Here is a 70,782-nt window from a genome sequence, read left to right as displayed (position 1 = left end):
TGCCTAATATTAGACACAAATTGATTGTAATATATTTTAGATTTATCCCCATTAAAATTTATCAAAAGCTGGGTCAGTTTTCATATTTATGTTGGGCCTTAAGTAATATATTTTAGGGCCTAACATTATTGCTTTATTGTTGGGCACTTTGAAGTCCTGAGCTCAGTTCAAACGAGAGAACCATAATATCAAACACTAAATTTTGACTAAAAATGCATGTCTAAGTATGAAATACTCTGTTTCAAGGTATGTATCTGTACTACTTTAATTACATAACCGAATTATTCCAGAAATTCCAAATGCAAATTAATTACAAGTACCATAGATATGTTAGTGTCCACAAAAAAATTTGGAGGTCAGACAAAAAATTAACATCCCCCCAATTAGCACAAGCATGAACTGCACCATTTATGATCAGACTCATGATCAGTTAGATTGAACTTAGAGACTCAGCTCTTCTGGGGCCGCGGCGTTCCTTCGGCAAGATGTTCTCCAGCTTTGCCCTGATCTGGTTGAAATCACTGTTCACATCTTCAAGAAACAAGTTCTTGCGCACCTTCCCAATCGAGTCCTGCGTAATTTCACAGTAAAATTACCAAACTGTATTTCTAATACAAATTTTATCAAACACACCACGAAAGGTACTTGAAGGGACTATAAGAGAGGTCACTCACCAGGTGCAACTCCGCCTCAAAGCTTTGAGCACAATGTTTAACAGTGGCAAGCATAAGGGCACCACACGAACACCTAATCAACAACACCAAATAATATGTTTACAACACATTGACTCAGGGGATTTCATAAGCACACTACACACAAAAGCATTTTGAAACAAGTGTGACTTACGTGTCCGATTGTCGAACCGGATAAACACTCCTTGCCCAGATCTCCACAGTTCCCAACTTCCATAGTGGGTTGCTAATGTGGAGCAACTCCTCCAAAGCATTCAACTTAAACACCCAGCAAATTCAGTACACAATCAGCACCCAAATATGTGAATTTAATAATACTGATGCTGCTACAACTAGGAACTTACCAACATGTCAACGATTGCCTCATGCCTCGAGAATGGATCCTCGTACATGGAGTCAATCATCCAAATCTTGTGGGATTTTAATTCTAAAGCAACACAAAACCAATGTCCTCCATTCTTCTCCGGCAACAACACAGGGACAAAAACCTTATATCAAAAGAACACAAAACACACATTCGTTACCAGCATCGCATTTTAGGAAATAAATTTACACAACAAATATCTAAGTTCCAGGACATACAGTGTGAATTTGATCTACAGGGTGACTAAGGACACTCTTGCAATATTTTTTCCCAAGACTTTTGTACTCGTCTTTCCCTAGCATAACAAAATGCTAGAAAACATTTTCATAACATTAGCTACATTTACAAAATGCTACACCAGCAAGAAACAATATTTTTCGTAGGCAAACAACACTCACCGCATATGAAGGATCTAACATAATCCTTTTCATAGAATGCTGGGCTGACCATATGTTGGTATAGAGTACTGATGCCATCCTAACGTATTGATCACCAACCCTTGCCCTAGGCGAAACCACACGATAACAATCCCGTTGCGTAGCATCAATTCCATCACATTCAATGAGTGAGGGGCCAGGCCTACAAAATAAACCACTTTAATTAAAAAGCAAACATAATAATACACAAGTATTTATTGGGGTTGCATGCACAATTGGAATGCACTTACGCATTTTCGTTCTTCAAATCTTTCCAGGCTTTCACAAACCCCAAAAGCCTCTTCTCTAGGAAACCATCCAGCTTCCCGACAACAGCCATGGGTATATCGCCAACAAAAGAATTTGCTGAAGCTTCTGGATCTGTCCCTCCACTCCCACTGTGTGCATTCCCATTAGGATTCCGGTTGTTTGGATTCGCACTGTAATCTTTGGTGCGGTCCTTCCCTCCTCCATTATCCTTCTCACCATTACTACCAGTAGTCATGTTCCCAACAAAATCATCAAGCTTATGACCCTTACTCATGCCAGTCATTTTAGACACATAACTGCTAAATGTTTTCTCAATAACATTTTCCAGAAGGGTCTCAAGCTTCGGGATCAACTGTTTACTCATCTGCAAGGACAATGCTTTACAATCATCATGACACAGTTTTACATACAAAACCAGCACACATAATTTAACACAGTTTTACCTGGTCAACCACATCAGTCACCATCGCATTCACCTGCTCAGTATCAGTCCGGTAAGAACCATCCCTTGCCAGACAACCAGCATCCCTTGTTACAAGTGGATGCTCCTCACCATATGTTATATCATAGGCCTTCAGAGAAAGAAAAGCAAACACTGTAAGCAACAAAAACAACAAATCACACAAATAAAACTTACACAACACAACTGCCCTTACCAACAACTTCCCATACTCATCACGAGTAACCTTGTCCTCCGCAAGGGCTGCCCTAATCTCGACAGAACTCCATACTGTCACCCTAGGGAACACTCCCCATTTTAAAGGTTTCCGATGCAAGTGATCTAGATAAAAAAATCTAGCAGGACACATAATCGAACTCAATAAGTTCAATAAATCACACAACGATAGTCAACAACAAAAAAAAGAGGAATACTCACCATCACAAACAAAAAGCTACCACCACAACCAAACCTGTACCCATCCCTCATAAACTTTGTCTGGAAACGCCGGGCAGTGTCACACAGCCAGTCTATGGTGAAAGTACACCAATCATACTCCGAAGCATGGCTGGCCATAGTTACACAAGGAATTAGGGAGGAAGCCAGATTCGAGGAATTGGTTGTGGTGCATAGTAGTTTGCCAAGAACAACAATCAAAAAAGCCACCATGAACTCCTCCTCATCATTCTCTGTAACCAATGGGACAGGCTGCATATCAGTCCCCAAAGGACACATCACACGAGAAGCAGCTTTCAAAGAAATCGTCTCCTTCTTTGGTGCGGTCCCATATGCATCATACATAGACTTCACTACCATAATCTTGTCTTCATCTTCACCAATATCCATTGGCACGGGTTTCGAACGCATAGGAATGCCAAGTACACACCTCACCTGCTTCGGACCCATCGGCAGAATTTCACCTTCACCAAATACCATAGTAGCATCTTCACGAACCCTAGCCATCAGCCAATAGCAGAACTGCCTTGGTATATTCTTCATATCCAACTCCAAGAGAGCACCAAACCCCATTCTCCTTACCAAATCTTTCCGCTTCGAATCAAACGCGGAAACTGAAGGCAAAATGACTCAACACGGCAAACAATATTCGGATACTGCCACATTTAGTGCACAAAAACAATTAATTTCCATCAGAAAAACAAAGACAGGAACTCTAATAAAAAAAACACATATGCTTACCTGCCCTACATTCTCGTGATGAGTCTTCAGAACCTCTCCTTTACTCAGAACCTTGTTCCCTTCAAGTGTTGGAACCTAAATCAAGTACACAGCAACTTAGGTTAAATGCTACAACAAAACACAAGGAACCTACTGCTATCATCATGTAAACACAACCGATGTTAACAGATTACCTTACTACGCCGCTTATGACTTCCCTCCCCATTGTGTTTCCTCTTCCGATAATTCCTTTTCATGTAGTCCTTCAAAAAAGTTTCCACAAAAGAACGGCTTGAATCTGACTCCCCTTCACCTTCGCCATCACCACTATTCGTATCTTCGCCATCATCATCATACTCATCTGTTTCCTGATAATCCTCATCAATCTTTGCCTTTGATGCTACCTTCTTGTCAGGCCCCTTGCTTTTTCGAAGGGGATGACCCTTCGACGGAACCCCATCCTTCTTTCCCTGCCCCTTCGAACCTTTACAATTAGAAGGACCAGCCTTGTACAAACAACAATCACTTAGGACATCACAAGATAGAATTTAAACAAAATATACAAATAAAACTCACCAATCCCTTCTTCCAGTTCGTCGAACGCACCATTGTCTTCCGCATCGCCCTACCCAATAACCAGTTACATCAATAACAAACCACAACATAAACCCTAATTGAATGACTACTTCAAGAACTAGGCACAACAAATACCCTTACTTAAACAGTACCTCAACAACTAAGCACAACAAATACCCAATTACATAAACAAATACATAAAAAACACTAATTTCAAGAGTTCAGCAACAGGTAATCACAGCATACCCTATCAAGTAAATATAATAATCACACAAACAAGAATACCCTACTTCAATCATTAAAATTGGCTCTAATGTGTTATAAAATTCGCAATTCAATAAACGCACAAACAACAATCCCTAGTTCTACTTTATAAATTGAGAAAATTGAATAATCACAAAAAAAGCAATCCCTAGTTCGACATAAAAAAATGTGAACTGAAACCATAATATAATGCGCAATTGAATAATCAAATAAACTCCACTACAACAATTAAAAATGCTCCTTCACTAACACTACCACCAACCCCTATTTTCACCATTAAAATTAAAGACAAACAAATATCCCTTTCACATGGAAGACAATGAACAAATTCTAAACCAGATACACAACATAAGGAAGACATGCAATGGGAGTATCAACTTCAAATTCAACAACACATGACATAATCCATCAACCCCCCTTTCAGTAAAAAATAACCCTAATTCGTAGACTAAGGTAACAATTTAATTCTACACACCCAATTAATAGCATCACGGATAAAAGCAACCCTTTTACTTAGCATAGCATAAACACTAATTCGAAGAATAATAGAATTTTCTATAACATTTAGGTCAAATTTACAAAACAGGTATGTACATTTAAATACACAAACCTTAAACCGCAACAAATTCAGCCACCAACTCGCCAATTCAACTCCGCAACACCCACAGCAAGCCGACGCCCCGCGCAACTGCTTCGCCCAACAAAGATGGAGGATTTAAATTCCCAGATAATTACTCCGAAATCAAATACACAAACGAGAGAGGGAGAGAGGGAGACAAACAGACAGAGAAGAAAATAGAGAAAGAGCACTGAGTTCAGGAGAGAGAAGCATAAGAATAAAAAAACAAGATTCAAATGGGGCTCTTTAACCAAGGAGATTATAATACTATTTTTGCTTCAAGTACAGAAACGGGGGGTGTCAAATAGTAGAACGGAGATGCTACTTAGGAATTTTCAAAATTCACGTGAAAAGACAGCCTTGCCCATCGTTATGTATTTCCTAGTACATAACTAACCTCCCTTTGGAAGGACTCCTTGTGCTATAATGAGATGGCCAGATAGGGATGTTTTGTTGTGCTGTCTTGGCTTATGATTCAAGGTTTGTGCTCGAATTCTAGGATTCTCCATGATTTTGGGTCGGATTTGAATACCTAATAATATCATCAAGCATCAACTTCGATGTACATAAACTGTTTGCAAATAATATCGTATGAAATTTTGTAAGTATAAAGGCAGATTAGATATAATTAGGAGATGTCGTAATTTAGAAAGCTTGTATGATTATAAGAGTTTTATTGAAACAATACTTTTGAAATCATACAAATATGTGATTGGTTAAAGATAAATAAAGTGCAACTTAGGGCCTGTTCACTTCAGCTTAGTTTCAGTTCAGTTCAGTTCGGTTAAACTCCAATCAGTTCAGTTCAGTTCGGTTCAGTTCAGCTCCTAATTTCCTTCTCTCTAAAATATGCATTTCAGCTCAACTCAGCTCAGTTCAGTAAATGTGAACATGCCCTAAGATATGAAATGGGTTTTTATAAGATCGACATAAATCAATAACATTAATATTAATCCGTACAAAATAAGTTTACTCTTAGATGCATTGCGCTTTGACAACAGGTTAACATTGTCAGGTAATAGAGAATTATAATCTCACAAAACAAACAAATTATTCCCACTTAGAACATGACAAGCATATTCATACATCACAATGACATGAAAGATGATAGATTGATGTCATTATGAAGATATTGTTGAATATAAAAATACTATAGTAATTGACCACATAAACATACCCCATAGGCTTATAGCTTAATTTCCTACTCATCTTTAGTAAACCTTATTGGTTGGGCCTCAAAGTCTCAATTCAAATGTACTTGGTTGGACCTCAAAGTCTCAATTCAAGTGTACTTGATTGGGCCAAAAACTCACAGTAATAGCCCAATGAGCCCAGATGTGCAAGGAAGATGTGCTTGTGAAAAGTATATCAATTCATAAATTTCTTTTACTAAGTTGATAAGATTTCATCATATATCTTAGGTAGTTAGGTATAGCTCGAAATTGCTAAACAAATTAATTGGCATACATTGCGAGTTTGCGACCTAAAGTATACAATGAAGTGAACAATTATGAAAAATGAACTCGTTTTATTAGGCATTTAAGATGAGTTAAACACTTTGGGTCTGTTCTTTCAGCTTAATTTTAGTTCCGCTCCAATCAGTTCAGTTCAGTTCCCAATTTCCTTCTCTCATAAATAATTCATTTCACTTCACTTCAGTTCCAATCAGTTCATTTTAGCTCAGTTTAGTAAATCAAAACATACCCTTAATTAACCATATTTTCCATATACACACGGTATATATGGATTCTTTTTGTAACATTGTATTTTTGAAAAGTCTATCTTTTTGTCACATTAACAGATTTACTTGAAGCCTTGAAGGTTATATACACGTAGTACAAGAAATCGAGTCAAAATTATCAAATTTTTATATATATACTTTGTATTAATTAAGGATGACGAGAGGTGAAAATATATATCCTAATGTCTTTATTATTAGTATTCAAAAAATTGACTTATTATTTAACAAGTTCACAACACTTATTTAACAAGTTCACAACACAATTAACGAATTAGCTAGTATGGAGTATAGGTTAATTTCAATGGTCAAATCTAGTCCATACACAAACTTTTAACATGCACAAAATATATAATAATGATATCTGTGTATAAGGGCATGTTCACATTTATTAAACTAAGCTGAAGTGAACAGGCCCTAAAATATTATGGAAAATATATAGGGTGTCAGTTATTTGCACATAAATGAATCAAATTAGTTAGATTCACACTTATACTATTCATGCATTATCATATATACCTAAAGGCCAGGTACTTGCATAACTATTATTTAATTTGGAATAAAGTGAAAAATATTATTTAAGCATCTTATTCTTGGGCCTAAGACGAATTACCAATGAATTTCCAAGCTAAAGTTTTCTAGATTAGTTCCTTTTTCTTTTTCTTTCTTTTTTTTTTTTTTTTGTTTTTTGGGGTGCATACATATGCTCTTTTTGACAAAAAGTGATCACTCAGCTCACAAGCTTTATCAACCTAGCTAGGGGATTACAACCCTTCAAATTTAAATAATTCGTTCAACCAATCTGTACTGTGTTACTTAACCTTTCTAACTGTAAAAGTAGACATTTAGACTTTTCTTAAAGAATAACATTTATGGAGAACATGTACATGTACCATATATAACTCTATTAAGTATTAACCATTAAATTTAGATATTCCCTCACAAAAAAAAAAAAAAAAAAAAAAAAAAAAAAAAAAAAAAAAGAGATATGATGTTGTATATGTGTAGTTGTGTACGTCCCATGATTCTTGAATTGCTATCTCACCTTTATGCATAAACTTTTATAAAATTAAAGATTAATTTACACCTAGCAAAAGAAATTATTCTCCTCATATTATTCAAAAAACAATTATTGAGTAGAATGAAGGGATTTAAATATCTTGTAATTTATAGTGCAATTCACATGTAAAACGAGAGATAATTATAGAAAAAGGTTAACAATACATATTAAGTTACCAAACAAATTTGAAATCTCGGGTTGTTATGATGAGAATAAGAGTATGTACGCATGTTAACAACGCTCTAGTAACAAAGGAAAACTTATCCAACAACATTCAACATTTATTTACACAAAAAATTAACTACAAGTTCAAAATCTTCCATCCATAAAAAAAACTTTAGATGAAGTTGGCAGTTTTGGCATATAGATAGGAAAAGTTGTATGAGAAGCAGAACCAAAAAAGACGAAATTGGGCTTATTCAGTAGGAGTAATATTAAGAAGAGCTACGTAAGTGTACACTTGTTCAATGTGTGCACAAGTTGTGTCAATCAATGATAAAAATGAGGCCACACTTTTAATAAACTCCAAAAATTGTTGCTCGACATTCGGTTCATTGAAAACTTTGCTTGTCTGCATCTCCCATGCACCGTTTCATTATTTTTGTATGAAATGATATTATTAATATGATATGATGCTATTCATTAATACTCACCACCTCATCTGCAGTCACTCCCATACTCCCATCATTATCACTATCCAACTGATTTTGTTTACTTGCTTTAATTTTACTTGGGTGCTTTTCCAATTTTTCAAACTATTAACTTTCCTTTATTCTTTTTATTATTAAAATCAAATTACAAATTAACTATTCACAAAAGACTAAATAAATATGTTTAATCCCAAGCACGTCTTACAATACTAATCTTTCTATGTTATATAAAGATTTTTAATATTTGGAATTTTGCAAAATTCATTCATAACATGGTTTGTGAGATATTATTAGTTTCTTCGTGATAATTATTTATATCTATGAATTATTAAGGATATTAATAGATAAGTGTATACAAATGGGAAACATGCATGTTGCATTTTGTAATTTATGGAGAAAGTACTTTCAAAAAAGTGGTCGAAGTAGAAAGATTTAAATTTTAAAGTGATGAAGGGAGTAGTATTTACCCGGTAAAATAAATTAGATAAACATATATTCAGAGGTGGAATATGAGGCTTGAAAGGATAAGTAGATGAAAAAATCACAAATTTAACACAATTTACATGAATTGCCAGAGATAATAAAGCATCAACATTTTCCTTTACAATTGTTGCACTACTATTGAATTTTAGCCAAGGATTACTTATTACACAAACCTATGTAAAACCTTAAACTTGCACTCCAATAATAAACACTTCCCTTTAATATTTCTTCTTGGCCTTAAACATAGTGTAGTAATTATATTACTAATCCACTCAAGAAAACAAGAATTAAGAAGCAAAAATAAAATAAAATGTAATCAAATATCAACATAACAAGGAGGATTTCCAAGTAAAGGTACTTGACCATTGGGATTGCTACCACCACCATTCTTAAACCCTAACATTACATCACATCTTACATAAACCCTACTATGTCCACTCTTAAACCACCCTGCTTTATACCTCACTCTTCCCATCAACACCCAACTCAACCCTACCACCCCATACGCCTCGTCGGCTGCTAGCCCCTCCACCACCTCAGGTGGTGTAGCCACCGCGGCACCACCACCGATCACCGGAGACATCATCACGGTGCTCCGCTTACGCTGACGCAATGGCGGGAGGGGAGCCGGCGGTGTGATGGGGTGGTTCCGGTAGTGAACCGCCACGGTAAGGCGGTCGTAATGGATGGCGGTACGTTTACTAGGGTTACGAGTAAGGATAGTGAGCTGAACGGAGGTGGTGATGAATGACGCCGGCGGGGAGGTGGTGTTCAGGGAGTACACGGCAGCGGAGACGGCGGTGAACTGGGGTTTCGCCGGGCGGTAGAGCAGCCATAATATTAAGACGGTTATGCCTATGAGTATTAATAAAGTGGTGATCACAGCACATAGTCGACGTCCACTTTTGTTGTTGTCGTCATCATCGTCGTCACGGTTGTGCTTAGGTGGGGCCCGGGATTTAGGAGGAGGTGAGGTGGGGAGGAAGATTTGTTGAGGTGGTTGAAGAGGTTGTTGAGGTGGTAGTTGTGAAAGTTGTTGAGGTGGTTGCAAAGGTTGCTGAGGTGGCATTGGAGGTTGAGGTTGAGGTTGCGGCGGAGGGGTGGCGGAAGGGGTGGGTCGTTTTTGGGAGGGAGGGTGAGGGCCGCTAGGAGAGAATAATTGTTTAGGTGGTTGAAGAGGTTGTTGTGGGGTGGCAGGTGGATGTTGGTGGGGTACTACATTAGGGAAAGGTGGTTGGTGATCGTCGTAGTCGTCGTCATCATCGTCGTCGTCTTCGTCGTCCATCTTAGGGAGGTGGTGATGGCGGGGTGGCTCTTCTCCCGGATACATGGAAGTATTTAGCTAGGAAAATGAGGAGGGGTGAAGGGGGGGAGTGTGGAAGCAAAGGATAGAGGTGAATGAGTGTAGGGAACAACAGTGTGTGTGGTGTGTTAAACTCAAGTTGGCATATGCATGCTTTATATGGGTGGAAGGTTAAAGTTTGGTTTGCACAAATAATTTGCTTATTAGGTAGCTACTTTACTAAGATCAGTTTGAAATTAAATTTGCAATTTTCATACTCAGTTTATGTTTCACTATACTTCATCTAATTTTCTAGTTTCATAATATGTCCCAACATAATTTTAATCTGATTCAAAATATTGTTAAAAAATATATACAAAAATATTAATAAAAATAAAAAAATTTAATATTTTATACATAGTATAAAAGTTAAAATCTAAGTGTGAAACTCAATTAAAGAAGGAAACTCTTGACGACGACCCATTTCCTTCTTTTTTGCTATGTATGTCCCAATTTTTTTTGAGGGCATGTATGTCCCAAATTAATTATCATAATTTTCTAGTTGTACAATATTGTCCTTTTTTTTCCGACTTTCACATAAATATTTTTATGAAATTCGGAGTAGTTCTTCTTTCTTTAATTTCTGATAAATAATCTGCAAACGCACCCATTCGGCCATTCACTCAAGTGATCAACCTAGATTTTCATTTACTTTTAAACCTAATGCTTGACCTTAAAATTTCCCAAACAAACAGTGTTTTTTGTTTTATCAAAATAAGAATTATAAGACAGTTGTGTAACAAAGAAAACATCATGCATGCAAGCCATCAACTTTAATTTCTGCAATTGTATTATGATATAATTGAAAACTAGTATTTGGGCCAGACGATGCCCCGGATCATTACTTTATTTTATTGTAATTAACTTTGTTATACATATTAAATATTTTGTATCAAAAAATAACATAAATATCACATAGCTTGGTGGTAAGATGCTTTGTTCTGGAATAAGAGGTTGCATTTCAAATCTTGTGGAGACTTGTTTTTTTATTATTAGTTATAAGTGCATGACATTTAATGAGAAACATATAGAAAGGAGATCCACGTGGTGTTGAGTGGGTGATGACATGGCGTAATAAGACGTTATTGGATGATGTGGCGCAATGAAGGGATCCTCGTGACACATAGACTGTTTTAGTAACGCCTTTTAATATATAGTATAGATATTAATGTTACACTAATACGAGAATATTGAGAAAGAAATACTTGCGTGGACCTGGTTCACAATAATATTATTGTGGACCCGAGGTTTATACACACGCAACTGACATTATATTGAACATAGTGACCTTTATTTTTAACATAGTAACCTTTATTAAAAGTTGTATAACGTTTAATACTATTGTGAACTTGAACTACGACGTTATGACCTTAATTTTAACATAGTGACCTTTATTATTAATATTGACCTTATAAAATATTTCATTAAAAAAATTAACCTCTTATAGCCTATATATTACCAAAATAAGTTTTATTTTCAACATAGCAACCTTCATTTTATTATAGTGACTTTTTTTTTTATTAATAAAACAACCATAGTTTCTCTAATGTTAGTGGTCCACAATAAATTAGTGTGAACCAGATAGGAACATAGATATTATTGTGAAAAGATATATGTAAGATACTGTGATAGAGTTTAGGAAGTTCAGATATTTAGGAATATTAGAGTTAGTATTCCTATTGTCTAATGTATCCGACTGTTATGAATGAAAAAATACAATAAGAAAATACAGAGAACTATTTTCTTCAAATATTTTTTAAAGGGATAGAGCAAAGGCGGAGCACCGACAATTGGATGGAGACGCATCTGCATGAAAAGTAACACGTGGTTGCATTTTTGCATACGATTTCTCACTAGGTAGTGTGTATGCGCCAAACCACTCCTCTGTAGTCTGTTTAATATAATGTTAGTAGTTATAATAACTTAAGTAGGGATTGATAAATGATAATAGTCGAATGCTACGTACTGTTAAGTATCTAAAAATTAGATATTAGTAAAATAAATAATTGCAGAATGGCTAATACAAGTAAATAATTAGACGAATAACCTTACTCCATTAGTGACAAAGAAAGATTGTAGAGTTGAAGATTTACTGCGTGCAATATAATCCTACCTTAAAGAGAGTCTAATAAGCATATGATATTATGATGAGATGAACTATGAAATGATGAGATGAACTATGAAGTTGAAAGTTACTTCTAATTAGAGTTACTTCCTAATTCTATACATATCTTAAATTAGGAAGATTGTAGAGTTGAAAGTTACTTCTATACATGTTGAGATAGAATTAGGAAACTAATTCTATCATATAGAATATTCTAATAATATCTTTGATGGCATAGAATATTTAGAAATATATGATAATTTTTCCTAATTTAAGATATGTATAGAATTAGGAAATATACTTGTTGTATGAAGAATGTGAGTTGAATTCCTTTCAAATTTCGCTTCTTCATTGGAGTTTCACTGCTCTCTTTGACAAAGTCATGATGATGGAACTTTTGTTTAACATTGTTATCTATAAAAGGTGAATTATATCGACCAAAGAGATTTTCAATTAGAGAATTTATTTTATGGGAAATTTTCTCCATTCTCGTTCCGAAACATTTGAAATTCATCAATATTAAGTTGGCAACTTCGCTTCCATGAAAATCAACTACAATTTCATAAGTAACATTTTTAGCCGACTTATTCTAAGCCGAAAATGCCCAAGAATAAGTCGGCTAAAAATGTTACTGATGAGACCGTAGTTGATTTTCATGGAAGCGAAGTTGCCAACTCAATAAATTCTCTAACCGAAGATCTCTCTTCGCTAGAGAGCAGTGAACTCCAATAAAAAAGGCGAAATTTAAAAGGAATACTCTGTATTTTCTCATTGTGATATTCCATTCATTCTCTTCGGCCACATTACAATATATATAGACATAGGAATATATCTAACCCTAATATTCCTTATTATCTTAACTTCCTATAATATATCACATATATCTTTTTCACAATAATATCTTATATGATATTATTTTCATAATATCATATATATCACAATATACGAACCTATCTCAATAATTTCTAAATAATCTATGCCATCAAAGATATTATCACAATTTTCTATATGATAGAATTAGTTTCCTAATTCTATCTCAACAATACAAATTGGTGGCGGGCATCCAATTGCAAATCAAACAAACAGTACGTAAGCATCAGGGAATCCTCCCTAATAAAGTCGGTTGGTTGACATGGTAAGCATCTTAATTATCTTGGCATTGGCATGGTAGGAGAATATATTCTTAATTGACTATATCTACTCATCTTTATAGTACAAACTAGAAAAGCATCAATTAAATCCCTCTTTTCTTCTATTTTTATTTCAATGTTCCCCATTTACTGTAATTGGGTATCTATTTCCTCGTCTCTTGCTTTTAAACAGAATAACAATTTTCTTAACTTTATTCTATCATACATATATTTATTATAGTCATCATTTAAAGGAAGCTATAATCTAAAGTCCATATAATAGTTATTTGTTGTGACTGTGAGGTTGGAGGGTGGCATAGTCAATTAGTCAATAGTGCATACCAAGTATAATCTTAAGTCCTTCACAATGGCAGGCAATATTAAGCAGTATTCTTACTTGATAGCCCATACATCCTTCACGAATCACGATGCAAGATTAAGCAGTACTCGTACTTGATAGGCCATTCGTAACCAAATAGCTCAACATTTTGAAAAATAATTAAGGTCCAGCTATCTCTAAATCCACCCTGTGTAATCAGTAAATGCTAAAAGCCAGGTTTATTTACCGTTCTACAGATAATGTATACATCAGCAATAAGTATGAACGCCATATAACACCAGAATAATGGTTCAAATAAAGTGTGAAGGCCATGTACAAATAACAAATTTACAAGACAATTTTCATTCATATAGTAGATCAGATAAAGAATGCATGTAATACAGGTATGTATAGATATATAATCAGAAACTTGCGAAGATAAACAAATGCTACATATAAGACCATTTTAAGCTACCACAACCTAACTTTTCCATGTTCCTAAATTCTGCTACAAGCTACAGGTATCAGCATCATCAACAATTTCTAGAGAACTGGTTTCTTTCATTTGATTTCTTTGTTTTTCTTCCACTTGATATAAATGGATGAAGGAAGAGAAGAGAGACAAGAGTTTGTTAACAAAAGGGGGAAAAAAATCTACAGTTTATCATTAGCAAGCACTTGATCACTTGGAACTTGGCGAACAAATTGTCCTTTCACCCTAGGCCGCTGCTCTGCTAGTTTTTTCCTGCTTTGATACCGCACCTGCAGTTTAATCAAATACTTGGTGAGATGATCCACCATTCGACATTGAAAATCAAGACATGTAAACATTTAGGCATATGGAATTCTAGAGGTGCACACAATTTGTTCAGGTCAAATTCATATACCACAAGTATTTGTCAATTGATGTTTGTTCACCTTTTTCCCAAAGCATCGGCTTTTCCGTTTTTGCAGGTACTTAGCCTTAGCTGCTTCTCTTTCTGCAGAATGAAGACCCATTTTCAACTTAAACTGATCATGTAAGAAGGGCTTACAGCCTTCACTCTCCTCAACAAGGCTAGATTCCTTCATGCCAGAAGCAGTGGCATTAACATCAGTAATCTCAGATGCACTTCCATGTGCATTGAGCTTTTGTTGATTACCAAGATCATTACACTGAGTACCACTGCCACTTGGATCCACGACTTGTGAGCTGCTGTACCCAGATTGATCAGCTGATTCCCTAGTTTTAAGCTCGTCCCCAGCTTGGTCACACCCTTGAATAGAACTATGAGTCCCTGGATCAGAGAGTTTTGAAGGACTAGTCATGAGAGGTGACTCCTCTCTTTGCAATGCCGAATTCGGACTTCTTGCTGTTGGACATGGGTATGGATTAAATATTGGCTGAAATACAGCACCATAGCTAGCCCAAACACCATTATCAAACGCAAGTCCTGGTAGGGAAACAGGCCCAATTTGATGGTTAGGGGAAACTGGGTCACAATGTGCAGGTTGAGGAGCAAGAATATTAGGTTTGTTTTCCAAATGGCTGCTGCAAGGTTTAGGCCACAGCAGAGAATCAGCAGCACCTTTGATTTTCAGCAGTTCATCATCTGATGACGGGACAGAGGTCCGAGGCTTCTTGATACTGCTATACCTGCAGAAAAAAATAGCTCTACTTGATTATGTTCACAGCAAAAACCAGTCATCAATGCTACACCAGTATTATTGCACCAGTTATAATAACACACTGCTCTTAATACAGAAAACTGAACATCAGCAAAAGACTAATGAACAAAAACCTCCACAACATGAAATATTGAGAAAAAAAGTATCCACTCCCCTTCCCTCCAAAATAACAAACCACACACAAAGCAAGTGTCCACTCTATGTAAGCAATTCATTGATATGACAAACTCGCACTAATCTAAATACAGTAACAGTACTTAACTCACATCCTTAATTAGTTCCCCAAATTTATAACTTCAGGGGTTGCCTAGATCCATTAGAATACTTAGCCCTCAATTCTATCGACCATATCTCCTTAGGATATGAGAGTCGCCTATTTTTCAATGAATCTCTATAACATGAACAAGGAGGGGGGGGTGTGGGGGGGATGAAATAGTAACTTACCATGAGAAGGCAGAGGCATTAGAATGATTCAGTATTTGCCTCTCATGTACCTCTTTGGTCTCTGAATTGAGAGGTCTTTTTAAAGAAAGTTCTAGTGCAGGAGTAGAATTCTGTCTGCTAAACTCTCCATTGAAACTATCTCTCCCTGCTGCACCTTCTTGTTCCTTTATTCTCCCAATCAAGTCAGCAGCTTCAATTAAAGGTTGTGGAAGATCATGGCCAGCGATTTTAGCTCTATACGTGTTATTTCCTGGGCTTTTGCCTCCATCATCAGTTGCTATACCAGCACAAGATCCATCTTCAACTCTTGTAGAAATTGAAATACTAACTTCTTTTGATAGTTGAACATTAGATCCTAATTTGTCTGTATTGTCTGCAACAAAATGAAGAAGAGATGCTGATGTCAGCAAGCCATCTAGGATCCTGGTCAGTGATCTAAGATTTGTCACAATAAACATACCATCTATGACATTGGTATTTAAGGACAATCCCTCCTCCAATTTGACATCCTTAGCTTGATGCTTATCTTCCCTGCCGCTGACTTCAGTTTCTTCTCCGTGTTTCACTCGTAAGAGACACTGCAAAATTATCATGTATACATGCTTAGCTTCTATGGAACACATTGTGCAAAAGCTCGGGAAACGACGCAAAAATTGCAACCTCTTTGTAAAACTTTGTGAAATTAATTTGAGCTGGAATTGACATTCTTCACAAGATTAGCCTCACTCACAAATCAGCTAGTCAGACTCGTTTTTTTTTTTTTTTTTTTTTTTCAGATTAAACAGTGAGGGTGTCAAACATGTGCATAGAAAATTGCAGACAACTGATTGCATGGAGGCTAATGTAAAGGTGGGCAGGTGGCAAATGGGTCTTCGGGATTGGCTTGAGTCAGTTCAGCTCAGGGCATTTGAACAATGAGTCCATTGGTTCGCATTGTATCCAGCCATATCTATTTCAAATATATTTGATATTGAAAAAAAAAAAAATCCATTTTAAGCCATATGCACTTCAGGTGGGTAACACCATTTCAGTTATGATTTGGGTCAGCTCAGATTTGCCAGGTCTAGATGTTAAAAACTCTTTAATCCTTCATACCAGAACCAATTCAGCAATACTATAATAATAAAAAGTATCTGCAGTGTAGCAAGCATCTGTTGACACTCACTTGGGCATCAGTAGCTTTATCACTGAAGTCACTACTTCTCCAGCTGGAAGAGACATTATCACCAGAGTGATTGGTTGCTTGATTGTTTTCAAATGGTGCCTCGGCTTCATGTTGTCCAATTGTTAAATTTTGAGGATTATGTCCACCATTGTTCTGTGAAAGAAAAGAGCAAAAAAATATCAGAAACAGCACTAGAAAGTTAAAGAAATTCAACAAAAAAAGGTATGAAAGGTAGGGTGATACAGCAAGCCTCTTCCAGACATGGCGCCACAGGTTTTTCAGTTCATTTTTCCTGACAGGCTTTACAAGAAAGTCAGCTGCACCCTTTAATAAGCATTTTAACACCATACTTATTGAATCCTGTGATGACATAACTGCATGGTAAAAAATAGAAGGTGACTTGGCTGAAGTGAGAAGGAAAATCCAACAGAAGAACAAAAATAATTGAGCTCATGAGACACACTTATAACAGGAATATTTTTGCAGCCATCGTGTTCCATGATTAATGTGAGAAGAGCATATCCAGATATTGACGGCAAATCCAGTTCAGTTAATATGAGGTCTATGCTATTGTGTCGGCGCTTGAGGATTTCCCAAGCCTTCAATCCATCTGAAATAGCAGCAACTGCCAAATAAAAATAGAATAAGAGCCTATTTGCTTCAAAATATTCAGCTGGTGCAATCAGAAAAATAGTATAAAGTTTGAATGAAACATGATGGCAAAGAGAAAAAGGGGAAAATAAAAACTCAGCATATAACACAAGTTTTTAAGCTTGAAAATATGAGGAAGGAGGAGAAGGGGGACAAATAGAAGATGTACAAATATATAGTACTAAGCTGCATTATCAGCCAACTCCAAGGGAGTTTGGTGTCCACCTAAAATGCTCTTATTACGTTCAAGTTAAAATGATTATTGAACGTGTTTTTTTAACTTTAAAGCACGCATTGCATGCATATAGATCTAGTAGCTAGTGACTGAGAAACCACACACCAAATCAAATATAAGATCCATTGTATAGCAAAAGGGCATGCTAGTAAAGAACTAACACCTCTAATACACGGTCAAAATGCAATCTAGCCACATACTACTACTACGTAAAGATTCCACGTACTAAAACTACTACGTAAACATGCCACCACCTGCTACTACTACTACATACAGATTTCACGTACTAAATCTACTACGTAACAATTGTTATGATTTCACTACATTGCCATCACTACTACTACATAGCAATTCTATCGCTACTAAAACACTGCATTCCACTACTACTACTACCACCAGGTTACTAGCATACAAAAACTTTTTAAAGTAAAACCCAATCTTCTACCTTCGACAAAAAGTTTGTTTTTAAAAAAACATATGAATCTTGTGAAAGCACTAGATTCAGAAGCATTTAAAATCCAGTCACTAAAGTTCAATCTACAAATTTAAATCCTGGTACCTTCTCTGATTCAAGCATCACTCAGCAAAAAAATTTCCTAACATAAACAATTGAAAACTTGCAAACATTAGAATAAAGCTCACAAACTCCACAAACCTTACCATTCCTCACCCCCAGTTTCATCATTTTTATGCACCCGGTTTTCGCTTGTGGTGGACGAGATATCAACATAATAGACTCTTATCATGATCTGAGAAGACAACCATACCAATGTCCGATTTACTCCTCGTATTGTCAATTGGTTTTGAAATGTAGATCTCAGTTTGACTCCCACCATTTTCATGAACAGATCACTACCCCACTACCCCCATTTTTACTACTCCATAATCAATCAAAAATTAAACAAATCAACAATCTAATAAGTTAACAATTTTTTCGCAGAATTAAAACTTCACCAGCTAGAATTTAACAACATCAAAACTCAATTACATCCACTGCTAAACTTCAACTTAAAACCACAAGTCATTTTCATCAAATTCTATAAATATCTCACAGTAACTAACCATTTTAACTACCCCACCACCAAAATTTCACATGAACAAGTAGAACAACAATCAATTCAATAAACCCAGCAAATTCAATCTAAACAACAAAAATTAATTAAATAGATTAATTTATACCTTTGTAATTATATTTGCGAAGGAGGGCACCAATAATATGACGAGTAGAATCATCAGCTTCAACAAGAAGAACTTTGAGCACCATTCTTGGCATTATATTCTCCCATTTCATTTCTTCTGACCCATTTTCTCTCTCCCCTTCTTCTTCCTCGACCTCCATTACCACCACATCCATGTCTTTTACCAAATTACCCCCTCTAAATTTAATTCAAAAATCAATCAAAAATAATCAAATAAAATTAACCACCCCCTTTATCTTCTACAAAATACCCACAAAACCTAATAATAAACCCTTCATTCTCCATTCTACAAACCCACCTAATTCTTCACTTTTCTTCTTTCTTTCACTGTACATTGACCCATCATCTTCTTCGTCTTCTTTTTTTTAATAATTAATTTCCTTTTTTGGAAAATTCCCGAAATATCTAGTGGGTAATAAACGATCTTTGTTGAGCTAAATGATTGTTAATTTTGTAAAAATAAAATAGAGAAGTTTCAGAGAGTTGTAGTTTGAAGTTTGAAGAAGAAGAAAGGAAGAGTCTTTAAATTTGAGCCGCAAAAACCGCAGAAAATATCTGATGAGAAGAAGAGAGAGAATATGAGACAGAAATCAAAAGCGGGGCCGCCATTGGTTTCTGGTTGGTTCATGCTGAGTTGTCTTATTCCTGGTCACTAGTTTTCATCTCTATCGCACATGCTTTCTTTTTTATTTTCCTTTTTTCAAAAAAAAAATGGATGTACGAATTACTGAGTGAAGGTTTTTTGATCTTCTTATGACTTTAATGATGTGCACTATGGCCCCTATCTCACTAATTGTTACACGTAACGCTATTAGTTAGATAGCGTGATTAAAAAGTGGAAGGGAGATTACCGTTTATAAGGTGAAGTCAGGTTAACGAGTTAGACAATATAAGAAGTGAAAGGTAAGGGGATTTTATTTCAACTAGCCTTTTGGCCCGTTCGATGCACGGGTTCTTACCTAAGTTATTTAATATGTAGGTATGTTTTTCAATAGTTGAAACTTTTGATATGAAATACGAAGTAATTGTTTCATTGCTAAAACTTAAAGGGAAAAAAAAGAATGAGGGTAGAACAATGGAAAAAGATAATGAAATTTAGTTACGTATATATACATGAAGATTGTAGGATATGAAATGACATATTAGTTTAAGGTATGTTTTAAGTCTAGGAATTAAAAAGACAATTTTTATATAATTCAATTCATATGTTTATGTGAAGTATATTAATTGGTTCAACTTTATATTATTATGATGGAAATGAAACACTTCATTTTCTTAATTGAATTTGCAAGTTATGGAATACATTAAGACTTAAACAAAAAGATTAAAAGGGGTGACATGTGTCATATGTGGTATTGAGTGACTTGTGATGACATGTGTCATATGAAAAATTATGGTTTGTGTTTTTAAATACTAATAATAAAGTATAGATGCTCATAGTAAGGATTGAATTGAATTAAATCGATTGGAATGTCTTTTGCTTATCACTAAGCTAGTGTTTTGTAGGTTGATATACATAAATGAAATTACTAGCAATGCATGTATGGAATTATTGACAATGTATAAGGCCATAAGGGTATCAATAAACACTAAAAAGTTATTAGTACATACATTGGGTAACCATATGAAATATATGAATTATTCTTATTTTTGTTCACATGTTATAACAATTACTATTACCTTGCCTTTTTTTATCTCTCATTTGTTTACACATGGGCATTTTTGACATACTATATCTTTTATACTTATTTGTACTTTATGTGTCCGTTTAGGATGTATAGACACTTCATCCAACTGTCGTGTCCGTGTCGGACACCGTATCAAACACCGACACTCGTGAGACACACAATAATTGGAGTGCTTACATATAAATCTCATTATTAATATAATATAATATGATCTGATGAGCGGACAAAATGACAAATATATGGTCAAATTCTTTTTTTAATTATATTTTAATATTTTCGTATTCGTGTAGTCTCTTATCTTGAGATAGATATTTTTCCATATCTGTTTCATATCCGTATCTATGTCAGTACCCGTACTTGTACAACCTAGGTGTCCGGCAAACTATTGCGACATAAGTACATAACAATGTAGTAAGAATGTAACAGTTAGGCCCTGTTTGATTCACCTTAATTTTGCTGAACTGAAATTAATTTTACTGAACTGAACTTATTTTTACTGAACTGAAATTATTTTTATTGAAATTAAATTATTTTTACTGAACTGAAATTATTTTTACTGATTTTCTATTATAGTTCTTCTTTAAAAAAACTGAATTTTACTAAATTGAAATTATTTTTACTGAACTGAACTTATTTTTACTGAACTAAAATTATTTTTACTTATTATTATTATTTTTTTAAGGTGAAAAGAACAGGGTTTTAGTCCGGTGAGAATGTGAGATCCTTCATTCTACCAGTATCATTTTTTTGCACCCAAAAATGTGCTAACCGTATCTTTAAAAGGATGGTGTAATATTTGTTGGGCTCAGCATTGAGGCACGTGTCTTGCAAGTTTGGTAGCTTGGGCCCAGGGCAGGATATTTTTCTCTCGCACATGGTTACGTCAAGTCGTCAACCAAGGTACTTGCTTCTTTGGTTAGAGATTATGACACGTGTTGGGCTAATTTTTTTCAATCATTTGATTTAATCAGTGGTTCTCATTTGTCTGACATTAAGGCGCGGTTTTTTTTTTCCCTTTTATGTTTAAACTAGATGAAGCTCGTGTGATGTACGGTTTGTTTGAATTTTTTTTTTATTTTTTTTTTTGGTATTTATGAGCTAAAATTTGTTATATATTTAGATAAAATTCCTAATATTAAAAGATAATATTTAATATTTAATTAATTTAAACTTAAAAATCTCATTCGCCAATTTTGCTTACGTGGCATTTGAATTATTTAATTCTAAAAGAAATTAATAATCTCTTATTTAATTGGATAATACTAAGATTTATAATCCTACATGGCGCGCTAAGAAAATTAGATCCTACGTGGCTTTCTAAAAACTCGGGGAAAAACTCCCTTTTATATATATATATATATATTAGATTAAACTGAAAATAGACGAGGGAAGATCGAAGAGAACTCATGACTATTTTACGTGAAGTTTCTTGATGTCTTCTGCTAGAGTGCTAGCCAGTATTCCACATAACATTTCCGGTTTAAAATACTTAACACATTTTTAATCCATTTTTATAGAGTAAGGCCTATTTTGATTTACTTTGTAAACTTTAACTTTATTAAAAAGCAAATTAAATAATCCCTACTCATTAGGTTTTAGAGAACCACGTAGGATTTTGTATTACGCCATGTCACCCACTCAATGTCACGTGGTAAGATTTGAACATGCAACCTCTAATTCTAAAGTTGAGCATCTTACCACCAAGCTATAGAATATGTTATGCTACCTTTCGAGACAAATTAATATATACTTCGTATAACAGATTATTTACAAGAAAAAATTTAATGACTCGGGGCATCGCCTGGGCCCAAATACTAGTTTTATTTTTAAAAAAAAATGCTAAACACAAACAGCAAATCCTTTAGCCTATCCAATTCAAAAAGGAAAAAAAAATGAAGTTAAATATAGTATACAAATTTGAAAAAAAAAAGTAAAAATGTTTGCGTATTAAAAATCAAACAAGATCTAGTGTTTACAGATTTATTAAATAAATTATTGAGGAATAAAAAAATTAAGTGGGTCCATAGCTCAGTGGTAGAGCATTTGACTGCAGATCAAGAGGTCACCGGTTCGAACCCGGTTGGGCCCTGTATTATTCTTTTTTTTTTTTTTTTTTTTTTTCACTTTTTCCCAGACGTTAAGGCTTAAGACTTCTATTATTGGCTTTATTGCCCATTTTTCCCTTAAATAACTCACTGCAAACATTTGATTCCACATTCAAGTTTTTATTACCCCATATTTAATAGTTCAAAATCATAAAATGTGTAATTAATGTTTCATCCGTTTTTTCTTTTAATTATTGTACCATATAAGCTGAACACAATAAATAAATTAAAACGTGTTTTAATATATCAAATAACATAAAATAAAGATCGAATTAAAACTTAAATTAAATAGTTAATCTCAAATTAACTATGTTAAGTTCAAGTTACCATACAAGTATAAAATGGTTAAACTATATAATTGATCAAGTTGATTAAAATTAACCTTGCATTATGAAATTTAGAATGATCGCAGTAAAATTCAAACTCAAAAATATGTACGATGAAAACCAAAAAATATCTCCTTCTTTTTATTTCAACATATCGCCTTTTGATCTACCTCCTCCCCCAATCTATTTATTGTTATTCGAATGTAGACATACTATTAGTTGATGATCAACACAATTCGCCTAATAAGCTTGACTTTTAGTGTAAGGAAAAAACAACCTAAGACCTTACCATCTATTGATCTTGATGAATTGAATATTCCCCCTCAGTTTGTAAATTTGTTTCCTTTATCTACGTACATGAAGGATGTCGAAGCAGCTAGTATTGGCAAAGGTTTAATTTTTTTTAGTATGATGGGGTGCTATGTTGTGAGAATTGGGGGTGGGGGGGACTAGTGCATGTCTAATATTGTCCTAATGTAATAACTAACCTAAGAATGTGATAGATCAATATAAATATACGAGTATAGGGGTAATCATGTAGAAAGTCAATACATTTGTGGACGTTTAAAATAAAGTAGCTCGATCTAGTGGAAATTTTACATTTCGATCAAACCCCTACTAAAAGCATTTAAGGGTGGAGATTTCCTTACGCTCTTGTCCTCCCCTCCTCTATAAAGGACTTAGCTTGCTAATTCGAATCGGGTGTACATATGACTATATGAGAGGTCCCATTCAATAAAAAGGGTTTTTTTTTAGTCGTTGTAGATATTGCAATTGTTGTTGCTTTCAATCTCTTAAACAAAAAATGTACTCTCCTGTCACGAAATGAATGCCACGATGATTTTTTTCTTTTCCGTATCCTTAACTTTGATGGTAGACTATTCCAACATAATAAAAATCATATTTTATCATAAAATATACTTGCAATTAGGTATTAATTCTTGTTCATATTTACTGAACAGAGCTGAACTGAATATTTTATGAGAGAGGAAAACTAGGAGCTGAATAGGACTGAACTGAAATTAAGTTAAAATGAATAGAGTAATAGACCCTTAGTCTACACTCGTTCATAACATGATTTTTTTTTTAGAAATCTACGTACTGTATGTGTATTATTGTAAAAGTTAAAAACCGACAGATATAAATATTATTGGGGATGTAGCTCAGATGGTAGAGCGCTCGCTTAGCATGCGAGAGGTACGGGGATCGATACCCCGCATCTCCACTTCTTTATTTTTTAATGTTTAATTTTTTTTCCTTTGCTCTTAAACTAAAATAAACTCTTCATCAATAAGAAATTCTACTATTGATCTCATGATTCTCATCTATCAGTCAATAATTCAACAATTTTCAATTTTCAATCTTCAATCTTCAATTTCATCTTCTGTTATGATTCTTATGAACTACAATAGCAATAATCAACCTTTAATTTTTTCAGTATGACAAATTATTCCGCCGCCTCACAATCTCCGCCGGCGACGGAGGAACTCGACCTCGACTCGTTTCTCCGGCGACACAACGCCGCATCCTCCGACGAAGACGACGTTGGAGACAATCAAATTTCCGACATTCTTCATCGTTCAATCGACGACATCCTCAACGATTCCTCTTCGGATTCCGATCACGACGCTGTTTCTCAAACCAAAACCCTAATTTCCGACAATAAACACTTGAATTCGACGCAAAGTAAGTATAGTTTGATACAAAGGTTAAAATCCGATGAATTTTCTGGAAGTTCTAGTAGAAGACCGCCGATTCCGCCGCAGAATTCGCGGAATTCGTCGATTTTCGGCGGCGGAGTTAGTAGGAAGCCTGGGGCGGCGTTTGCTGCTGCTGCTGCGGCATCGAGGAATGTTCGGATGCCTCGTGCTGCGGTGATTAAGTCGAGGAGAGCTTTGAGTGTGAATTTGGAGGGGAAAGTGTCGGATGGTGATGAATTGTTAGGGTTTGTTAGGGATGATGTGAAATCTGAGGGTTGTGATGGTGATGGCAATGTAAGTGAGGTTGTTGGAGAAGTGATTGAGGAGAGGGAGGATGGTGGTGAGTCTGGCACTGTGATGGATGTTGGAAATGGGGAGATGATTGCTTCACTGGAGAAGCATGAAGTTTCGGAATTCGAGGATTCGAGTGTCGAACAGGTGATTGAAAAGAGAGAGCATGATGATAAGGTAGGTAGTGAATTAGAGAAGGATGGGGAGTTAGTGTCTTGTTCTGAGAAGAGTGATGATATTCCGGAGTGTTGGGATGTGGAGAGGATAGATAGTGTGGATTTTGGGGAGAAGAGAATTCGGCATTCGTTAGATGATGAAGGGAAAGAAAGGAATGAGGAGAAGAATGTGGTAAGTGTGCATGAGAATTCTGTTGATGAAGGAGGTGGTTTGTTTTTAGAAGTTGAGAATGAGAAGAAAGAAGAGCAGGATTTTGGGTTTGGGGTGCAGCAAGTACAGGAAAGTGAGAAGAGTGTGGTTGTTTTGAGTAGTGATGAATTTGGTGCTGGAAGAGATGAGGGCTCTGTAAGTGATGAGGTTAAGGAGCTTGGGCTTGCTGAGGATAGGATTGCTCAACTAGAGAGCGAGATTGATAGTACAAAGACAGAGGAGAAGTTGCTTCCTGTTAAGAAGCAATTAGAATTAGCTGAAGAACTTGAGATAAAACAAGCTTCTACGGGTCAGGACTGGGAGGAAGGGGCTGCTGCGCAGCCTATGAGGTTGGAAGGTGTGCGCAGAGGTTCGACTGTTCTGGGATATTTTGATGTAAATGCTGATAATCCAATTAGTCGAGCTATTAAATCTCAAGCATTTATTCGTGATTATGGTACCTCACAGGTCATTGCAGTGCATCTCAATTACATTGCTTTGGGGATGTCTAAGGGTGTCGTCGTTGTTGTGCCAAGTAAATATTCTGCACATCTTCCTGATAACATGGATCCAAAGGTTCCTGCTTTATCTTTCACCTCAGTGTCTTAATTTATTACGTTTCAAAGTTTTACCTTGAGGGATGCCTGCTTAACTTTTGTTTCTGTTACCTGTAATATGCTCTGATGATCTATGAATTTGTTATGATCTATGTACCTTGTTTAATTTATTGTGAGTGTGAAACATTTTTTTTTTGTTTGCTTACCCTGCAATATGATAATTTTGCATGTAAAAGAAAATTTGATTTCATATTTGGGTTCATTTAATGCTCTGATCATACTTCTTTCATTGATTTGAGAAATTTAATGACCTAATTAGCTATTTCACGAAGGAATCCTTTTGTCTAACATCCTATCGTATATTGTATTAACTTTTTTCAGATGTTGTTGCTTGGTGCACATGCCGACCGATCCCAAGTACCTGTAACTTCTATTTGTTTCAATCAGCAAGGGGATCTTCTTTTAGCAGGTTATGGTGATGGTCTTATTACATTGTGGAATATACCTAGGGGAACTGTAGCTAGGGTTGTAACTGGAGAGCATGCCGCACCTGTGGTACATACACTATTTCTAGCTCAGGATTTTCAAGTGACTCGCCAATTTAAAGCCGTTACTGGTGATTGTAAAGGACATGTTCAGCTACATGAATTCTCCTATGTGCCAATAATTGGGGTGACTGTCAAAACAGTGGTGAGCACTTTTTTTTTTTCCTAAAAACATACGTATTTGTTCAGAAACTGCCTAGCAATATTTATTCTGAAATTAGTTCTTGAAAACTGAGGCACATTATTGTGTCTTCTTGAATTGATGGACAATTGACATTTATGCTGTTGCTGAAACAGTGTCTTCTTGATGGTCAAAGGACAGGCACAGTGTTGTGTGCCTCACCACTTCTACCTGATGAATTTACTTTCTCAGGCAATGCCATAGGCTCAGGAAGCAGCATAGGTGGTGTCATGGGTGGTGTAGGGGCAGGAGCCCCTTGGAAATTCTTCAATGAAGGTTCCTCCTTGTCTGAAGAAGGTGTGGTCATCTTTGTCACCCATCAGACTGCTCTGGTGGTATGAAGTCCTCAGATAACTGGACAAATTCCATGTGCTATTTATTTATACATGCATGCTGGCATTCCTTTTAGTTCCTTTTCCATTACGTTGAAGTGATGAGTATGGATGCAGGTGAGACTTAAACCTAGCTTGGAAGTCTATGCACAACTTTCTAGGCCAGAAGGCGTTCGGGAGGGTTCTATGCCATACACTGCTTGGAAATGTACAACAAAGTCACGGGGTTCCTCCACAGGTATGCAAAGATGGCTTTTTTTTACTATTGTATGACAGGTGGTTAATATGTTACATTATTGCAGAAAATGTGAATCCTGAAGCATTGGAGAGGATCTCACTGCTTGCTATAGCATGGGACCGGAAAGTTCAAGTTGCCAAGCTAATAAAGTCAGAACTGAAAGATTCTGAAAAGCCAGAACTTAAAGAAAGTGGAAAGTGGTCACTTAGAGTGTGTGGAAAGTGGACTCTTGAGAGCGCAGCTGTAGGTTTGGCATGGCTTGATGATCAGGTGCATGTCTCCTCATTCAGAAGGCTGTTTTTAAAATAAATAAATAAATAAATAAGAGCATTTTAGGCATATTTTTTTAGTTCATTCTTTGTTGTTTGAGGCATTTATATAAGTGGAGTACTGGCCATGGAAATTGCTGGAAACATGACTATTTTTCTGGCACAGATGTTGGTGATTCTTACATTGACTGGTCAACTTTGCTTGTATACAAGAGATGGGACCTTGATCCACCAAACTAGTTATGCTAGTGATGAAACTGGAGGAGATGATCTTATTTCATTTCACACGTATTTCACCAATGTGTTTGGCAACCCTGAGAAAGCTTATCACAATTGTCTAGCAGTCAGAGGAGCATCTATCTATATACTTGCACCCAGGCATGTTGTTGTTTCTCGCCTTCTATTATGGCGAGAACGTATTGAGGTGTTGCGCAATGCAGGAGACTGGATGGGTGCCTTTAACATGGCTATGACATTATATGATGGTCAGGCTCATGGTGTTATTGACCTTCCCAGAGACTTGAACGCTATACAGGAAGCTATTATGCCCTATCTGGTGGAGTTGCTCTTTTCATATGTAGATGAGGTTTTTTCCTATATATCAGTTGCCTGCTTCAACCAGATTGACAAAGAAGAGGCGGATAATTCTCTCACAAGTAGCAATATTGCATCTTCTGAAATAAAAGAGCAATTTACTCGTGTTGGTGGAGTAGCAGTTGAATTCTGTGTTCATATTAGAAGGACTGACATTCTTTTTGATGAAATATACTCAAAATTTGTAGCAGTTCAGCATAGAGGTATGTTGATACCATGGTCTTTTTAAATATATTCTGCAGTGTGTTCCAAAGCTTCTTGTTGATGGCTGTTCATTGTAATGTTATGCTGCTACATGAAATGTACTTCATGCACAGTTAACGTTCATGTTTGCTTTTATTGTCAAAATTTTACTACTTGTGAGAAGAAAAATGATACACATGAATTATATATATTAATGTAATATGATTATTAATCAAATATTACTTTTATAATAAGTTAATCATTATAATTTTACTTAAGAATAAGGTCAATGTAGGAGATGCAACACCACAGTTTTTTGTGGACGGAAGATTTTTTTCAGCTGGAAATTTCAGGCTTTCTTGCAATAAACATTTTTTCTTTGTTTGCTAGTTTTTGATATTGTGCATACAGGTAGTCGTAAGTTGTAGAATATCCTAGAGTTGGTTTTGGAGACTCGAGGCTTTGTTTCTTGTTCCTGATGTATTGCTGCTATGTTGAATTGCAATATTATATTTGTTTACTTATTCCTTTCTCACCTCTGTAAAAGAGAAAACAAAATGTGATACAAGTTCAATGTTTAAACTGGCCTGGATAGTAGTATTTTTACATTTGCTGTTTTTTTTTTTAATTTTTTTAATTTTTAATTTTTAATTTTTTTTATTTTTTATATGAAGATACATTTTTGGAGCTTCTGGAACCCTACATATTGAAGGACATGCTTGGATCACTGCCTCCTGAGGTATTCCTAATCTAAATTTAATTACCTTTTCATACTTAAAATTGCCTTTCCTTGAGAAAAAGAACTAATAATCTTGACTGATCTTTGTTCCCTTCATTAGATTATGCAAGCACTAGTAGAGCACTACAACAGCAAAGGATGGCTGCAGCGAGTGGAGCAATGTGTTCTTCACATGGATATTTCATCCTTGGATTTTAATCAGGTCATATCCATTTTCTATCTTGCAGATAGTTGAAGCATTTAACTTCATTTGGTAGCTTATGTTGTCACAAACCAGATCTTGTACTGATTTGAATTGCAAAAAATTTAGGTTGTGAGGCTATGTAGAGAGAATGGTCTGTATGGTGCCCTGATATACCTTTTCAACAAAGGGTTAGATGATTTCAAGACTCCTTTGGAAGAATTATTGAATGTGTTAAGAAATCATAAAAGAGATGCTGCTACTGCTGCTGTTGGGTGTGTAGCTTGGAGATGCATTCCCTTAATTTTGTTATACGTTTTGAGTATTATCTATCTCTAATAAAATTTTAAAATGCAGGTACCGAATGCTAGTTTATCTGAAGTACTGCTTTTTGGGCCTTGCTTTTCCACCAGGTATATGTTGGTTGATTATCTGCAGGGTTGTCATAAAAATGTACTGAAGAAGATTGGGTTGTTTTTTCTCATTTCTCATTGCTGTTACGTAAGGTTTCACCTCCGTGCATGGCTGTCACTTACTTCAGTTATTGTATCCAGACTCTGCTGAATGAATGATGTCGGTTTCCTAATATTCAGAGATAAAATTAATGACAGATATAGTGTAACAAACATGGATATTTTTATTATAATCTTCTCTTGTTTATTTATTTAGTTTAACAGTTGACATCCTCAAGAAATTTCTGGGGAATTTCCAACAACCTTGTGATGTTTTAATGTTTCTTCTTCCCATTTGGCTCTTTTTATTTTGAGTTTTTGCCTCTGCTGTGTGGTTATTTATTTTTCTTGTGATCACATGACTTCAACCATGTATCATGAAATATATCTGTGTCTATTTTGCAGGACATGGAAAACTCCCTTCTGAGCGGCTCCCTTCTCTTAGGATGGAGCTTTTGCCATTTCTGCTGCAGGATTCTGGTGGCCCAAAGTCACAGACAGGCACAAGCTTAACTTCAACTGGAGCTTTCCTGAACTTGCATTATCTACTAGAGTTGGATACAGAGGCTACATTAGATGTTTTAAGAATGTCGTTTCTGGAGTATCAGCAATCCAAGCTTGATGATTCTCTGCCTAATTCTTCAGATGCTACTGATGACAATCCGATTGATAATGAATTAATTGCTGGTGATCAGGATATGCTGGTTCAGAAAATTGTTGATGCTCTAGTTATTGTTCTTGATGTAGATATTTCTCAATCAGTCAGATCTATGGGCAATGATGATGTTAGCATGGTTGTATGGCCTTCAAAGAAAGATATAGGTTACCTCATTGAGTTTGTGGCTAGTTATGTTGCATCTAAAAGGGCTAATGTGTCAAAATGTGTGTTGAGCCAAATATTGGAGTACCTCACTTCAGAAAATCATCTTGCACTTGATGACTGTGAACAGAAACATGAATCTAAAAATAGAAGGGAGAAAAAAGTACTTGCTTTGTTGGGCGCAGTTCCTCAAACAGAGTGGAATGCATCCTATGTCCTGCATCTGTGTGAAAAAGCTCAATTTCACCAGGTGTGTATACGCTTTGTGTTCTTTTATGTGGTTTCTAAGAAAAAAAGAAACATGCTTGACAATTGAAATTACACTATTTAGCTTTATAGTGCTGAATATCTTCCTTATTCCAGGTTTGTGGCTTAATCCACACCATCAGACATAATTATCTTGCTGCTTTGGATTGTTATATGAAAGATGTGGATGAACCAGTGCACGCATTTGCATTTATTGATGGTATATTACTGCAGCTCAGTGAAACTGAGTCTGCTGCTTTCCAATCAGCAGTTATATCTCGGATTTCAGAGCTAGTCACTTTGAGCAGGTAGATCTTATAATGGATTTCTAAAATTTATCTCCCTTTGTTTTGTGGAGCATGTGAAATTTTTTATGTTGTGGAAGTGAAATTGTGCTTTTATTTGCATGGTCAAAACAGCCATTTGTTTGCTCTTTAGCTGAAAAAAGAAGTTTTGTTTGTTTACTTATTGTTTTTCATTCTGGCATTTTCAGAGAATGCACATTTTGCTTGGTGATTTATCACTTAAACATAGAAAGGGGACATATACTCTCTAATCTTCAATCAACCCCAAGAAGCCTTTTCCTTTATCTTAAGACTCTTTTTGAGGTTTATCATTCAGGCACCCTCAACTTTTCTTGTATAGAGGGGGATAGTATCTTTGATGGTCCCTGGGGCAGACAAAATGATCGGAATATTACTCTGGATGCTTACCTAGAAAGAATTTCTGAATTTCCAAAAATAATACAAAATAACCCCGTTGAAGTGAATGATGACATCGTTGAACTATACCTCGAGGTGAGTCTGTTCACACATCCTTCCCCTTATATTTTATTTGTTTATATCATTTTTTTTTTTTGGTTGGGGGGTTGGGGGTGAGAATAGAATTTGTGGATTAATGAAACAGTTGCTTGCTTGCTGTGGCCTGTGGGTCTTAATGTTACACTTACTATTATCTGCTCTTCAAGCTGTTGTACATACTCTCATAAGGTGCCTTGATGTGAGTTATCTGCTACATTGTTCTTTTTTACAATTACTAGAATTCTTCAGTAACATAAATATCAAAAATATTTAACTCAAATTTGGTTAACATTACTAAGTTTCATATGCTACCCAACTATTGCCACATTTTTTCTCTGCATCTACAGACTGTTCTTTGTATTGAAGCTACCTTCAGCACAAAGTGTTCTGACTCCCATATTTTTGGTCCTGCTATTGTCCTAACGCTTTAACCAGATCGTTTTTTTTTTTTCTACAGCTGTTATGTCAGTATGAACCTGATTCAGTTCTTAAGTTCCTAGACACTTTTGAAAATTATAGAGTTGATCGCTGTTTGTTGTTGTGCCAAAAATATGAAATCGTTGATGCTGCTTCGTTTTTATTAGAAAGAGTGGGTGATGTTGGAAGTGCTCTTCTGCTTACCCTCTCTGGACTCAATGATAAATTCATCATGCTTGGTACGGCAGTGGGAAATACAATTTCAGACATGGATGTAGGCAAATATATACATAAGGATTGCTTTGCTGCTGCTTTTGGGTTGAAAGAGGTGGGTAGATTTTGTATTTTCTATATAAAAATGTTCTTAATATTGTTTATTGTATCAAATAATAATGTGATATCTATTTCCTCGCAGGTACAAGACATTAAAAAAGTACTACATTCGTGTATTGGCCTTTGCCAACGCAACTCGCCTCGTTTGAATCCGGAAGAGTCGGAATCGCTTTGGTTCCATGTTCTAGACTCGTAAGTTCTGTATCCTTTTGTCTATTAGCAGCTCATAATTGTTTAGTTCCTTGGATGCTTTTTTTCCCTTGAAAGTTGATTGTTGTGGAAGTCATTTAATCTTTCTTCCCATAGACATATGACTGAACAGTACAGCAATTAAGATTACATAGTTTTTTATCATCACACGACAAAATTATTTTCATGGCACTAAATAAGTGTATAGTGTAACTTATATTCCTGCATCTAGGTCTATTTCCAATTTGCTTCAGTGTCTCAGTAAACACTACTATGTATAAGAAAAGATGAGAATTTTCCCTCTGGATTTTAGATGGAGAAAAAAAAAATTTAATTACGTGATGCATGTAAATGACTAAATAGTTTTAAAATAAGTGAATTGGGACGTCCCAAACAACACTTGTCAAAATGCAGCGGGTATGGGAAGCTTAGCCATTGCAGGGATAATATAATTAATCTAAAATTTAGATCTTTGGAAAGATATTGAGAACAAGTTGCAAACAATTAACATATCAAAAGCAATAGCATGTTATGCCTCAGTTGAGTAAGAGTTGGATCTGAGTTTTGTTTGCATGAATTAATAGATTAGGAGAAAGAGGATGAACAGAGAAATTTACAGATTATGTTGTATGGTGGAGCTTAGTGGACTGGGAGGCTGAGGAAAGAGATAGTGCACTTAGAAGTATCTAACTATCTATTATTTTGGATTTTTTTTTTTTTTTTTTTTTTTTTTGGGGGGGGGGGCTGGTGTGGTGGTGGGGCGTTAAGTAGTAAATGGGTTTGTTGAGAAGAAAAATGAGATAATTATTGCAATTAGTAATTGTGATAAGCAATGATAGTACAAATGTTATATTTTTTTTTTAAGGGAGATGATAAATTAAAGAAATACTTTAAGGTCTTAAAAAAAAATGAAAATATGATCCTTAAATTTCTGAAGAAGCTTCACATGCTATCTGCTAGGTGGTAACTATTTGTATTTGCTCTCAGGTTTTGTAGACCCTTACTTATTTCTCAAGGTAACTCTGAAAATGGCATTGTAACTCAGTCTTCAAACTTTAAAGATGACTTGGAGGCCAATTCGATTTCATGGACAATTTACAGGACTCAGAAATGTGCTCCTGTTCTGAAGAGAATATTTTCTGAATTTGTCAAGGAAATTGTTGAGGGGATGATAGGATATGTTCGCCTTCCATCTATCATGGAAAAGCTCCTGTCAGATAATGGAAGCCAGGAATTTGGTGATTTTAAGCTGACCATATTAGGAATGCTGGGAACATACAGCTTTGAGAGGAGGATTCTGGTAAGTACATCTTGCCATTTGAAGTATAATTCTCGGTTGTTGAATTCTTATTTATGTGGCTGTATTAAAGACATTTACTTTAAAATATTAAAAAGAGTAAGAGTATTTAGAATTTTGAACTGTAAGGCATAAATTTTGTGTGAGACTATTAACGATTGATTCTTTGAGTTTCAGGTGTTGAATTGTATGTTAATAAACCCTCATCATGTATTAGGTGGCCTAGTAGATAGGATCATTTATACTACTGACCTATGGGGATATAGCACCTTGAGTGGAGATAGCTAGCCCACTTACATCTCTGTCGGCTTTAAAAATCTTTTTTTTTTTAAATAAAAGTATAAGGACAATAAATGTAATTCTATCACAGCATCACCTGTGGCTGCTGTCCTTGTTTACACTAGCTTCAAAAGTGTGAACTTCTGGGGCCATTATGCTTCTACCTTTTTTTTTTTTTTTGGTGGTGGGGGGGTTATAAACACACGTGACTTTTTCATTATGATTACAATACTGACTTCTCTTTAAATTCGCTTTTCACCAATATTTATAATGGTTTCAGGATACTGCCAAATGCTTGATAGAGGATGATACATTCTATACCATGAGTTTACTCAAGAAAGGTGCTTCAAAGGGTTATGCCCCTCGAAGTCTTCAGTGCTGTATATGTAATTGCTCCTTCAAGAGCTCTTCAAATTCTGGAATCTGGGTGTTCAATTGTGGTCATGCAACCCATATACAATGTGATGTTCAGGAGAATGCTACAAGTAGTCAAAGTTCCTCTGGTGGATGTCCAATATGTGTGCATAAAAAAAAGATTCGGAAAGCAAAAGGTAAGATGGCAGAACTAGGTTTAGTGAGTGCTTCACCGTCTACATCCCGACGAGCGCAGAGCACAAGTATTCTTCACCCTCATGAACTGGATGTATTTGAAAACTCCACTGGCCCTCAAACTTCAAGAGTACGTATTTTGTGTATTTTCTACCTCTTTAAGTTTATTCTGTTCTATTTCTATATGATAAGCTATCAAAATTTAATTGGAGCTGTTTTTGTGGCCAGTTGGCAGTTGTCATGAATCTGACCTTGCAATTGCACAATAAGAACCACAATTAATCAAAGTTCCCGTAATAATTACACCTACCATGTAATTGGTCCTGTGCCCATGCAAGGATCATTAATAAACCTCACTTAAGAGTTCCATCATGAAATATAATACCTTCGAAAAAAATTATGATATATTTACCTACTTGAGGCTGTACATCTTGAACAAACAAATTCATACCCTTTTTTTAACGGGAAAACAGAATTTACAGCTATAGTACTCATCCTCGCGTAAATCACTCTCATCCATGTTTCTGTTACCTCTTAATCCATTGAATTTCAAGAATTATCTTCTTATCTAGAAGATAGTTCCTCCAAAAGATTTCCAATCCCAGCTACACCTTCAATAGCTGTTACGATCCTTCTCTACTCATCCTCTCCAGAATCTCTACAACATAATTACTTTATAACTTCAAAAGTATTTATTACTCATTTACATTTACACTTAATCATTCTCATCTAGGTTTATGTTACCTCTATTCCCTAAGCATTTTCTATAACAGTGTGTGTTTGGTATAGTAAATAGCTTATCTGTTTAGCATTAATTTTGCACAGTTTGATTCGTTCACTGGCACTCCAAATTATCTTATCCTGTCTTGCTATACTGCAGTTTGAGATCTTGAATAGTCTTCAGAAGAACCAGAGATTGGTTACTTATGATACGATGCCCCAGCTGAGGTTAGCACCTCCATCTGTTTACCACGAAAAAGTAAACAAAAGAAATTATTTTACAGCAGGGGGAAGTAGAGAAGGCTTGATGGATTCTGAAAAGCCTAGTAGAAATAAGCAACTCCGAGATCTCAAAGTAAAAGGCTTATCAGTTAGGTTCCCTCTCAAATCAAAAATATTTGGTAAGTTTATTGTTTATTACTCCATATACATGTTTGTTGGCTATTTTCGCTCCTAATGCATGGTAAGAACATGCTGCAGGCAAGGAGAAGACTCGTGTCAACTAACCATGCTGCTGGTGTTGGGATCAAGCTCGGTACATTACACTGGTCATATTGATTATTATTAAAATTTTCACATATTAGTATTTACCTTCTCATTACTCATTTTTGTTTCAATATCGTAGAGAGTAGACTTGTTCTTAAAATCAATTGTATCCCTGTATATAGCTATTCAAGTTAGGTATACTTATACACCAGATTTTGGGAATGAATACATTGTATTAGTGTTGATTTTCTAATTCATTTATTTATGGCAAAATTTTCACTTTTGTGTTTTAATTTTTTTGGTAGTACTCGTAATACTCTTCACTTCTGCATTTGCAACCTTGATTTCTGATTAAATGTTATATGCTGCAACTAGGTTTTGACCTGTCGTTCTTGTGGAGCAGGTTGTTCATTTTGACCTCAATCTTGTCAAAGTAAATTCCTCCCCTTTCTACTTGCAGCTTAATATTGGAAGCTCACTTTCAATCTCTTCTGCTATCGTATTGTTTACTATCCAATTTATGTAATGTATATATGCTCTTCATTGTAATATGAACTACTTTGATCCAAGGGTTTTTGTAACCTGTAAATGTCGTACTTTGAATACTAAAGGTGTTCTTTCTGTGGGACACATAGTAAACTGATCCCTTACTCCTCCAGTCCTGTGTGCACATTGTAAAGAGAATAAACGAGTTTGCCGACCTTGGTTTGAGCTAGTTGGACAGCCAATTTCAGCATGTGAACTTATGAGCCGAAGTCAATGAACGCTGAGTACTTGTATTCAATACAAGTACTCATCTACTAAATAAGTTCAATTCCGCCAACTGAAAATACCTCATTTGTCACACAGCTTCATTGCCTAAAATCTCTGCCACCATGAATCCATAATCCATAATTGTGTAAATTTTAAGTCTGAACACATAGTAACAATTTCAGTTGATGATAAGATTTAATGGCTAACGTAATAAGTAGAATTGATTCACTAGCCGTATTTTCACAAAAATTGTCAAACAAATAAAAATTCACAAATTGCGTTTTGCACATAGGCAATGTTGATATGGATTGCCTTTCTGGAAAGTGGAAATACACAAGGGCAAAGAATTACTGCGTAAATAAATTCAAGCACAAATGCAACATGAAATTACCCTAAAATAAGGAATCCACCATATTTATGAAAGGGCCAAAAATCACTAGATTACTTTGTATTCAAAAGAAGATGTCTCCACATAATAGTAACAATAGCAAAATCTCAACATGTCTGATCTCCCAACGTACACAAAGGAAAATTAACATAGATTTCTCGAAAATTGTAACTAATGTCTTCATACTAATTAACTACGACAACGAAAAAGACAGGTGCCTTGCAGCTTAGTCGAACAAGCTGAATCCCATGTCATCATCACTCTCTTCCTTGGCTTCCTCCTGAAACGATAAAATATATCAAACATATTAGCCAAAATTCTATAAGCATTGCCACAAGGAAAAAACTAACAAAATAAAAATGTAAATACCTTCTTCTCTTCCTTCTTCTCTTCAGCAGCAGGGGCAGCTGCAGCACCACCTGCAACGGCAGCAGCAGGGGCAGCACCTCCACCAGCACCTACATTCATGATAAGGTCCTCAATGCTCCTCTTCTCAACGAGCTTGGCAAACAAATTTGGCCAGAATGACTCGCATTCAATGCCAGCTGCTTTAACAAGAGTGGCAATCTTCTCAGCCTGCAAACAAAACATAAATCTCATTAGCACATATAGCTATATAATTCATGAAAGCAAACAGCTGCTTGACCAAAAAAATATCAAAAATTGCCAAGAACATGATACAATGCTGAACAACTTGGTAATAGAGATGACCCAACAGTGCATTATTCTATAATACCAGTTTGAATTAATTTCAATAAAGTAAAGTGTAAATTGTACACCACCCCAAAGAGGAATTTCACTTCTAACTTGCAACAAACAATTAATTAAACCGCTAGAATCCTCCTACCAACAACAGTCCATACTCCGAATATTATACTAGATATACAAAGTAATCAATTATGGGGAGAACTGGAGAATAGTACTCTTGCAGCATATAAAGAAATTAGATCACTAAAGAATAGATTACTGATAATTCAGTGAAACCATTACCGGTATCCTATCCGCAATATCTCAACAGATGCACTCAACGAAGACAAACAATTTGCAAAAGTTCTATATAGCAATTTCAACATAATCTAAATGTTTTAACTCTAGCAAACTGTTGAAGCCTTGAAAAGTTGTTAATTCTTCCAATAGATATGAGTAATAGATAGGTAATAAAATCAGCATAACCTAAATGCTCAAACCTAATACTTCAGTCTCAATGCAAATTGTTAACACTTTCTTAATACATACAAAGGAAGAATAAAACTTAGAATTAAATTCCTGCTTAAATCAACCAGTTAAGAGATCTTAGAGTATAAGAAGATCCAAACAGGTAAGAATGTATAACACAAAACCTCAAATTGACGAGCAAAACAAAAGAAAATACGAAAACCTAACCATTATTAGCTCCAAAATCATCAAACCAAAACACAAGTATAATAAAATCAAAAAATTGCAGAAAATTCCGATTAAAAAAGCAACAAAATCATCGTAAATCAAATCAAAGTCTTCCAAATTTTAAAACTAAAAATTATTATATACAAAAAACGATGAATTGCGATCATAAAGTACTGTCAAAATAACAAAATCAAATCGAAAAATTAGGAAAGGATGAGAACATTACAGTGACGGCGACTTCGTCGTCGTGGAGGATAAGAGCGGCGTAAGTGCAAGCGAGTTCTCCGACCGACATTGTTGCTTTAGTTTTGTAACGAAAAACACAAAAATCTCTGCAACAACAATTTCCAGAAAAAGATGAATAAGAAGAGAAATCAAAGAAACTGAAGATTAAATCGAAGAAATTGAAGAAGAGAAGAGAGAGAATTACCAAAGGAAGAAGATGAATGTTACTGCTTGCACGCGGCTACAATGGAGAGTCTAAACTAGGGTTTTGAAGAAAAAAGAAGTTAGTGGCTATTTATAAGATGATTTATCAGGGTTTTTCTCTTTTATGCGGTAGGTCTTCTTTTGTGCTCTGGACTTTTTAGTAAACCAGAGCCCATTAAACAACGTTTTGGCCCATTAAAATCTTCGATGACACGTCATTTTTTAAAAAAATTATTTTTTTTAATATATGGAAAACTATCCAATTGAGTTTCATTATTATGGAAACATATTAAACAGAATCATTGGATGTTCTAACAATGATAAAATTTGGTTTAGCATATGAGTACAAACAATGATAAAATTTGGTTTAGCATATGAGTTAATATTAATGTATAATAACTCTGCGCATAATTTAGATTAACAATAAGGTGTGCTTGGAAACCTGATGTACAACTATGCTATTACAGTGAGAATAGATGTAATAGGTACATGTCCAATTTCCAATTCAAAAGCTATACTTGTTGCTATCTAGTCATAAGGTTGAAAATGTTATTTGAAGATAGGATGAGGTAGATGGGAAAAAATAGAAAAGGATCAACATCTACATACGGTTTGTCCAAAATTACTTTAATGTCTTTAAGACAATTTTGAAGGATCTAGATTACAATGTAGAGAAGTTCCTTAAGGTTAAAGATTTTGGCACTTCAAGTAGGGATCAAAAGCAACTCATTCTATAGGCTAACATTTTTCAATGATTAGTTCAATAAGTTGGAATTTATCAAGCAATTCACAACACTACAACAGCATATGTTGAGCTGACGTTTTTGTTTTGTCACTGGTATAAGGACACAAATGAAGGTCAAAATTCATGGCTAATTTAGGGCATACCACTATTCTATTGTATTGTTTCAACTCCTATAATGTTTATTTTATAAGTCACTTAAAACAGAATAAACTAATATTTCCTCCGTTTTATTATAGTTGCAACAGTTTGACTTTTACACTATTCATGTGTCTCACGTTGACTAGCTTTAACGATATATACTTAAGTAAAAAATATAGTCATGTGGGATCTGGTTAGATTCATCTCGACTTATACAATTTTAATATCGAAGGTTTATAATTTTTACATATTGGTAGCTAAAGATATTAACGATTGAAAACATATATCGGCAAACGTGAAAAGAGAAATGTTGCAACTATAAAAAACAGATGAAGTATAACTTTCAATTACAAATATTTAACCCTTATAATTTGATTGTAAATAAATTCATTGTTATTTCGAAACATATTAGTAAAACAACATCAAGCATGATACATTTCAAAACTTTGATACAGTATTTGTTATCACAAACTTTTAATTAAACCCGGTTTTCAATATTTTAGTGAAAATCGAAGAAAGAGCAGGTGTTCAGTCAAAAAAAAAGAAAGAGTTGGTGGCCCAGAAACTAACTTTCTTATTTTCTCTCTCCTCTTATTCAAGGGCTTCACTTCTTCTTCGATCATCTTTTTCTCTCTCTACTACTTCTCATATTCTTTTATTTTTTCTCTCTCCTCTTTTGGTGATTTTCATTTTCTCATTTTCTCCTCTTTAATTCTAGACTTTCAAGTTGATTGTTTACTCGTTTTTTTTTTTGTTAATTTTCAGTGTTTCGATTTTTAGGATTTTCGTCGTTTTGGATTTTTTGTAGTTTCTACAATGATGAAGAAGAATAGCTTGATTTCTGGTGATAGTGATGTTGATGTTTATGCTCTAGGTTAGTGTTTGTACTCTTTTTTGTAAATTTTTCATCGCTTTGCTCAGTGAGATGGTCAGAAATGGTGGAATCGGCAATGGTTTCAATACTTTCAGCGTTGCTAGCGGTGGTTTCGGCGGCGACTTTTGATTTGTTTGAGTGATTGTACTGTTTTTTCAAGACTATTGTTAATTTTGTGTTTATTTTTGTTGATTTTGATACTCTGTTTTGCATATGTAGTTTAATTACTTTTGTGATAAAAGGTCACTTTTGTTAAAAAAAAAGGGTCACTTTTGTGAAAAAAGGGTGACTTTTGTTAAAAAAAAAAGGTCACTTTTGTGAATAAAAGGGGTCACTTTTGTAGAAGAAAAAGGGTCACTTTTGTACGAAAAAAGGGTCACTTTTCGCAAAATGTTCGATGTACAATAAAATTATTGTAAACCGGGTGTATGCAAAAGGGATTGATTATTTATTCATAAAATCATGCGATTGAAAAGTTTACCACTACAATGAAATCCATTCAAAAAGTTAAATCAGAAAACAAAGTGAAAATGTAAACTTGTCCAAATTCCTAAAGGCATAAATTCGAGTCTCATGTAATGGCAAGGTTCAACAACCTAGCATATTAGAAGTGATAGCTCTCTAATGCAGGCAAAGGTTGTCAGCGACAACACGTACGACCTGCCTACGATGCAACTAGGATACCTAAACTACATAACATGGCTACAAAGTCACCATGATATCCAAGTACAAAACAACGCTACATATCATTTGCCACAATAATGCTTCATAACTACATTACTACAGGTACATTACTTTCTGAGATGGTAAGCCAAAAGTAGAGCGATTTTCACCATCCCTTATTCCCATCTCCTGATGAGAGTCACCAAAGTTAAATCCATAGTAATGCAGGCCCTGTTGTTAGGCAGAAATAAGGTTCAGGGCAACATACAATAGCTATGTTTATATGCAAATTAGACGATGAATACTTCAGATAGCATTTGTCAAAGAAACCAGAATTCTACTACCTATGCATCATTAGTTCCAAAAAAAACTATGCATCATTAACTCATCAAGCGTGTTTATTAATTAACGAAGTTTCTCAAACATAGCAAGACTCATTTATCATGAACACTTGTCCAGTTGTCCTACAGGTACATTACCTATGCATCATTTATCATTTTGCAACCCATGACTTGCAGAAAAGCAGCTTTTATGCCTGTCTACAACAGAGATAGTTCCAAGCTCTTATTTCAAGTCTTTTACGCCAGTCTGCTTCTATTGTTAACATGTTTACTCTCAAGATACTGCAGAAGTTGAGCTAGGGTTTCTTGGACATTATATAAACATTTAGATAGTTGTAAATTTGTAATGCATGTCACACCCTTAACTAGGCTTTGTTGTTTGCATAGAAATAACTTTACTTTTATCATCCATAAATTGATCCATCCCTAGTACTAATTCTACTACTCTGACATTCTATTGAGCAGCCTACAATATTCAGTAATATGAATAAGATGATATATTTGATCATCAAATTGTATGTGAAATACCATTTAATAGCACTGTAGGTATTTTACCTTGAATATGAGGGATTAGTCTAGAGCGGAGAAGCAGACTTTGACCTAGATCAACAATAGAAGGAAATAAGTTTTAAAATAAAACAATGTTTTATTAGAATATGCTGATTATCTAGGATCAAAATTGAATTACAGTACCTAGTTGGCTGTGCAGGGGATGCAGACCTAGATCTTGGAGCAGGTCTGGTTACATATATAATCATGTCATTCTTTGTAGACACCAAACAATGAACTTGATAAGCAAAAGGGTGCCAAAATAGATCTGAATCGCCAAAATATCATTAGCAAGTTACCTTGGGCTCTTTCCTACACTCTTGCTTCTATCTCGGATAGGGCTCCTGCTTCTATCTCGGATAGGGGTCCTGCTTCTACTCCTGCTTCTGCTCCTTTGTGGACTACCCTCATAAGCTTTTATCTGTCAAGAGGGTTTCAGAAAATAGGGAATGATGAAGATGAATATTGTAAAGATTCAACTATGCCTTTCAGAATTAAATCAGCTCCTACAGACAAACATCCTTCATGTTAGATTTACAAGAGGCATGTGCCTAAGTGGCTACACTTATGTTTCTCCTTATCACATCAAGATCCACAATACATGTCCCAACCTCTCCAAGGGTAATGCAAGTATAGTAAAATGAAAGCAATAACAGTCAAAAGGACATAAAGTCATTGGTTATAATTTTTAACAAAGAGAATTCCTTAACCAATAGGCCAAAAACCAAGACAAGACATTTGCTATTGACAAAAATGTGTTTTTATGGCCTGATGGCAAATAACTAAATCGAAAATTAATCATAAAAATCTGTAATTACTAACTAGTAAGGGAAATTTACCCGAATGTAAGACTTTGAGAAAGGATTACGAAATTCAGTGTCATCTAGCTTCCGGATCTGTGTAAAATTTATCAGTGTTACGATAGAATATCATTACTTAGTTACCAACTTACCATTGACTATCAGAAATTCAGAATACTCTTGATACTTACAGCATATTGCATGTCCTCGTAATTGGTGTAGTCAACCATTCCCATCATACCTGAAACAATATTATTATTTCATAAATGATAGTTATCAATGAAACCTACCCCTCAACAAACACTGATTTTGGAATAATTGCTTGTTGAAGAACATAAGGATCAAATTACACACGATTGACTCATTAGAACAAAAATTTTTTTGACTGAAGCACACCATATACAGACAAAATTTGAGCATAACTTTCAGAATTTGTGGAGAAAAACTTAAGTAGACTCAAAGTGAGCAAGAACATAGCTATAGGTAATGTAATTCCTGACATTCACTCGCCTTAAAATATAGCAAAGCTATTCACCTAAATACTGATCTTTTATTCTAAAAATCTTTTCAGGTAGGTTAGGGTTTACAATAATGTAAAGAGAAATAAAATAATGTATCACGCCTCAAGTCTAGACAGGAAATAAAATTGTGATAGGATTTACACATTACATTTTACTTGGTGATCTATCATCAGCATATCGAAATTAAGATCATGTTGTCCATTAGACAGAACTTCAGAGGTTACCCTATTTCTTTAGGAAAAATTAAGAAAAAGACAACACTGAAGGATGAACTAGAAAAAGATATAGCATACCTTCACCATCACGGAAAACTTGGGCAAAGCAGACATCCCCAGCCTTACGCATATGGTCCTACAAGACAAAATAACAGTGAGAATTTTTGACACCAGAGCAATTAGACTATGGTGAAAAGAAAAAGAAAAAACAAAAGTCAATTTACACACCTTTAGATCCTGCCATGAAGCTGAAGGCGGCAGTCCACGCACAATTACTACATAAATAAGAACACGTATTAACAACCCACACAGGAGAGAAATAAGTAAGGTTCAAAGATGTGGCAAGCAAGTTTTTGCACAACACTAAACTTTACACTTGACCCTTTACACTTGACCACATCACCAATGATTTTTGATATCCTCACTAAAAGTCCAAGCTATGCTCCTATCACTTTAAATAACCCCCCCAAATTCCCAAAAGAAAGTATAGAAAGCAAAAGGATAGTATCCAAATCATTTGGTGTACCTCGAAACTCAGAACGACGAGAAGCACCAAACTGCCCACCTCCACCCCCACCACCTGCACCTACACCCCCACCACCACCACCACCACGTCGGCCAACAGGGGATCTGCCTCTACCTCCATGAGCCAACTCAACCTGAATAATGAACTACTTAGGTCTGAACATATTGAAAAAGTAGCAGCAAGTAAAACATGTATGTATATTAGATTATTAGGTGGCATGTACCCTCAGAAGACAACCATCAAAGTTATATCCATCACGACCCCTAATTGCTTCTTGAGCATCCCTAGGATCCTCAAACTGTAAGAAAGAAACAAAAGTATAAGAAACTGCAGAATAGCGAGCTAAGGATACATCTGGGATATTGATCTGAATGCTAACACTGAGCAGGCCTCCAGTAGGCCTGTAAGCCCTTTATTGGTTCCTGACCCTGGCTGATCAGCTAAACGATGTATGTATGTGGAAATGAAGGGTATACCTCCACAAATGAATAGCCTGGAGGGCGTGGCGGAAGCTTCATTTCAATATCTACGATACGACCATACTGCAGTAAGAGGAAAACATATCTTAAGAATTCAGTATATATTTATATAAATAAAAAAATAAAAATAAAAAAAACAGATTGGTGCACATCAATGAATAATGCAGTATTTCTTAAAAGTAATAAAGTTTTGTTTGGGTTGGCACTGCACTTGACATGCTAGAATTCCATGCTACGAAGTACAATGAAGAGTAAGAACTAATACAATGAGATAACACAATAAAATTTGCAAAAGCCTGCACACATATGAACACAGATACAAAAGCCAAAAATAACCTGGCAGTGTCCCATTTCCCATGTGCAATATAAAGAAACTTATTCAATGAGATTAATAATAGTCACTAGCAGAATAGCCAACAGAGATCTACACAGCACCAAGGTTTATCATTGAGATATCTACTGATTTAGACATTTGACTAGGATTTGAGATGCTGCATTCATAACATTGCAGCAAGAGGTGCATTATCTCTCAGAATGTTAAACTTCATGCAAGAACTAGTCTATTATAACCTTTTGGTTACTATGAGAATTATAAAATCTTCAAACTAAAGGTTGTTGAATTTATATACAAAGTTACACTAGCAAACTACCATGAATTCAAAATATCTGAACATATTTAAGTTGAAGATGAAAACAGAACCTTGTAAAACAGATCTTCAAGCTCCCATTCCTTTACATCCAGGGGAAGATTGCCAACATAAATAGTGCGGGAGGCACGGCCAGCCATCTCTGCAATGTGTCTATTTAGCAGCACTCTCTCTACATACAACATAAATGCTTATCAATGAGGGCATAAGAGGACATTAAACACCGATCATCTAAAAAAAAGTTTCTTCACAAAGTAGCTTTAACAAAACAGCACAGAAAAGCAAAAGCCAAAACTGTGAAGCGGACCATGAGAGCAATTCTTGACGTGGTGCTACACAACTTTCACCATTTATTCTTCCAAAATGCTCCAGGATTAATATTAAATCATATAAAAATGACCCCCCATCATCTTCCTGATTTTTGCATAGGCAAAGAAGACCTTCTAAGCATGAGCAACAATCTCCATTACCAGGAAATCCAGAAAAGTACACTGAACTCTCACACTCTTTTCCTACATCCCTACATATCTTGCTCCTATTTGTCCAAGCTCCTTTCATCTATCATGAGGAAAGCTTGAGTCATCAAATGTGACAATACGGAGAATAGTTCATGCATTTATCATCACTTATTAAACACTTCATTATCAACCACAGAGAAAAATGATGTATAGCTCCACGTCATTTTCTCGTGAATATTGTTTTGTGACCGGATGCAGATTTAGACTGGGAGGCAAACACCAAATACAGGGGACTCAAGATTTATAAGTTACTGTATACAGTTGATAGTAAATTCAATTTTGCAAGGTCTATGGTCATTTGCAATGTCACTTAGTAGTTAATGAATACCAGCATCAGCATAAGAATCAACCCAATGCCTCTAAAGAGGCTCCTGTCCAAGGCAAAGTAAAGGGTCAGCTTAAACAGCCTTACCAAATGACCCATTAACATAATGGTAAAATAGAATGTTGAAAATAGTTCTGAAGATGACTATAATTAATGTTGCTTAGACACAAGATAGAAAAGAAAAGAGTGATGAAAGAAGAAGTTCAAAAAACCAACAAATAACCTTCAGCAGCAGAGACACGATGTGCATTAGGAATTTTATTCATTAAAAATAATGTGTGAATGTTAAGGTGCTTAAAATAAAGGCCCAAAATTGAAATTAATGATCCTTAAATGAAATTCCAGTTTCTCATAAGCAAGCATGCTCTATCGAAGCTGCTTTCGTTTGAGCTTTATAGGGAATGTACATAATATTAGTGTATATTTACCATAAACAAAGTAAAGGTGGAATTATTCTCATCAGCACAATTTAGAATTCAATTACAAAGCTACAACAGCAGCAAAGCCTTATTGTTGTCAGCTAACTAGCTAAGTGATGACTGCAAGACATTCTTACAATGAGAGCATTAAAGTGTTCATGGGTAAGAGAATATCCTTAAGTAGCAAAAGCACTAAAATCCTAGCTTCCTAGCATAGTCAGCTTAAAATTTGTGATCAACTCATGAACCTCATCGATAAGTAACGAATTGCACGTTGTATGATGACACTTTTTCACATAAAAGCAAGCAATATCTAACACAACACAGCTTATTTGCAACAGTACAAGAATGATAGCATGAATTTTGTATTCACAAAGTTGTCAATTGTAACCATCTTTTGTTGAAGATATTCATTTTCACTAGAACACGAATAATGAATTGAACTTTGAATTGGCTATAGCCATTATCACCTTCAAAATGCTCCCAGAAATTGAGCCCATACCCCCAACTCAACAGTATTACAGATAAAGTGCAAAAAAAAAAATTATAACAAACTAACAATTCCAAACCACAAAATAAAATGAAAAAATGGATAAAAAGTACAATCCATCCAAAAACTACCTCAAAATTAAACTAACAAGCCAATGTCGGATCTATCAATCAACCCATTTCTTAGAAATTAATCCCTTAAACAGGATTATCGTTGACTGCTTAGTAACTTAATCAAAACAAAGGCCTACAATCTCAACATTCCACGCATTTACCAATTCAATTTCTGGGTAAAGTTACTGCTACAACCAACTTCAAAACCCATATAAACAACTTCAAATTCTTCCCGAGTTTAAACATATACAGACATACAGTTAACGCTAATCTGTAAACCCCAGAAATTAAAAATCAAGAATCACCATTGCACTGAGACTAAACACTGGCAATAAACAAAAAAAATAACTCACAAATTCGAACTTCAATTCAGATAAACAACAACAAAACAAAATATACAACAAATAAAAGACAATAAAAAGATCTGGGTGATGAAGTTACTTGTTAATGAAGTTGAAAATGAGCTGGAAATGTCGAGTTTGCAAAATCTTCAAGTGTTCTGGTATTGCAGCTTAAAGCAGAACAGAGAGAATAGAGGTTTAAAGAAAAAGGGAAAAAGGTCAGGTAAAATGGAGAGTATAGCAGTTTATTGTGTACCCTAAAACTGAAAATGAAAATGAAATGAAATCGTGCGACACATAATTAATGGCAAAGATGATAAATTTATTATTTTTTAAAAAAAAAAAAAATGGGGATTGGATACTTTGGAGGGGTTTGAAGTTAAGTAGTGATGAAACGTGGCAACAGCCAATAAGCTGGTGGTTTTAGTAAAGGAACTTCAATTCTTTTGGCATGTAATTCTACTCGTTGCTTTCTGTCTCGAGATGGGAGATTTTTTTTTTTTTTTTTTTTTTGGTTTTTCAAACTTGACCGTGGGGTTCTGGGGTTAGAGGTCTTGGAGTTTGAAGAAGAGTTAGAAGACTTCAACAACTATGGTACTACTTGTAGTAAATTTTATGGTTGTTTGGTATGAATGGAGTGTATATAAACTACTCCCTCCGTCCTCGAAAGAACGATCCATTTGGCCTAATTTAAGTCCCAAAAAAAATAACTCATTTGTTTTTCCAACATCTATTAAAATCACAAAATTACCATATATTCTCAAATATTTTTGTTATGTAGTTCCTTCTCCCAATTTAGCCCTTGTATGCTTTCAAAAAAAAAATTTAACCCTTTAGATATCTATAATTTTAATTAGAAATTATTAAAGTTCATAACTTGAACCCCAATACCCTTTAGTCTAAGATCCGCCACTGCTCATTAGGCCACCACTCGTCGACACAAACAAGTTTTATACGAATGTATCTTAAACTTGTAGCTCATTAACTCTCTTTAACAATTTTTACCTATAATTTGTCACTTTACTTAATGATTTCAGATAAGAGAACAAAACAATTATCGAACTTAAGGATAGATTAAGGTTTCAAGACGTGAAATATATGTAATATTTTTTTTAAAAAAAAAAAATTCTCAAATAATCTTTGTTGTCACATGAAACTTTATGGAATTTATAATTTTAAAACTACAACTTCAAATTCAAAAACTTTGAACCAAGCCATGTTCTTTTGAGTTTCAGAGCAAAACAAATTTCAACAAGCAAAATAGGTGTCAGCAGAACAGAGCAGGCTATTAATACTAAACAGAGTTGGGTTCAATAGGACAGACTACGTCAACTTAAGAGAACATGGCCTAAAGTGTCATCCACTAAGCCAATAATCATTAACATACTTCATATTATTCATCGTTTATTTAATTATAATTAGGATTTTAATTATACAAGACATCACCAAAGCGCAAATTAGTTAGAGTTTAAAAGTTAAATGATAATTCAATTAGCAAATTTGTGTTGTTTATTATAGGCAAAAAAAATTAAAACCTATAAACAAATAGAAAAATTGTTTTAGTTTGGAAGAACATGTTATAGCTTTGAAGTTGCTATTGGCCAGGCCGAACAGGGCATTTGTCCAATTTGTGGTCAATTTAAACTCTATTAATTAGGATGGGCTTAATTGAGGCATATGGCAAAACTTTAAAGATTGAGCCCAAAAGTTGAAATTTTGTTTAGGATCAAAAAACAACACTTGGACTTATTGGTTGGGCCTAAAATGTGTTGAAAAAAATTCTTTTGGTAAGACAATTGCGGGGTATTCTTCTATTCCAAGATTTTATACAAGTACGGACGTATATCCCAAACTAATTAAGGAATGGGATTTTTTTCTTAGAAACTAATTTATTTTGTATACTTGGATACAATAGCATTGGGCTTTACTTCGAATACTGGTGTGGTTGATGAGAAAATCCGTGAATTGAAAAACTTATTAGTGATCATTTATGATGTTGGTTTTTGTACTAAATGACCGTTGAATTATTGTTTTATATGCAATAGCTAAATCATTGTTCAATCAGTGTAAAATTCTAGTTAATTTTTTTACTGAAATATATTCCTCAATTGTTGGTGGTGTAAATAACTATTAAAATTACGAAAACAAAATGAATACATGTGTACTATATCGGTTATGTCTATCAATCAATCAATCAATCAATCAATCAAAGCCTTAATCCCAAAAGTGGGGTCGGCTAACATGAACCAAATTTGATTATTCCGTGTAGTCATCAACATAAATCTTTCTCCTCCATCCCTTACGATCCAAAACTTCATCCTCACGTAAATCCATGCACTTCATATCCTTCCTCACTCCTTCCAACCAAGTCATCTTTGGTCTCCCTCTTCCTCGTTTAATCCCTCCATGGTCCCACTCTTCCACTCTTCGCACCGGTGCACCCTCGGGTCTCCGTCTTACATGTCCAAACCAACGCAGACGATTTTCCCTTAATTTATCTACAATGCCCGCCACACCTACTTTCTTGCGAATAACCTCATTTCTGATTCTATCTCTTAAAGTGTTTCCACACATCCACCTTAACATGCGCATTTCCGTAACCTCCATCTTTTTAATATGCTCTTTCTTAGAAGCCCAACATTCTGTACCATAGAGCAACACTGGTCTTATGGCAGTCCTGTAGAATTTTCCCTTCAACTTTAAGGGAATGCTGCGGTCGCATAGCACTCCCGTGGCCGCTCTCCATTTAAGCCACCCTGACTTAATCCTGTGGGTCACGTCTTGATCAATGTCACCATGTCTATCAAGAATTAAAAATCACATCTCTTAATAGATTTATAATCCCCTAGTAAATTAGAAAATCTAGCTCCATTTAAAGGTGACTTATTTGTCAAATTATAAGATAGAACGTACAAATTAAAAGGAACATGATGAATAATAATGATATATGGTAACGTTTAAAAAGCAAAGAAAATGGCTAGTATCTCACATGTTAGCTGACCAAAATTCAAATGATGGCAAACGGTTATACACTTAGAAGAAGTGAAACTTAAGAAATTTGGTATGAGCTACAGCTAGCTTTGCTATTTGTAGTGCTTAAAAAGGAACTCAGTCAAGTTGGTGGAATCCTTACCAATTCAATTTTGAGTGCAATCGTGCCAATTACCCGCAATCATAGCCATTGATAAAAAATTTAAAACTACTTGTAGTAAATAGTAATATTAGCAATTAGCAAACGGCCAAAAATCATGCATATGTCCATGTGCATCGAATTTTTGTACAAATTTAATTTATAATGACATACTTAGCGATTAGGTCTATGTAAGATGCACTCATCATTTAAACATTCGATACATGATGTGTTGGATTTTGATACTTTGACACGAGCCTGTAAAAAAAGTTATACATGAACTGTATATATTGTGTTGGTGATACTATATGCTTTGGATTCTTACATACCTTTACTTTCCCTTTTTTACACTAGAAACCTCATTGTCAAGTGTGGTAGGAATCCTATGGAATCATGACCATTACATATGATGTAGACTTGCATGCTCAACTTAGAGATCGATCATCACTGAAAATTTAACATTTTAAAGATCCCTTGGATACCAATTTAATTCTACAGGTAGCTCCTTAAAAAGGAGACAAAGACTAGACCAAAGTCATACATGAAGACAGATTAATTATCCTACAACAAGAAAAAAGGAAGTCAAGTTTTACAGGCAAAAAGGGGTTTCATGTACTCGTATACTTTGTATGTAAATGAGAGTCGAGTTTGACAGTTAACATCTTCTCTTTTTTGTTCTTGTATAATAACTTTGTATTCTTCTTCAATTAAAACTGCTTTAGGGCACCGGGATTAAGGATGAGTACAAAATGTGGGTGCGTGGGTGTAATGAGTAAACCTCAACTAACTTTTGAAAAAAACATAAATAAGAATAAACAATAATAATATTGCTCGTATATACTATGAAATATTTCAATCATATATGCTAATGCGACGAAATGTATATTAATTATGAATAATACAAATTAGATTTGAATGAACAAAAGAATTGCTACAAGAATTTAAACTAGGACAAACCATCCAAGCTAGTCCCTTTTTTTTTTTTTTTTTTTTTTTTTTTTTTTTTTTTTTTTTTTTTTTTTTTGAATTAACAATACAATTGGATCAATCAAGGACCTAAATGGCCCTACATTGGTTACCCTGACTATTTGGCAAGGAGTTTGAGCCCTATCTCCCCCTCCCAATTTCACCTATAAATAAAATAATTAAAACCAACAAATTCTTGGCTCAAAAGTCATAAAACCAACCTTTTGAACCAAATATTAAAAATTCTGCTCCTACAATATGAACAAGATTATGCCCTAGAGATGCTGTATGCATTCCATGGCATATATAGGAGTATCCAAGGTTGAAACCAATGCCAATATATGGTTCCAACCTCATAAAAATATGCTTTAAAAAAAATTAACCAATATGATTTCCTCCTAATCATCCTTCCTAATGTTCCTAAATGACTCCTACAACTAACTATATTCCTAAAAATGAAACATGTATGATAACAGAATGGCGACGTGTAACAATACTAGCTATAGATCAGTAGAGTGATCACGCACAATGATGTTAGATGATCAATCTTCGATCATACATTCTTGAATCTCTTGTTGTCGCGCATATCATCACTCTAATGGCTTTGTCGTAGATCAAGTACATCTTCAGTTTGACATTTTAAGAAATGCGTTAGTACTTATAATTGCTAGGTAGACGAACTTTGTTCAGTTTTTGCTCCAGTGGTCATGGTTTGAGAAGGAACTGCAGATACAATTGGTACTTCTACAGTTGTTGTCACACCTGCACCCAATATTATAAGTTGAGATATTACTCCATATTACCTTTCTTAAATTAACATAGAATAATTTTCACCAAAGTTAAAAGTTATGAAAATAATTAGTTATGATCGATTAATAACAAGGTTAAATGTCTCTATTGCTTGCATTAAGTCTAAGTTCTGATCGACTAATAACGGAGTTAATTGCCTATATTACTTGTATTTAAGTCTAATTAATTAAGTCATTAAGGACGTCTTGACAAATAGACTTTTTCAAAAGATGGACAAAATGACCTAAGCTGAAATTTCGGGACCAAAGCAAAAAAAACTAAGCTAACATTGACCATTTAAGCTGGACATAAACATCATTTCATATGGTACACAAAGGACCAATGTCATACTCCATATATTTTTTGCTCTTCTAAAGTACAAAATGCACAGCAAATGATGTGGAGCCACCTAAATTTCCAAATATACCCATTTGACCAGTAGTTTCACGTGGCAAGCCACATCATTTTTTACCACAATAAAAATTAAAATACTCAAGAGAGAATAAAGATGTATGAAGGTAAACAACCATAGCAATTAAAATCTTAATCGATCCCAAATTAAGGTCGACTACCTATGAAAGATGTAAATATGATAGAAATAATATTTACTCCGTACCTGCGGAAGTAGTAATCGTAGGCAAAGCCATAGTTGAAGAGGGGAGTGATAAGATCCCTGCGGAGTTGAGATGCTGGGGTAATATAGGGTATTGTTGTATCATCTGAGGATATTGGACCCCAAACCCATGACCTTGGCTACTTTGAGCATATGGTCCATAATATGGGTAATAGTTGGGAAAATACCCTATTGCCCCTGACGCTCCTCCTCCTGTTGCTGCCCCGCCTCCAGTTGTTGGGTAGTAAGGTGTAAATTGTTGTCCATATACACCATAGTAATTCTGTAAGTTAAAAGATTACATTAAAATTTGACAAATAAAATAAAAGTGAATGAATTACATAGAATAGAACAATGCATGCAGCTAAGCTAGTACTTACCATATGATGGTACATTGTATCATGTGCATACCCAGTGAATCTGTAAATAATCAATGACATAAAACAAAGTGGAAATATATTGAAATTAATGAATTTCGAAAATTGATGTAGGACAACAAATTAAAACCATGAAATATCATATGTAATTGTTGTACATTGTAGTAAACCACTAGGTAATTCAAGTTATTTGTGTAGACCAACTGAACATATCTCGTGCAATCGTTGTATATCATAGTGAATCACTAAGTACCGTGTTTGTGTACTATAGTAGTTAGGGATTTTTGAATAGCATGTGGAATGTTAGACACTTCATGTTTGCTAGAAATCATATTTTGTAAAAATGAAAAAAAGAAAAGAAATTGAATTAGACAGACTCCAATAATGGTAACTTTAAAGAAAACAGCATTTGACCATTCACATCAATTCCTCCCTCTCTCTGTGCAGCAACACTTTGCCAGCCATTATGCAGTCAAATACAGTAGTTTGGGTCTTTGACCAATTTATTTAATAAAAAAAATTGCATGCCAGGGTATTTTTATTGGCTCAAATATCAGTACTAGGGAGGTATCTGGAAATGGGGGCTCATGTATTTTTATTTTCATCTTTTATTTACCCAATAACATGCCATAACAACTAATTCGTACAATGCAGCTAATATACAATTAACTCTTTTTGTTAAATACTTCCTCCGCTACGCTATATATTATGTGTAACTTTTGAATTTTTATACCTCATAAGAGTTGTACATAATATGTTCTGAAGGTAGTATGCTCTTTGTTCCATTAAGATTTTCCCAGTCCATTAAGTTTGCCGTGAAAAGATTAAATTAAAGAATAAAACTATTAAGAATAATACTATAATAAAGTAAATTAACATAATTACTCACCCATAAGCTGAATAAGGGTAGGGTGGTTGAGCAGAAGGCTGATGAAAGTATGGTGATGAAGATGAACCTGGATAACCAGGTGCATTCATTAAACCTGATGATGGTCTAAACCTTCCTCCTCCTGCAACTGTATCTCACGAATTAAAATTAAGATGAAATCCTTACAAAGTTCTTGCATGCATGTTCTAAAATCTAATTAAAAACCAAAAGGCTTAGTTAATCTAATCATGATCATTATATATCACATGGAATTATGTTAATCATGTTTAACATAAAGTTAAATACTGTACAATGCAATAGTAACAGTCTTAAACAGTCAAATTCTTCAACGTTTACTTCCTAGAACTCCATTATTATTAATCTAGTATATAGGTCTATATTATTATGCAAACATTCTCATACTAACTATATAATACTGTATGCACATGTATTGTGGTCCAAAATTATATGATGGCTTTTTTCTATGCAGTTAAGTTAGCATTGAAATTGGTCAAAATCATCCAACCAAACCCAAACCCACTTCAAATTTAGAGAGATAAAATTATATCGTTAAAAAAAAAAAAAAAAAAAAAAAAAATGCAAACCATGTTGAGGAGTTGGTGGTCGATTCTTCTGAGCACCAAGAGAAGCAAGGTTGCAATTGGCTCTTCTTCCATCAATAACCGGTGATGGATTTTGACAAGCCCTAAACGCAGCGTCCGGCTCTTTAAACGTCACCTAAAATTAAACAAACACAATATGATTAACATATAAGAGTACTCCCCACAAATAAAACAATCTATCGCTTATTACCCTAATCCCTGGGTTCGGAATTAGTTGTCACATCTCTAGTTCAAATTTCGAAGAGAAAATAAAAGAAAGAAAAAGGGGAATCTTACAAAGCCGTAGCCTTTAGATCTTCCAGTAGATTTATCAGTGATGACGACTGCTTCCAAGATCTCTCCAAATTGGTCGAAATATTTTCTCATGGTTTCTCTTTGAGTTTCCCAAGCTAAACCACCCACAAATATTTTTGTATAAGTTGTATCATTATTCATCCATTGCGAACCTCCTCCGTAATTATTATTATTATTATAATTTCCTCCCATCATATGAAATTGCCTTTGTTGTTGTTGTTGTTGTTGAGACATAATAACAATTCAAAAGAATACAAAACCCTTGAAAAATAATACAAGTATAAATAAATAAATAAATAAATATAGAGCGAGGTGGGTTGATATGATGCTAGCGATTGTTATGAGAATCAAGGTTGAGATTCCATAAAAACGATGAAGTTGTTAATGAGAAAATCATTACTGTGTGTGTGTTGTAGTTGAAGGAGGAGACTAAAAGAGGGTTAGAGAGAAGAGAATAGAAGAGAAAGAGGAAAAATAAAAGAGGAATAAAAAAGAGTATTTATATAAGGAAATAACAGAGAGATATGCGGAGGGGGTAGGGGTAGCCGGGTAGCGGTAGGGGCTGGGGGGGTGTGCGCACTATGTGTTATTGAGATAATGCCTAGCTGGAAATTGAATAAATCTGTTGAAGAAAGAGAAAGACAAGAAAGCTACTCCTACTAATGAGATGGGATTATATAATATTATGGGATCCCACAACAATTGGGGTTCACCTAAAGCTTAAAAGGCTGTTTGAATAATGATTTTTTTTTTTTTTTAATTTTTTTTTATTTTTATTTTTAGGGCTCTTACCTATCAATCAAATTTAATTACAATAATTTATTGTGAGACTAAAATTATTTTGATGATTTTACTTTTTTTTTTTGAATTATACGGACTTATCTTAAGTATTCAATTCTTTTAGGCCCTGTTCTTTTCACCTTATAATAATAATATTAAGTAAAAATAATTTCAGTTCAGTAAAATTAAGTTCAGTTCAATAAAAATTATTTCAGTTCAGTAAAAATAAGTTCAGTTCAGTAAAATTCAGTTTTCTAAAGAAAAATTATAATAAAAAATCAGTAAAAATAATTTCAGTTCAGTAAAAATAATTTAATTTCAGTAAAAATAATTTCAGTTCAGTTTAATTAAGTTCAGTTCAGTAAAAATAAGTTCAGTTCAGTAAAAAATAATTTCAGTTTAGCAAAATTAAGGCGAATCAAACAGGGCCTTAGTTTATACGGTAAATTATTGTAAAGGCCTGTTCACTTCAACTTAATTTCAGTTCAGTTCAGTTCAGCTTTAATCAGTTCAGTTCAGCTTTAATCAGTTCAGTTTATATCAGTTCAATTCAGCCTAAGTTTGTCTATGTCTCAATATATATATATATATATATATATATATATATATATATATATATATATATATATATATATATATATATCTTAGCCCTTTTGTGTATTATAGGCATTTTAGGGTTTTTTGACAAATAAAGAAGTTTACAAGCTATTGGAAATAAATTTTTTGAAAAAATCATATAGAGAATATATTTATTTTAACAAAATTTTAAAATATTTTGGGAAAATAAAGGACTTTTAGGGGTTTTTTTTTATTGGAAATTTATGTAACTCATTTTTTTCTTTAGCGTATTTGCTTATATGTGAATTTCAATAGAATCATTGCTAAGCTATCTTCATATGTATATTTAAAGGGCTAGATTTGTACTTTTTTTTTTTTTTTTTTTGGGTGCAAACATTAATGAATAAGAAAGAAAAAAATAAATTATCTAGCTTGTCAAGAGAAGGGACACAAAGTACAACTCCTAGGGTGTCCAATAAGATTACAAAGTGTACACTCATATTTATTACATACATGTGAAATACGGAGTACATTACACTCATTTTAGTAATATGAACAAACAAGTGAAATAATATATGGAAAAAAATATTTTTGGTATTTAGACAATGACAAACTCAAGAACTTTTAAAAACGAGAGTAAAAGTCGAGCTACTAATCATCTATGTTATCCTTCAAACTCATGTACAGAGAATTAATGATAGTTGTATATCACTTGTGAATTGTGATACGAGACCTCTTGAGAATAGTCAATCTTGCACTATCTAATTACGTACGAAGTACTGTATACTAAGTTTAAAGAAGTCCTCTTCATATTTGCTTTTATCATCGATCAAAACCCCAACTTTTTGTACAAATTTATAGACCACGAAAGCTGCTTAAAGGCGTAAGGAGGGGTCTTTTGCTTCGCTGTTTTCAAACTTCATCCCTGATTTTTCATTTTTAATTTTAATGTCCTAACAGACGTAATAGTATAATAATAATAATAATAATATGATCTGTTAATACCAAATTTTTTTTTTTTTATTTTTATTTTTTATATGGGGTTTATAGTTATTAGTAATAATACGTAGGGAGTACTCCGTACCAATTATAAAATCACTCCCATTAGGCCATTATAGTTTGGTGGTTGGAGTTTTTATTTTTATTCATTTGTATATGGTATTAACAACATAAAATAATCAATCTTATTATAATTATAATAAAAATAAAGCACAAATAATGAATACCTTAATTAAGCACCTTGAGTATATATGTTTATGGTGCAGCACAGCAGTGTGGGAGGTTCCATTAACGGAAAAAGTACAGGAGAAATGGGCCATGTAGGTATATGATATTTGACAATTGATACTCTGATAATTTAATTCCTGTCGACATACAAATTTTGGGAAGTGGGATCCCATACAAGGAAAAATTAGGAAGAATGTCCTTAAATTATCCAGATTTATGTGGTACAACTAATGTTATTTTATGGCTTATTTATGCATAATTGCTCTTCCAAATATATTGAGCCGTCGAAATTAATTTCGAATATGATATAACCAACTACACAATTGTATAAGCTAAGGAAGAAATTAAAATAATTGAGTGATGGAAGAGTATTATTTCTCTTGATTTTGTATAAGCTAAGGAAGAAATTAAAATAATTGAGTGATTGAAGAGTATGAGAATGCTCAAACTTTTTATAAGGTAAGGGTTAAGTTATAGAGTATATATATATATATCATATTGTGAACTTTTTAATAGTTTCGGGGCAATAATGGTGATGTTTATGGAGTAATAAGTTTTAAAAAGTACACTAAAGAGAGATATGACTATACCTTTATACGTTATGATTAATTTTAATGAGGAATTTTTTTTTTTTTTTTTTTTTTTTTTGGTAATATGATTAACTTAATTTATGGAAAATATGTTATTTTTTTTTATTGTATTTCAAGGTAAATTTAATATCTTAGAATAGTTTTACATTTAAAGAACAAGTTTATTGTACATTTACTAAGGGTCTGTTCTCTTCAGCTAAATTTCATTTCAGTTAAGCTCCAATCAGTTCAGTTCAACTTCAATCAGTTTAGTTCAGTTCAGCTCCTAACTTCCTTCTCTCATAAAAATATTCATTTCAATTCATTATAGTTTAACTCAACTCCAATCAGTTCAGTTCAGCTCAGTTTAGTAAATGTAAATAGGCCCTAAGTTTTTCAAATAATTTATATCATGTCCTTAAATTATTACCATTAAAGCTAAAATACACCTCGTACAAATTTCTAACAATATGTTTATCCCTTACTTTCTTACGGAGTATAGTAATTGACAGGCTAAAGTTGTATCATCTAATCAAAAATAATTACCTAAGTCCACTAGCTTATGCAGATAGGGAAGTAGGGTCGAATCCACAGGAAAACAAGTCTGTCTACTCCTAAATAATTATTATAATCTAAATTATCAAGGTAACCGATATTTTTGTGATTAAAAACTATGCTACGAAGAATATGAGTAAGGAGAATAAATAGGGAAGAAATCAATAATAATAAAGCCTAAGACATAGGTTCACTAATAAACAATATTCCAGGGTAAAACATAATAATCAATCATCAATGCATTAATTAATCAGATCGTAAAGGGTTTTCGCTACGTATTACAATCACAGAGTTAATTTACCGGTATTAAATCTCATCTCTCGAATCTCGACCTAACCATTTATAAATTAATCTGCCTATTGAAACTAAGCCTAAACATCAATTCTCATCTCTCGAATCTCGAATCAATATTGCTAAACTCATACAATTAAACCTGGCCAAATCTAATTGCATAGCATTTAAACAATCAATAGGAAATTAATTAAGCATTAACAATTTACAATCATAAAATTACCCCTTCATATTATTTATTAGATCCCCCTAAACCCTAGAAAGAGAACTACTCAGACATGATTAAAGCTAAACAAAACAAAGTAAATAAACAAGACATAAGGAATTGAATGAATAAAAATACTGAGATTGATAAAAGAGAAATCGTACCAAGACGGCGGAATTGCAATGGAGTTTTAGGAATAAGGGAAAATAAATTTCTAGAGAGAGAAAGTCTAAGTAGAGAGAGAAGAAAAAAATACTAGAGTGTAGAGAAGTAAAAGAAGTGTCTAACCTTGCCTAATAAAATTACATTAATACTAAGCAAGGAAGCCTACGCTAAACAAAATTAATCGGAGTTTAATTAACCCCTAAAACACACGCGCCCGGTCGGGCAAGAGGCCGCCCGACCGGGCCCCCCTTTCTCTAAAGCCTCCCTTTCTCGCGCCCGGCCGGGCGTGTGCTCCGGGCACGGGAAACCTTCCTTCAATGCTCGCCCCGCCCGGCCGGGCGCGCCTTCGGGCGGCCCCCTGGTGGTCCGGGCGGATCTTCTTGGGCCTCGAGGCTTCTTCCTTGGGCTCTCTAACTTGGCCCAAACGTTTCGTATCTCTAAAATTGAGCCCTTAGTCACCGATTTGCTACTTCCAATCGGTCTTGGGCTATCAAGAGTGGTCGTGGCCTTCCAACGCTCGTAGATGCTCCTCGAAAATCCGGAAAAATGCTCCAAGTAAGCAATTTCCTACAAAACTACGAAAACACTGGAAAACACAAATTAGTAATAAAAGTGGCTCGAAGGAGCCAAAACACTACTAATTACGACCAAGGAACAAGGGTAAATCTCTATATAAAATGATAATATCAATAATATACGGAGTATTTAGCTTAGCTTCTTAAAAATATACGGAGTATGTATCATTTGCATGCATGTAAGATAGATGCATATAGATCTGTGATCTGTCTATTTAAATGTAATGGACAACTGTTTTTATTTAAAATCAAAAGCAAGTTGCGAAGGTGGAATTGTCATATCAGTGGATAGAATGCACATAATTCACTGATTGGTTCTCAACTTGGGCAATTCAACATTTATTATTTTTCATTTCCACCTATTAGATATAGTATTAAATTACCTGTGAGGGATTGTTATTTTACTCATCAGTTTATTTTAGTACTAAGAACAATTTCATTGGACCGTGACCTCTTACATATAACTAATGTAAGTAGGAATATAATTTTGTATGTATGAAATTATGAAATATCCTTTTTACCTACAAGAAAACGCAAAGATGAGTACACACTTATGCAGTTATTTTTATTTTTTTTAATTTTTTTTTTATAGAAGCTTATGTACTTATGTAGTACTTCATTTGTTTTTTTTTTGTTGAAAGGAAACTTATGTAACATACTAACATGATTGGACTAATATAAACAAAGTATGCAAACACGAACACACATAGATACAAACACAAAAACGCCACACACAAGTTGCCATGCATCATTCATAGTCATTTTCAAAATTCAAACTTAGTAAAAAAATAAGTTTATACTTCGTATATTTTAAACTACAATACAATCAAAATTCATCCCCACTAAATTATGTACAAAGTACTCGTATAACAAAACTTGATACTCCGTATTAGGAAATAAATTACTTTAAATACAAAGAAAAACAGTAAATAAAATACTTGTATATAAGAATGAATAAGGGCATAATCTCTTCAGCTTTCAGTTCAGTTTACTCCAATTCCTAATTTCCTCCTCTTATAAAATATTCAGTACAGTTTAGTAAATCAGAACAGGCCTTAAGTGGTAAAATGGGAAGAGAAGAATGAGATTTACTAGTAAGAGGAATTCATTAAAAAAAAAAGAAAAGAAGAAACGCCAGGTAGTAAAAACCAGGAATCATGACTGTCACTACCCACAAATAACGGTATTGCACTGTCTATTGTCTACTACTGCTGTTAGCATCTGTATGACTCTGATAGATCGGTCAAACCTTAAGCCTTTTGAATTTTTTCTTCGTAAAATACATAAAAAAATCCAGGTCCTTTTTCATCTTTTCTTTTCTTATTTTTCTTAATTTATTCGTATTTTATTTTTTTCTCTTAACTGATTTTCCATTCTTTGTCGGCTGTATTGGCGGCTAATTGGCCTGCGGCTAGGCTGCATACTTCTTGTTTCTCACCAATTATTAGTAGTCCGTACTTGTTAATCCTTCGTTGGATATGTTTTTTTCAACTTAAAAGAATTAATTAGCTCGAATCAAATTTAGAGACGATAGATTATTAGAAATGATCATATACAATTTAATCTAATACGGAGTACTATGTAATTTTATTCAATTTAACATATAATTAACTAATCGATCTGTAATAATGAGTACTATTCTAATCAACTAATATACTCTTTGTGAAACATGTAGGAAACAGATAAAGATAATGAAAAATCGAGGTTGTAAGAGGCAAAAGCCGGCATTTGAACAATATACATGTAATTTGTAGTAATTTATATTGCCATTGTGACTATAATATATTTAAATTTGCTATTTTTTTTTTTATAATAGTAAAAAATAATTTAATGTGTGTAAAAAGAATAATCTAGTAACCAAACAAGCTTTTGATGACCGTGTATCATAGGTGTTAAATTGGATGGTTAGGATTAGATAGATAAATATCGAACGGTCCAAATTTAATCTCTTAGTGTAGTTGAAGATAGTTGTCCGTAGTCGACAACTACGCTAGAATTTTTAATAAATATCAAGTAAAAATTAGCTAGTGGAATAGGAAAAAATGTTAGGTAACCTGATTAAGCCAATTATAATGTAATACGGACTACGGACTATGTATATATGATTATATGCTATGAGTACTGTACTACTAAAATTAAATGCCTATATCGGTTACAAGTTTGTAATTTAGATGGGCACATCTGATCTCTCGATGATCTACTGCATGGAATTAAATAATGAATCAAACAAAGTTTAGGTCTATAGACATCACACATATCTGATATGTAGTACTTTGTAGCTTGTTAGTCAGGAGTATATTCTCTTTGACACTAGGGAGTACTAAGTTACTTAATAGTACATTATTAGTATTACTTAAATAATAAACATAGCCTTGAATTGATTGACCAATATGATGACCACTCTGAAAAAGTATATGTGCGTTAGTTTATGCTTCATGATATGTGACTCTTTTTAACATAATTAAATAAATATACTGATATACATGATCGATCAGCAGGCAGCAGCCGTGTATTTCACATTTAGGTTGAATTCTAAAGACTAAATAAGAAGTAAATTAAACCAGTATATACTTTTCCAAATAATCTTGTTCCATTAAGCTATATTACCTAAATAAAATTTGACTTTCTTTTAATTGAGCTGAGCCTAATTACATTTCATTCAAATTAGCATTACGTATACCCTAGTAGGTTATATATAATCCTCGTCTCCTTGACCTTGATTTTGAATTACATGTTATTCTGATGAATGCATGACATGATACTCCAATCCGTAATCTTGAAACAAGTTATAATTTGAATCAAATTAAAGTATAACACTCATATATAGGAATAGAAAAAACTCCAATCCTAAGTGGAGAGCTTATAATGAAGTCAAATTATTAGTGTTTCACATAAGCACAAACCCTGAATTAAATTATTAGTATTTACATTAGTTAAATTATTTTTGTCCGAGGTGACATAACTTAAGATCACCTTTTAGTGATTGCATGATGGTCAGACAAACGAACAAATATATTTGGGGGGCATTATTATTAATTATCTAGCTTATTAGCATACCATACTACTTGAGATTTTCATTTCTCAATGTTTATATATTGTTTAGTACTAATTCCTGACAATATGATAATGTTGATTAGTGCAATTTTAAGTACGATTATTTTTCGTATTATGCTCATCTTTTCATGATTTACTTTTTGAGACGTTAATTTGATCTTTAGATAGATGCGCATGCATTCATAGAAAGGCATTATTATTGGTTTTTAATACTGAAAAGTTAGTATAAAATAAAAGGATTATAGTCCGTACTTGGAACAAAAGAAATACAAATCATACAAGAGTTTAGTAGAGTAATTACTATAATAAGTAGATGCACTTAGTTAATTATATATATGAGCTTTGACTGTAGAAAACGGTTGATCTGTTAAAGATTATGGTTATAGTCAGTTAAATTGTGGGCAAGATCAGTATTTTCAGTTTTTCGTCAGTCACTTAACACTTTATTATTTTTTTTCCTTTTTGTTTTTAAAAAATAAAAATAAAAATATTCAAGACGATTTTTGTATGCGGCTGGCAACATGGTGCGGCAGGGGTTACTTGTATAGCGTTACTGATTTTGTCAGGGGTTACTTGTAAGTGTTACTTGTATTCTGGGGATACTAGTATGGGTGTTACCGGTTTTGCCAGGGGTTACTTTTAGGTGTTACATGTATTCTGTGGTTACTTGTATGAGTATTATTGGTTTTGGTCAGGGGTTACTTGTATTCTGGGATTACATGTATGGGTGTTACTGGTTTTCGTCAGGGTTACTTGTAAGGTGTTACTGGTTTGGTACGAGGTTTTGGTACCCCTACAAGTAATCCATACAAGTAACCCCAAAATACAAGTAACTCATACAAGTAACCCCAGAGTACAAGTAACATCCTACAAGTAATACCTACAAGGCTACAAGTAACTCCAGAAACAAGTAACCAGAATACAAGTAACTCCTGCTGCACCATGTGACCTGCCGCACTGAAAAAGCTCTGTTTTAATTTGTTAAGGGATGTGTTCTATTCATGGGTAATCCTTATTGCTTACATAATTTTACATTATACGGGGAAGATGAGGGAATCCTCTACCCCCAAGCAATTGTACGTAGTTGATGGGGGTCGAAAGGTCGCAGGGTGAGTTTCCCACCAAATTCGCCAGTTGCGCATAAAATGTGTGTATTGTGATTGGTATTATAGTAGAATAATTTAGGAAGATATACTTAGTATAATGGTTGATGGAGCTAAGAGAGAAGAAGTAAAGATGCACATGCAAGACTGCAAAGGTGAGAAGGAGAAATTATAAATAAAAAAGGGGGAAAGAAGAAGGCAAAGGCAGAGCACGCCCCCACACATGTAGAGTGACAATGGAAGGAAAGAAGGAAGGATAGGAGGCAACAAAGCCAAACACGACAGATACGTCAGTTGCCTTTGCACATGCCCTTTGCCAGTTTCGCAGCCCCATTTCCAATTTCCTTCAATTTGCTTCTAATGCTACCGAGTTTGTGCCTCTTTTCCTAAGCTAATTCTCTTCTTTCTCATTATTTATACATCTAAGTTTCGCCATTATTATTCTCTTCTGATCTGACTCTTCCAATTAAACAACCTTGATCATTTCTTCCCTCTTTTGACCATCCATTTTGAGCATCTACTTCCTTCTTATACCTTTTAATTAATGCGAGATAATTGGCATCAGCTCACATATATATATATATATATATATATATATATATATATATATATATATGATGTATGTTGGCTCGGCCCCTTAACTTTATAGCCTAAGAATAAACACCATTGCCCATTGGACTAATTTCAGATGAAATATGGTCAATTAAAATAGGATTAATAAGGTACTAATCTATTTATTTACAAGCAAGCCAAGGAGCTGATAACTTATACATGTAGAAAATGTCTGTGTCCATTTTACTGTATTTTACATGGCACGGTCAATTTATAATTGTGAAACGGTGCAAGTGACATAAATAAATATGGTAATACTGGTATATGTATGATAAATTGCTCCAACTGCTCAATACAGAAGTATATATTCAAATTGGTTTATTTATTTTTTTCAAATTGGTTGATTTATTTATTTATTTATTTAAAAGCACAAATTCACATTGTTATATGCATGTATGGGTTGATTGCTTTAAGAGTGAGTGAGTGTGTGAAGAGGGAAAGTGGTGGGGAAGGGAAGCAATTGCAGGAAGTGGAAATTTCGTGGCTTTAATGAATTCAACAATGCATGGTGTTACCATGTACAGTACTTCTTAAGCCAATCAGTAAGGCATGTTTCATAATTCCCATTTTTTTTGTTAAAGCTGAACCCTCGGTAACTATACCAAATTAGAGGAATTCCATATGCTACATTATAATTTTACTGTCAGTTTATTCAAATTTTTAACTTCTTTTTTTTAAATTTTTTTTTGGTAATTTGATACAATTACTTAACACGCATTAACGTTGTCCTCTCTGCTTACGTTACCAGGCATGCATTCCGATCATCCGGTGAATGGGGATCACACATACGACTATACGAGTAAAAAGAAATACGAAGTACAAATTAAAAGAAGGAAATTTTGATTTTTAACACCACAAAAAAACAAAAAAAATGGTTTTTAACACTACAAAAAAAAAACTTTTATTTTAACACCACAAAATTTTACAAAAATTGGCTTTTACCACCACTTAACGGCTACCATCCAAAATTCCGTTAAGTAGGGTCCAATTTTGCCACGTGTCGACATATTATTAGTTTATGAAAAAAAAAGAAAATTAAAAAATTAAAAAAATAAAATAAAAACCCTAAACTAACCCAGCCACCCCAGCCCAACCGTCGGAAGCGCGGCGCCACCTCCGCCTCACCATTACCCTCCCTTTCTCAGTCCAAAGCCACCGGAAAACCCTCTCCATCCCTTTCCCCCACCCCAAAACCGACAATCACACCCCCAACGGCCACAATCTAAGGCCGTTCGATTTTCAAACAACCAAAAAACGGCCCTAAAATGGCCACTTACGGGTGAAATCGGCCAATTTCGGCCCTTAACCGACCATTTAAGCCCTTAATCGGCCAAATTTGACCACTTGCGGCCGTTTTCGATCGCCGATTTCAAGGTGTTTGAAAAATGGCAGCCGTTCAAGGTGGTCTTTGGGGAGGGCTGTCGATTTTGGGGTAGGGGAAAGGAGGGAGGGGATTTACCGGTGGTCTGGGGCTGAGAACGGGGCTGTCGAGGTGAGTTAATTGCGGCGGCAGCCTACCGGAGGTGTGGCTGACGGTGGAGGTGGGGTGGCTGGGGTAGTTTTAGGGTTTTTTTTATTTTTTATTTTATATTATTTTAGACCAATAATATGCTGACACGTAGGCATTGTGGCCCCACTAACGGTTTTCATCCCTAAATCAGTTAAGTGGTGGTAAAAGTCAATTTTTGTAAAATTTTGTGGTGTTAAAATAAAAGTTTTTTTTTTTTTGTAGTGTTAAAAACCATTTTTCGTTTTTTTGTGGTGTTAAAAATTAAAATTTCCTTAAAAGAACTGAAATTTCACACTTATTTTCTATTTCTATATGATCTCTTCCTTTCCATTTTCTGTTGCTCTCGTTTTTTACTTTGTATTGTTTTCAATGCACATGTTTAAACACAAACAATATTTTACGTGTCTGTTTTAATTCGCCTTTCTCAAACAATTGTTTAATGGTACTAACATTCTAACAAAGAAATTTTTTGTCAAAATAAAATAAAATAAAATAAACAAAGAAAATTGAAGAGAGTACTTACATTGAGCAATGGTTCGTTATTTATTATCAACAAAATTGGACATTACTACATTAGTTATTTCTACATTATACACTGATAGTAGACGATAAGTTCTCTGAAATAGGGAGTTAAATGTGATGGGTGATTTGTTTCAATGGGTTATACGAATGGATGAGGGGCACAAGCGGCCCACTACGTGGAGCCACAAAGCCCTACATTAGTCCATTTAGCAGACAAAGTCCTAATATATTTGCCTCACCAATTGCCATCATTTTTGGGTCAATCAATAAATGAATCTATGAGTATTTCTTTGTAGCTCTGCATACAATGCCGTTTGGCTTCAACATAATTTGTTGTGCGATTGACTTCTCGACATATAAGACGGGAGGAAATAAAACCAAAGTAGCAGAAAAGATCTTAAATATTCATAAGAAGTTGGCATAACCTGACTCTATAATCTTTAGTTTATTTTGTGGACTTAACTAGTTAGTAATACAAAGTGTAACATTAACCCGAGCTATGCTTGAAGTAATATTTAAAGTAATACTAATAATTACTCTATTATTTTCTCAATGGGTATAAATCATTTGACTTTTTACATTAGTCATATTCTAATTTGAACCATCAATACCTTAACTATATAGTACTTTATTTTAATGAACATTACAAAAAAATAAAAAAATGTTAAATATTCCGTATTTCAGTGTTCTTTCTTGACAGGAAGCTTATAATACAACAATCCATATCTTTTAATTTTTATTGTATTATATAAACATATACGGCTTACGGAGTACTAAATTTTTTTGGTTGAACATAACATTGTGTAAATATAAAAATAGTGTAGAAAGTCAAAATGATGAAAAATACTCAGTAATAAAAATCATGGACCTTGGGCTCTTTAAAAACCCAAAGATTGGCCTTTTATAGAGTGGGCTTTATTGTCCATTTGAAAAACCCACCCTCTTCCGTCTTCTTCAATCTTCAACAATTTCATATTTCCACTGTAATAAACCCTAACCAAATCAAATCAAACCCAGAAATCAATCTCTGTATCATCCATTTTCAAACCTCAAAAGAAGAAAAATGCGTTCATTAATCACCAGAATCCCATCAAAATACCTTGTAAAACGCTTCATTCCATCAATTTCTCTCTCATCCCACTCTATTTCTACATCAACCGAATCCAAACCCCAGAAATTAGATCGAATTGCAAATGAGCTGCTATCCCTCAATCCCGTTGAACTTCATGATTACTCTATCCTATTTGGGATGAAGATGGGCCTTAAGAATGCCGGGTTAGCTGGGCTCTCAGCTGGGCCAAGCTCATCTGGGTCAGCCCAGCCCAGTGCGGAGGCTGAGACGAAGGAGAAGACGATGTTCGATGTGAAGTTGGAGAAGTTTGATGCAGGGGCGAAGTTGAAGGTGATTAAAGAGGTGAGAAGTTTTACAGAATTGGGGTTGAAGGAAGCAAAAGATTTGGTTGAGAAAACACCTGCATTTGTGAAGAAAGGGGTTACTAAAGAAGAAGGTGAAGCTATTATTGAGAAGTTGAAGGCGCTTGGTGCTACTGTCGTTTTGGAATGATTTTGATTTTGTAAGTGTTAATCATTGTAGAATATTTATCGTTATTGTTATTTTTGTATGATGATATGAAAATGGTGATTTATTTGTTGTCATCTTGAATTGAGCTGATGATTGTTACATGTTGCATTGCATAAATAAGCAATTGAAGTTTTATAATTCTTTGTTGGATGTTATATTTCAATGTGTGAATCGAATTTTGTGTGCTATGTGATCTGATGGATTTGACTCGTAGTTGTAACTGAGGAAATGAATTTAGAATTAGCTAATGGTCTGTTTGGAAACCATCATTTCATTTCTAATGATGGAATTGTCTCAAATTGCTTGTTTGGGAATTATAAGTATTTGCATTTGGATTTCACCCAAATCCAGTCTTTGAATAGTTCAATTAAATTTTCAGAATTTTAAATCCAGCTTTAATACATGTCATTTCAAATCCACTATTGCCTTCACCACCGTAGCCACTGCCAACACGCCCGCTTGCAACTTCTTGACACTGTAAATCCTTCACTATTGCCTTCACCTTGTAAAAAAAGGGTTTCAATACTAAGGCTTTTCAATAAAGTACTCCCTCTTATTTTAATTTCTGGTTTATATGATTGATTTAATTTCTTTGTTAGAGCATAATTTTTAGAGAGAGAAAAACAGAGGCATGCAAATTTGAAATTCCATGGCCTCAAAATACATAGTGACTTAATCATGGTTTCAAAATACATAGTGAATTCAAAATGATTAATTTGAAATTTCTAAGTTTATCCAAACAAAGAATTTGGAATTCAATGTCTGTATTTGAAATACCAGATTTGAAATTCTGAATTTGAAATCAAATACTTGCATCCAAACACTACCTAAAGGAATTGGCAAATAGTAAAATACAAATAAATTGTAGTAACATGTTGTTTTGCGTTCTATTTATTGTTTAACCACCATGTAAGGCTTATTGGAACTTTGGAAGTGTGTTGAGAACTTGAGAGCAATCATGGATGCTAGCGAAATGGATGTTAGATGCTCATTTCATCTCGTTTCGTAGACTCCTAGTTTTGATAGACTGATACTGATATGATCCCTTGTATGTGCATAGAAGGTTGTTCTTTGATGATTATTATATGCACTAAGGAAGCAGTTGAGATGGTCTATTATACTCGTACAACTGTACAAGGAAAGATATGGTCGCATGGTATTAGGGTTGTTTTTTAAATGGTTTGCTTGATAATGTCTAGAATGTTTTGAATGATTTATAATGAGTGTATTTTAGAGCTAAGAGGTGTATATATTATGTGCATCTTGAAATCCAGCATTTTTGCCCATCACATTTAGGAGTGTGCCGAAGTTCATGCACCTAAAATAAAGGTCACATTCATTTTTTTTAAATGTTAGCATCAAACCCTCCAACGTTGGGATCCTTTTGTCATTTGGAGGATGAAGGCTAGGACAATTTAGTGTGGAGTGTTGGAGCTATGTTTCTTGGACTTGTAGGCAATAATTGCAAATAAATTCAAATTAAGGAGTTTCACTTAATCAAACAAGCCTCCAATTGGTGTTCTTGATGGATTTAAAATGGGTATCCTGCTGTCTTCTAAACATGAAATGTACAAAGTATACAATTACTGCCAGCTCAAACTTTTCTTTTAGGTAATTCAGTACCAAGTATACTAAGTTATGAACTGAATGCTAACTGAGCTCTCCAGCTTGTTGGAGTTTGGGTACTCTCTTAAAATGCCATGGAAACACTGTGGTGCAATAGTATTTGCTTGAGTGTAGACGCGTAGTAGCTCAAACTATTAGAGTCTGAGATTCCTTTAATTTCCGAAAGATCTTCCTCTTTCACCTGGCATACACATTCCTAGCATGACTGTTGTTATTTGAGGTGATCACATAAATTGGTGCCTTGATGCTTTTTGGAGCAAACATTTGCGTCCTAAGCTAACTTTTGGATGTAGTATTGGTTTCTCTTTGTTATTAAAGAAGAATCATGGCGAAGTCAAAATTCAAGTTACCACTCTTGTTATTTTTGTTTTGTTCTTTTTTCCTCGGAGTAAGTTGGAAAATTTATAAAAGAGTGTACATCGTGAGATTCGTGACTTATCTATCTTGCCCCTGAGTCATGCAATTGGAAATTAGTCAATGCTTGTGAGTTTTAAGCCTAATTACTTTTGCTCTGTCGGAGTTGGGCAAAAATTCAATGAAGTATTACATCCTGTGAACAACATAACATTCCCTTGTAATCTTGTAGGTTGTGTTTTTGATTCCTAAGGTACCATCTCCAACCTATGTTTCCTGAAATGGGGCAC

General features: G+C 34.4%; 6 protein-coding genes, 2 non-coding genes and 1 pseudogene across 16 annotated transcripts in view; 4 read left to right on the top strand and 5 right to left on the bottom strand.

Moving 5' to 3' along the window:
• Positions 1 to 8,845: 8,845 nt before the first annotated feature.
• Positions 8,846 to 10,345, bottom strand: LOC145615318 (uncharacterized). The gene has a single exon (XM_081670382.1). The coding sequence runs from the start codon at positions 10,075 to 10,077 to the stop codon at positions 9,064 to 9,066; it is 1,014 nt and encodes a 337-aa protein (XP_081526508.1). The 5' UTR covers positions 10,078 to 10,345; the 3' UTR covers positions 8,846 to 9,063.
• Positions 10,346 to 13,976: 3,631 nt separating this feature from the next.
• On the bottom strand, positions 13,977 to 19,561 carry LOC145613504 (two-component response regulator-like APRR5). Of its 3 annotated transcripts, XM_081668624.1 has the most exons (8): positions 18,985 to 19,560; positions 17,383 to 17,544; positions 17,163 to 17,293; positions 16,920 to 17,072; positions 16,215 to 16,332; positions 15,755 to 16,127; positions 14,561 to 15,278; positions 13,977 to 14,404 (listed from the first exon to the last, which is right to left on the bottom strand). In XM_081668624.1, exons 1-8 carry the CDS (start codon positions 19,157 to 19,159, stop codon positions 14,297 to 14,299), a joined length of 1,938 nt encoding a protein of 645 aa, XP_081524750.1. In that variant the 5' UTR covers positions 19,160 to 19,560; the 3' UTR covers positions 13,977 to 14,296. The 3 variants fall into 3 exon arrangements, with proteins under 3 accessions (XP_081524750.1, XP_081524749.1, XP_081524748.1); XM_081668623.1 differs by having other exon boundaries at positions 14,530 to 15,278; positions 16,920 to 17,293; positions 18,985 to 19,561; XM_081668622.1 differs by having other exon boundaries at positions 16,920 to 17,293; positions 18,985 to 19,561.
• Positions 19,562 to 22,709: 3,148 nt separating this feature from the next.
• TRNAC-GCA (transfer RNA cysteine (anticodon GCA)) lies at positions 22,710 to 22,781 on the top strand. The gene has a single exon. It is a non-coding gene; the product is annotated as a tRNA-Cys (tRNA).
• Positions 22,782 to 24,275: 1,494 nt separating this feature from the next.
• Positions 24,276 to 24,348, top strand: TRNAA-AGC (transfer RNA alanine (anticodon AGC)). The gene has a single exon. It is a non-coding gene; the product is annotated as a tRNA-Ala (tRNA).
• Positions 24,349 to 24,454: 106 nt separating this feature from the next.
• On the top strand, positions 24,455 to 36,132 carry LOC145613485 (uncharacterized). 2 transcript variants are annotated; one of them, XM_081668600.1, is made up of 19 exons: positions 24,455 to 26,056; positions 26,419 to 26,727; positions 26,880 to 27,098; positions 27,213 to 27,333; positions 27,398 to 27,603; positions 27,769 to 28,399; positions 29,054 to 29,118; positions 29,219 to 29,320; positions 29,429 to 29,574; positions 29,657 to 29,712; positions 30,157 to 30,821; positions 30,935 to 31,125; positions 31,311 to 31,614; positions 32,075 to 32,362; positions 32,450 to 32,559; positions 33,544 to 33,856; positions 34,413 to 34,811; positions 35,562 to 35,802; positions 35,882 to 36,132. In XM_081668600.1, exons 1-19 carry the CDS (start codon positions 24,563 to 24,565, stop codon positions 35,905 to 35,907), a joined length of 5,886 nt encoding a protein of 1,961 aa, XP_081524726.1. In that variant the 5' UTR covers positions 24,455 to 24,562; the 3' UTR covers positions 35,908 to 36,132. The 2 variants fall into 2 exon arrangements, with proteins under 2 accessions (XP_081524726.1, XP_081524727.1); XM_081668601.1 differs by lacking the exons at positions 34,413 to 34,811; positions 35,562 to 35,802; positions 35,882 to 36,132 and having other exon boundaries at positions 33,544 to 33,572; positions 33,658 to 33,823.
• Positions 36,133 to 37,054: 922 nt separating this feature from the next.
• On the bottom strand, positions 37,055 to 38,965 carry LOC145613499 (large ribosomal subunit protein P1-like). Of its 2 annotated transcripts, none has more exons than XM_081668617.1 (4): positions 38,842 to 38,965; positions 38,638 to 38,743; positions 37,398 to 37,604; positions 37,055 to 37,308 (listed from the first exon to the last, which is right to left on the bottom strand). In XM_081668617.1, exons 2-4 carry the CDS (start codon positions 38,704 to 38,706, stop codon positions 37,255 to 37,257), a joined length of 330 nt encoding a protein of 109 aa, XP_081524743.1. In that variant the 5' UTR covers positions 38,707 to 38,743; positions 38,842 to 38,965; the 3' UTR covers positions 37,055 to 37,254. The 2 variants fall into 2 exon arrangements, with proteins under 2 accessions (XP_081524743.1, XP_081524744.1); XM_081668618.1 differs by having other exon boundaries at positions 37,055 to 37,305.
• A 2,159-nt stretch (positions 38,966 to 41,124) lies between these two features.
• On the bottom strand, positions 41,125 to 47,825 carry LOC145615567 (serine/arginine-rich splicing factor SR34A-like). Of its 3 annotated transcripts, XM_081670641.1 has the most exons (14): positions 47,645 to 47,824; positions 45,646 to 46,227; positions 45,392 to 45,510; positions 44,689 to 44,754; positions 44,436 to 44,510; positions 44,213 to 44,345; positions 43,915 to 43,961; positions 43,765 to 43,822; positions 43,142 to 43,191; positions 42,990 to 43,046; positions 42,450 to 42,571; positions 42,295 to 42,339; positions 42,157 to 42,201; positions 41,125 to 41,491 (listed from the first exon to the last, which is right to left on the bottom strand). In XM_081670641.1, the coding sequence occupies exons 3-13, from the start codon at positions 45,476 to 45,478 to the stop codon at positions 42,177 to 42,179; spliced, it is 765 nt and encodes a 254-aa protein (XP_081526767.1). In that variant the 5' UTR covers positions 45,479 to 45,510; positions 45,646 to 46,227; positions 47,645 to 47,824; the 3' UTR covers positions 41,125 to 41,491; positions 42,157 to 42,176. The 3 variants fall into 3 exon arrangements, 2 of the variants coding, with proteins under 2 accessions (XP_081526767.1, XP_081526766.1); XR_014107296.1 differs by lacking the exon at positions 45,646 to 46,227 and having other exon boundaries at positions 42,295 to 42,365; positions 47,645 to 47,825; XM_081670640.1 differs by lacking the exon at positions 45,646 to 46,227.
• Positions 47,826 to 51,525: 3,700 nt separating this feature from the next.
• On the bottom strand, positions 51,526 to 55,753 carry LOC145614556 (uncharacterized). The gene is made up of 6 exons (XM_081669613.1): positions 55,187 to 55,753; positions 54,893 to 55,025; positions 54,309 to 54,435; positions 53,423 to 53,462; positions 53,046 to 53,325; positions 51,526 to 52,402 (listed from the first exon to the last, which is right to left on the bottom strand). Exons 1-6 carry the CDS (start codon positions 55,436 to 55,438, stop codon positions 52,308 to 52,310), a joined length of 927 nt encoding a protein of 308 aa, XP_081525739.1. The 5' UTR covers positions 55,439 to 55,753; the 3' UTR covers positions 51,526 to 52,307.
• A 12,130-nt stretch (positions 55,754 to 67,883) lies between these two features.
• Positions 67,884 to 70,782, top strand: part of LOC145614954 (uncharacterized) — a 4,830-nt pseudogene continuing 1,931 nt past the window's right edge. The window contains exons 1-2 of one of the 2 annotated variants that reach the window (XR_014107186.1): positions 67,884 to 68,504; positions 70,725 to 70,739. The product of XR_014107186.1 is annotated as an uncharacterized LOC145614954, transcript variant X2 (transcript). Of the gene's footprint in view, positions 68,505 to 70,724; positions 70,740 to 70,782 lie in introns of those variants that run through there. The other variant, XR_014107185.1, reaches the window with a different exon arrangement.

Source organism: Chenopodium album, chromosome 25 (assembly GCF_948465745.1).
Source record: "Chenopodium album chromosome 25, dcCheAlbu1.1, whole genome shotgun sequence".
Taxonomy (NCBI): Eukaryota; Viridiplantae; Streptophyta; class Magnoliopsida; order Caryophyllales; family Amaranthaceae; genus Chenopodium; species Chenopodium album.
This window is presented reverse-complemented; position numbering and strand designations above follow the sequence as displayed.

Coding starts and splice junctions, on each gene's coding strand:
- LOC145615567 (XM_081670641.1), bottom strand. CDS start 45,478: ATGGCTGGCCGTGCCTCCCGCACTATTTATGTTGGCAATCTTCCCCTG. Junction 43,823..43,914: donor CTTCATGGCAGGATCTAAAG/GTGTGTAAATTG, acceptor TTTGTCTTGTAG/GACCATATGCGTAAGGCTGG. Junction 42,340..42,449: donor AGTGTAGGAAAGAGCCCAAG/GTAACTTGCTAA, acceptor ATATGTAACCAG/ACCTGCTCCAAGATCTAGGT.
- LOC145613499 (XM_081668617.1), bottom strand. CDS start 38,706: ATGTCGGTCGGAGAACTCGCTTGCACTTACGCCGCTCTTATCCTCCAC. Junction 37,605..38,637: donor ACGACGAAGTCGCCGTCACT/GTAATGTTCTCA, acceptor TTTTGTTTGCAG/GCTGAGAAGATTGCCACTCT. Junction 37,309..37,397: donor AGAAGAAGGAAGAGAAGAAG/GTATTTACATTT, acceptor TTATCGTTTCAG/GAGGAAGCCAAGGAAGAGAG.
- LOC145614556 (XM_081669613.1), bottom strand. CDS start 55,438: ATGTCTCAACAACAACAACAACAACAAAGGCAATTTCATATGATGGGA. Junction 54,436..54,892: donor ACCACCAACTCCTCAACATG/GTTTGCATTTTT, acceptor CGTGAGATACAG/TTGCAGGAGGAGGAAGGTTT. Junction 53,463..54,308: donor TACCCTTATTCAGCTTATGG/GTGAGTAATTAT, acceptor GATTATTTACAG/ATTCACTGGGTATGCACATG.
- LOC145615318 (XM_081670382.1), bottom strand. CDS start 10,077: ATGTATCCGGGAGAAGAGCCACCCCGCCATCACCACCTCCCTAAGATG.
- LOC145613485 (XM_081668600.1), top strand. CDS start 24,563: ATGACAAATTATTCCGCCGCCTCACAATCTCCGCCGGCGACGGAGGAA. Junction 26,057..26,418: donor CTGATAACATGGATCCAAAG/GTTCCTGCTTTA, acceptor AACTTTTTTCAG/ATGTTGTTGCTTGGTGCACA. Junction 27,334..27,397: donor GTCACGGGGTTCCTCCACAG/GTATGCAAAGAT, acceptor ACATTATTGCAG/AAAATGTGAATCCTGAAGCA.
- LOC145613504 (XM_081668622.1), bottom strand. CDS start 19,159: ATGGATGTGGTGGTAATGGAGGTCGAGGAAGAAGAAGGGGAGAGAGAA. Junction 16,128..16,214: donor AAATACCAATGTCATAGATG/GTATGTTTATTG, acceptor ATTTTGTTGCAG/ACAATACAGACAAATTAGGA. Junction 14,405..14,560: donor GCCGATGCTTTGGGAAAAAG/GTGAACAAACAT, acceptor ATTAAACTGCAG/GTGCGGTATCAAAGCAGGAA.